The 71,422-nt window shown below is 58.8% G+C and overlaps 2 protein-coding genes and 1 long non-coding RNA gene across 4 annotated transcripts; 2 read left to right on the plus strand and 1 right to left on the minus strand.

Moving 5' to 3' along the window:
* Positions 1–268: 268 nt before the first annotated feature.
* On the plus strand, positions 269–1,941 carry LOC149913580 (uncharacterized). Its single transcript, XR_016461094.1, has 3 exons — positions 269–310; positions 611–1,665; positions 1,706–1,941. It is a non-coding gene; the product is annotated as an uncharacterized LOC149913580 (long non-coding RNA).
* Positions 1,942–3,552: 1,611 nt separating this feature from the next.
* On the minus strand, positions 3,553–17,989 carry FIS1 (fission, mitochondrial 1). Its single transcript, XM_090129519.1, has 5 exons — positions 17,864–17,989; positions 16,302–16,434; positions 14,714–14,790; positions 14,498–14,603; positions 3,553–8,508 (listed from the first exon to the last, which is right to left on the minus strand). Exons 1-5 carry the CDS (start codon positions 17,906–17,908, stop codon positions 8,411–8,413), a joined length of 459 nt encoding a protein of 152 aa, XP_089985645.1. The 5' UTR covers positions 17,909–17,989; the 3' UTR covers positions 3,553–8,410.
* Positions 17,990–18,529: 540 nt separating this feature from the next.
* On the plus strand, positions 18,530–59,596 carry LOC149913582 (polyunsaturated fatty acid lipoxygenase ALOX15B-like). Of its 2 annotated transcripts, XM_090129493.1 has the most exons (14): positions 18,530–19,048; positions 23,279–24,068; positions 24,199–24,280; positions 27,987–28,103; positions 30,012–30,115; positions 31,705–31,877; positions 38,589–38,732; positions 41,214–41,417; positions 42,144–42,230; positions 44,906–45,075; positions 47,070–47,191; positions 48,099–48,199; positions 54,977–55,147; positions 59,270–59,596. In XM_090129493.1, exons 1-14 carry the CDS (start codon positions 18,902–18,904, stop codon positions 59,447–59,449), a joined length of 2,592 nt encoding a protein of 863 aa, XP_089985619.1. In that variant the 5' UTR covers positions 18,530–18,901; the 3' UTR covers positions 59,450–59,596. The 2 variants fall into 2 exon arrangements, with proteins under 2 accessions (XP_089985619.1, XP_089985620.1); XM_090129494.1 differs by lacking the exons at positions 54,977–55,147; positions 59,270–59,596 and adding an exon at positions 54,441–54,967.
* Positions 59,597–71,422: the final 11,826 nt, after the last annotated feature.

Here is a 71,422-nt window from a genome sequence, read left to right on the forward strand (position 1 = left end):
GAGTCTATAGGGTGACAGTGGGGTCTATGGGGTGACAGAGGAGTCTATAGGGTGACAAGGGGGTCTATAGGGTGACAATGGGGTCTATGGGGTGACGGTGCGGTCTGTGGGTGACAGTGGGGTCTATGGGGTGACAGTGGGGTCTGTGAGGTGACAGTGGGGTCTATAGGGTGAAAGTGGGGTCTGTAGGGTGACAATGGGGTCTGTGGGGTGACAGTGGGGTCTATAGGATGAAAGTGGGGTCTGTGGGGTGACAGTGGGGTCTATGGGGTGACAGTGGGGTCTGTGGGGTGACAATAACCATTATGGGGTGACAGTGGGGTCTGTGGGGTGACAGTGGGGTCTATAGGGTGACAATGGGGTTTGTGGGGTGACAATGGGGTCTATGGGGTGACAATGGGGTCTATGGGGCGATAGTGTGGTCTGTGGGGTGACAGTCGGGTCTGTGGGTTGACAATGGGGTTTGTGGGGTGACAGTGGGGTCTGTGGGGTGACAATGGGGTCTATGGGGTGACAGTGAGGTCTATGGGGTGACAGTGGGGTCTATAGGGTGACAATGGGGTCTATAGGGTGACAGTGGGGTCTATGGGGTGACAGTGGGGTCTGTGAGGTGACAGTGGGGTCTGTGAGGTGATAGTGGGATCTTAGGGTGACGATGGCTCTATAGGGTGACAACGGGTACTATGGGGTGACAGTGACCACTATGGGGTGACAATGGCTGTATAGGGTGACAATAGGTTCTATGGGGCCGCAATAGGTTCTATGGGGTGACAGTGGCTATATAGGGCCGCAATAGGTTCTATGGGGCCGCAATAGGTTCTATGGGGCCGCAATCGGTTCTATGGGGTGACAATGGCTCTATAGGGCCGCAAATAGTTTCTATGGGGTAACAATGGCTCTATGGGGCTGCAATAGGTTCTATGGGGCCGCAATAGGTTCTATAGGGCCACAATAGGTTCTACGGGGCCACTATAGGCTCTATAGGGCCGCAATAGGTTCTATGGGGTGGCAATGGCTCTATGGGGTAACAACGGGTTCTATGGGGCCGCAATCGGTTCTATAGGGTGACAATGGCTCTATAGGGCCGCAATAGGTTCTATGGGGCTGCAGTAGGTTCTATAGGGCCGCAATAGGTTCTATGGGGTGACAACGGCTCTATGGGGCTGCAATAGGTTCTATGGGGTGACAATGGCTCTATAGGGCTGCAATAGGTTCTATGGGGCTGCAGTCAGTTCTATAGGGCCGCAATAGGTTCTATGGGGTGACAACGGCACTATAGGGCCACAATAGGTTCTATGGGGCCGCAATAGGTTCTATGGGGCCGCAATAGGTTCTATGGGGTGACGACGGCACTATAGGGCCGCAATAGGTTCTATGGGGTGGCGATGGCTCTATAGGGCCACAATAGGTTCTATGGGGCTGCAGTAGGTTCTATAGGGCCGCAATAAGTTCTATGGGGTGACGATGGCTCTATAGGGCCGCAATAGATTCTATGGAGTGGCAATGGGTTCTATGGGGTAACAATAGGTTCTATGGGGTGACAATGACTTTATAGGGCCGCAATAGGTTCTATGGGGCCGCAATAGGTTCTATGGGGCCACTATAGGCTCTATAGGGCCGCAATAGGTTCTATGGGGTGACAACGGCTCTATAGGGCCACAATAGGTTCTATGGGGCTGCAGTAGGTTCTATAGGGCCGCAATAGGTTCTATGGGGTGACGATGGCTCTATAAGGCCACAATAGGTTCTATGGGGCTGCAGTAGGTTCTATAGGGCCGCAATGGGTTCTATAGGGTGACAATGGCTCTATAGGGCCACAATAGGTTCTATGGGGCTGCAGTAGGTTCTATAGGGCCGCAATAGGTTCTATAGGGTGACAATGCCTCTATGGGGTGCCAGCAGCGTCCGTGGGACGACAATACCCTTTATGGGTTCCCCCCCCACCCCCCCCCCCACCCCACACACGCATTTCCCCCTCCCCCCCCCCCATCATCCTGTAGGGCCGCTCCTCCCTTCCTGCCCCCCCCCCCCCTTCCTGTTGACGGGGACAAACGATGGGACAGCGGGGACAATAAAGGGACCCCACAGCTGCCACCCCCCCCCACCCCCCAATGTCCCCACGGTGTCCCCAAGGGAAGGGGACAAAACCTTGGGACCCCGATGGGGACAATAAAGGGACCCCACAGCTGCCACCCCCCCCATTGTCCTCCCCCCCCCCCCCCCCATTGTCCCCACAGTGTCCCCAAGGGGAGGGGACAAAACCCTGCGACCCCAGTGGGGACAATAAAGGGACCCCACAGCTGCCACCCCCCCCCCCATGTCCCCAAACCCCCCCCCGTGTCCCCCCCCCCCATTGTCCCCACGGTGTCCCCAAGGGGAGGGGACAAAACCTTGGGACCCCGATGGGGACAATAAAGGGACGCCACAGCTGCCACCCCCCCCCCCCCATGTCCTCAAACCCCCCCCCGTGTCCCCCACCCCCATTGTCCCCACGGTGTCCCCACGGTGTCCCCAAGGGAGGGGACAAAACCTTGGGACATCAGTGGGGACAATGAAGGGACCCCACAGCTGCCACCCCCCCCCCCGTGTCCCCAACCCCCCCATTGTCCCCACGGTGTCCCCAAGGGAGGGGGACAAAACCCTGCGACCCCGATGGGGACAATAAAGGGACCCCACAGCTGCCACCCCCCCCCCCCCGTGTCCCCAAACCCCCCCCCGTGTCCCCCTCCCCCATTGTCCCAATGTCCCCCGTGTCCCCAAACCCCCCCCCGTGTCCCCCCCCCCCATTGTCCCAATGTCCCCACGGTGTCCCCAAGGGAAGGGACAAAACCGTGTCCCCCCCCACCCCCACTGTCCCAATGTCCCCAAGGTGTCCCCAAGGGAGGGGAGAAAACCTTGGGACCCCGGTGGGGACAATAAAGGGACCCCACAGCTGCCACCCCCCCCCCGTGTCCCCTCCCCCCCATTGTCCCAATGTCCCCACGGTGTCCCCAAGGGAGGGGACAAAACCCTGGGACCCCGATGGCTTTATTAGGGCCGGGGGGGGGGGGGGGGGGACAGAGGTGTCCCCAAAGGCACTGCAAAATGGGGGGGGGGGGGGGACGACATTTGGCACCGTTTTGTCGTGACAGTGCCACCGTCGTGTCGTGACATCGTCTGCATCGTGTCGGCACGCTGTCACCAGGCTGTCGCTGCTTTTGTGCCCGCAGTGCCACCAGCATGTCGTGACACTGCCGCCATAGTGTCGCTATGCTGTCACCAGCATGTCGTGACGCTGCCACCATCATGTCGTGACACTGTCACCATCGTGTCGTGACATCATCACCACACTGTCACTACGCTGTTGCTGCTTCTGTGCCCACAGTGTCACCGCAGTGCCACCCGCATGTCGTGACATTGCCACCATCTTGACACCACGCTGTCACTGCGTTGTCACCAGTGTCACCATCTCGTCACCATGTTGTCGCCATCATGTCGTGACACTGCCGCCATCATGTCATGACAATTGTCACCATCATGTCACCAGGCTGTCGCTGCTTTTGTCCCCACTGATTCACCGCAGTGCCACCACCGTGTCGTGACATTGCCGCCATAGTGTCGCTATGCTGTCACCAGCATGTCGTGACGCTGCCACCATCATGTCGTGACACTGCCACCATCGTGTCGGCACGCCGTCACCAGGCTGTCGCTGCTTTTGTCCCCGCAGTGTCACCGCAGTGCCACCAGCATGTCGTGACAATTGTAACCACCTTGTCACCACACTGTCACCATGCTGTCACTGCTTTTGTCCCCGCAGTGCCACCATCATGTCGTGACATTGTCACCATCTTGACACCACGCTGTCACCATCATGTCGTGACACTGCCACCATTGTGTCGCCATGCTGTCAGCAGCATGTCATGACATTGTCACCATCTTGTCACCAAGTTGTCACTGCGCTGCCAGCAGTGTCACCATCTCGTCACCTTGCTGTCACCATCAGGTCGTGACACTGCCACCACCTTGTCACCAATCTGTCACCATGCTGTCGCTGCTTTTGTGCCCACAGTGTCACCGCAGTGCCACCATCTTTGTCGTGACACTGTCACCATCATGTCGTGACACTGTCACCATCGTGTCATCACGCTGTCACTATGCTGTCGCTGCTTTTGTCACCGCAGTGTCACCGCAGTGCCACCATCCTGTCGTGACACTGCCGCCATCATGTTGTGACACTGCCACCCTCGTGTCGTGACGCTGGTCACCATCATGTCGTGACACTGCCACCATCGTGTCGCCATGTTGTCACCAGCATGTCGTGACACTGCCACCACCTTGTCACCAATCTGTCACCATGCTGTCACTGCTTTTGTCCCCACAGTGTCACTGCTGTGCCACCATCCTGTCGTGACACTGTCACCAGCATGTCGTGACATTGCCACCGCAGTGCCACCACCTTGTCACCATGTTGTCACCACTGTGTCGTGACATTGTCACCATAGTGCCACCACATTGTCACTGTCACATTGTCACACTGTCACCACGTCGTCACCGTCACGGTGTCACACTGTCACCAACTTGTCACCACGCCGCCACCATCATGTCACGACATTGTCCCCAACTCGCCACCCCGCTGCCGTCGTCACGTCGGCACACTGTCCCCACCTTGTCACCAACTTGTCACCATCATGTCACCATCGTGTCGCCACCTCGTCTCAAAACTGTCCCCAACTTGTCACCGTGTTGTCACGACATTGTCACCATCTTGTCTCAAAGTTGTCCCCAACTTGTCACCAACTTGTCACCATGTTGTCCCCATCTTGTGCCCAACTTGTCACCATCGTGTCCCCAGCTTGTCACCATGTTGGCACCACATTGTCCCCATGCTGCCACCATCTTGTCTCAAAGTTGTCCCCAACTTGTCACCATCCTGTCACCATGTTGCCACCACATTGTCCCCAAATTGTCACCACTCTGTCCCCAACTTGTCCCCATCTTGTCACCGTGTTGCCACCATCTTGTCTCAAAGTTGTCCCCAATTTGTCACCATCTTGTCTCAGAACTGTCCCCAACTTGTCACCATGTTGTCACGACATTGTCCCCAACTTGTCACCATGCTGCCACCATCTTGCCTCAAAGTTGTCCCCAACTTGTCCCCATCGTGTCACCAGGTTGTCACCACTCTCTCCCCAACTTGTCACCATGTTGTCCCCATCTTGTCTCCATCTTGTCTCAGAACTGTCCCCAACTTGTCACCACGTTGTCACCACATTGTCACCATCGTGTCACCACGTCGTCCCCAACTTGTCACCACTCTGTCCCCAACTTGTCCCCATCTTGTCACCGTGTTACCGCCATCTTGTCTCCAAGTTTTCCCCAATTTGTCACCATCGTGTCCCCAATTGTCACCATGTTGTCCCCATCTTGTCGCAAAACTGTCCCCAACTTGTCACCTTTGTCCCCAACTTGTCACCGTGTTGTCACAACATTGTCCCCATCTTGCCACCATGCTGCCCCCATCTTGTCTCAAAGTTGTCCCCAACTTGTCACCATCGTGTCACCAAGTTGTCACCACATTGCCACCGTCTTGTCACCACGTTGTCCCCAAACTGTCACCACTCTGTCCCCAACTTGTCACCACTCTGTCCCCATCTTGTCACCGTGTTACCGCCATCTTGTCTCCAATTTGTCCCCAGTTTGTCACCATGTTGTCCCCAACTTGTCCCCATCTTATCTCAAAGTTGTCCCCAACTTGCCACCATGTTGTCCCCATCTTGTCTCAAAACTGTCCCCAACTTGTCACCGTGTTGCCACCACATTGTCCCCATCTTGCCATCCATTTGTCCCCAACTTGTCACCACATTGTCCCCATCTTGCCACCATGCTGCCACCATCTTGTCTCAAGGTTGTCCCCAACTTGTCACCACTCTGTCCCCAACTTGTCCCCATCTTGTCACCGTGTTACCGCCATCTTGTCTCCAAGCTGTCCCCAATTTGTCACCACTTTGTCCCCAATTTGTCACCATGTTGTCACCACATTGTCACCATCTTGCCGCCATCTTGTCTCAAAGTTGCCCCCAATTTGTCACCACGTTGTCCCCAACTTGTCACCACGTTGCCGCCATCTTGTCTCAACGTTGTCCCCAACTTGTCACCATCGTGTCACCACGTTGTCCCCAACTTGTCACCACATCATCCCATCTTGTCACCATGTTGCCGCCATCTTGTCTCAAAATTGTCCCCAACTTGTCACCACGTTGCCGCCATCTTGTCACCATCTCATCTCAAAACTGTCCCCATCTTGTCACCAAGTTGTCCCCATCTTGTCACCACGTTGCCGCCATCTTGTCTCAAATCAGTCCCCAACTTGTCCCCACGCTCTCCTGGCGTCACCGCGTTGCCACCATCACACCTCCACGTTGTCCCCAACTTGTCACCTCCTCTTCTCACCGCATCCCGGTGTCACCGCCGTGTCCCGGAGTTGTCACCGTGTTGTCACCATCGTGTCACCGCGTTGTCAGCCAGGGGTTGGGGTGGACAGGGACATGGGGACACGTGGGAGGGGGGACGTGGGGACATCGGGGACAATGGGGACATTGGGGAGGGTTGGGGACACTGGAGATGGGTTGGGGACATTGGAGGGTTGGGGACATTGGGGACAATGGGGTGTTGGGGACACAGGGGAGGTTTGGGGACATTGGGGACACTGGGGACAATGGGGTGTTGGGGACATTGGGGACATGGGGAGGGTTGGGGACATTGGGGACATTGGGGACAATGGGGTGTTGGGGACATTGGGGACATGGGGAGGGTTGGGGACATTGGGGACATTGGGGACAATGGGGTGTTGGGGACATTGGGGACATGGGGAGGGTTGGGGACATTGGGGACACTGGGGACAATGGGGTGTTGGAGACATTGGGGATGGGTTGGGGACATTGGGGACAATGGGGTGTTGGGGACACAGGGGAGGTTTGGGGACATTGGGGACACTGGGGACAATGGGGTGTTGGGGACATTGGGGACATGGGGAGGGTTGGGGACATTGGGGACATTGGGGACAATGGGGTTTTGGGGACATTGGGGATGGGTTGGGGACTTTGGGGACAATGGGGTGTTGGGGACATTGGGGACATGGGGAGGGTTGGGGACATTGGGGACAATGGGGACGATGGGGTGTTGGGGACATTGGGGATGGGTTGGGGACGTTGGGGACAATGGGGTGTTGGGGACATTGGGGACAAGGGGAGGGTTGGGGACATTGGGGACAATGGGGTGTTGGGGACATTGGGGACATGGGGAGGGTTGGGGACATTGGGGACATTGGGGACAATGGGGTTTTGGGGACATTGGGGATGGGTTGGGGACTTTGGGGACAATGGGGTGTTGGGGACATGGGGAGGGGAGGGTTGGGGACATTGGGGACATTGGGGACAATGGGGTGTTGGGGACATTGGAAATGGGTTGGGGACTTTGGGGACAATGGGGTGTTGGGGACATGGGGGAGGGTTGGGGACATTGGGGACACTGGGGACAATGGGGTGTTGGGGACATTGGGGATGGATTGGGGACATTGGGGACAATGGGGTGTTGGGGACACTGGGGACATTGGGGACATTGGGGACAATGGGGTGTTGGGGACATTGGGGACATTGGGGTCTTGGGGACACAGGGGAGGCATTGTGGACATTGGGGACAATGGGGTTTTGGGGACACTGGGGATGGGTTGGGGACGTTGGGGACAATGGGATGTTGGGGACATGGGGGAGGGTTGGGGACATTGGGGACAATGGGGTGCTGGGGACATTGGGGACATTGGGTTCAATGGGGTTTTGGGGACATTGGGAGGGTTGGGGACATTGGGGACATTGGGGACGACGGGCTGTCGGGGACATTGGGGACATTTGGGACACTGGGGATATGGGTTGGGGACACTGGGGACAACGGGTTGGGGACATTGGGGACTTTGGGGACATTGGGGACATTGGGGACGTGGGACACTGAAGACGTTGGGGCCACTGAAGTGTTGGGGACGGGTTGGGGACGTTGGGGACAATGGGGTGTTGGGGACATTGGGGACATTGGAGACAATGGGGTTTTGGGGACATGGGGAGGGTTGGGGACATTGGGGACATTGGGGACGACGGGCTGTTGGGGACATTGGAGATGGGTTGGGGACATTGGGGACGTTGGGGACAATGGGGTGTTTGGGACATTGGAGATGGGATGGGGACATTGGGGTGTTGGGGACAACGGGGAGTTGGGGACATTGGGGACATTTGGGACACTGGGGATGTGGGTTGGGGGCAATGGGGACAACGGGTTGGGGACTTTGGGGACATTGGGGACTTTGGGGACAATGGGGACGGGTTGGGGTCGTGATGGGGACACATTGGGGACACGTTGGGGACACGTTGGGGACGTGGTGACATCAGTGACGGGCACGAGAGATGGCAAATCCCAAAAGCCCCGCCAGGCCGGCCACCCCCAAAGCCACCCCCCCAACTATGGCGGCTCCCAGCATCCCGTCTGGGGGGACACAGGGGACGTTTGGGGGACATTTGGGGTCAGCGGGGTCAATGGGGTCAATGGGGGCATTGGGGTTAATGGGGGCATTGGGGACATTCGGGACATTGGGGTCAATGGGGGCAATGGGGTCAATGAGGACATTGGGGACATTGGGATCAATGGGGACAATGGGGTCATTGGGGGCAATGGGGTCAATGGGGACAAAGGGGACAATGGGGTCAATGGGGACATTGGGGACATTGGGTACATTGGGGTTAATTGGGATATTGGGGATGTTGGGGACATTGGGGTCATTGGGGTCAATGGGGGAAATGCGGTCAATGGGGACAATGGGGACAATTGGGTTAATGGGGGCATTGGGGTTAATGGGGACATCGGGGACATTGGGATGAATGAGGACATTGGGGTCAATGGGGACAATGGGGGAAATGGGGTCAATGAGGGAAATGGGGTCAATGGGGACATCGGGGTCAATGGGGACATTGGGATGAATGAGGACATTGGGGTCAGTGGGGTCAATGGGGTCAATGGGGACATTGGGGGCAATGGGGGAAATGGGGTCAATGGAGGCATTGGGGGCATTGCGGTCAATGGGGACATTGGGGGAAATGGGGACATTGGGATATTGGGGATGTTGGGGACATTGGGGTGAATGGGGGCAATGGGGACATTGGGGTCAATGGGGGGTTTCGGGGTCAATGGGGGCAATGGGGGCAATGGGGTCAATGGGGACATCGGGGTCAATGGGGGCATTGGGAGAAATGGGGGCATTGGGGACATTGGGGTTAATGGGGTCAGCGGTGTCAGCGGGGTCAATGGGGGAAATGGGGTCAATGGGGGCATTGGGGTCATTAGGGGCAATGGGGTCAATGGGGGCATTGGGGACAATGGGGTCAATGGGGGCAATGGGGACATCGGGGTCAGTGGGGACATTGGGATGAATGAGGACATTGGGGTCAATGGGGACAATGGGGGAAATGGGGACATTGGGGACATTGGGGTCAATGGGGTCAATGGGGAAAATGGGGTCATTGGGGGCATTGGGGTCAATGGGGAAAATGGGGGAAATGGGGTCAATGGGGGAGATGGGGGCATTGGGGTCAGCGGGGTCAATGGAGGAAATGGAGTCAATGGGGACATTGGGGACATTGGGGTCAATGGGGACATTGGGGTCAGAAGGGACATTGGGGACAATGGGGTCAATGGGGACAATGGGGTCAATGGGGTCAATGGGGACATTGGGATGAATGAGGACATTGGGGTCAATGGGGACAATTGGGTCAATGGGGACATTGGGGACATTGGGGTCAGAAGGGACATTGGGGACAATGGGGACAATGGGGTCAATGGGGGAAATGGGGTCAATGGGGTCATTAGGGGCAATGGGGACATTGGGGTCAATGGGGTCAATGGGGGGATTGGGGTCAATGGGGGAGATGGGGGCATTGGGGTCAGCGGGGTCAATGGAGGAAATGGAGTCAATGGGGACATTGGGGACATTGGGGACATTGGGGTCAATGGGGACATTGGGGTCAGAAGGGACATTGGGGACAATGGGGACATTGGGGACATTGGGGTCAGAAGGGACATTGGGGACAATGGGGACAATGGGGTCAATGGAGGAAATGGGGACATTGGGGACAATGGGGACACAGTGACAAAGGGGACACAGGGGACACACAGCGGTCACACAGAGCACAGGGGACACAACAGCGTCCCCAGGGCGCCATGGGGCGCTATGGGGCGCTATGGGGTGCTATGGGGCGATATGGGGCGCTATGGGGTGTTATGGGGCGCTATGGGGTGCAATGGGGCGCTATGGGGCCATCTATGGGGCCATCTATGGGGCGATCCATGGGTCCATCTATGGGGCACTATGGGGCCATCTATGGGGCGCTATGGGGCGATCTATGGGGTCATCTATGGGGCACTACAGGATGATCTATGGGGCGACCTATAGGACACTATGGGGCGATCCATGGGGCCATCTATGGGGCGCTATGGGGCAATCTATGGGGCGCTATGGGGCAATCTATGGGGCGATCTATGGGGCGATCTACGGGGCGCTATGGGGCCATCTATGGGGCCATCCATAGGGCGCTATGGGGCGATCTATGGGGCGCTATGGGGCAATGTGTGGGGCGATCTATGGGGCCATCTATGGGGCCATCTATAGGACACTATGGGGTGATCCATAGGGCGATCTATGGGGCCATCTATGGGGCGCTATGGGGCCATCTATGGGGCGATCCATGGGGCCATCTACGGGGCCATCTATGGGGCGATCTATGGGGCTACCTATAGGGCCATCTATGGGGCGCTATGGGGCCATCTATAGGGCCATCCATGGGGCCATCTATGGGGCGCTATGGGGCCATCTATGGGGCCATCTATGGGGCGATCTATAGGACACTATGGGACGATCCATGGGGCCATCTATAGGACACTATGGGGCAATCCATGGGGCCATCTATGGGGCGCTATGGGGCCATCTATAGGGCCATCTATGGGGCGCTATGGGGCGACCTATGGGGCCATCTATAGGACACTATGGGGCGATACATAGGGCCACCTATGGGGCCATCTATGGGGCCATCTATGGGGCGATCTATGGGGCTACCTATAGGGCCATCTATGGGGTGCTATGGGGCCATCTATGGGGCCATCTATGGGGCGATCCATGGGGCCATCTATGGGGCGCTATGGGGCGATCTATGGGGCCATCTATGGGGCACTATGGGGCCATCTATGGGGCTACCTATAGGGCCATCTATGGGGCCATCTATGGGGCGATCCATGGGGCCATCTATGGGGCGCTATGGGGCGATCTATGGGGCCATCTATGGGGCACTATGGGGCCATCTATGGGGCACTACAGGATGATCTATGGGGCGACCTATAGGACACTATGGGGCGATCCATGGGGCCATCTATGGGGCGATCTATGGGGCCATCTATGGGGCGATCCATGGGGCCATCTATGGGGCGCTATGGGGCCATCTATGGGGCCATCTATAGGACACTATGGGACGATCCATGGGGCCATCTATGGGGCGCTATGGGGCAATCTATGGGGCGCTATGGGGCGATCTATGGGGCGATCTACGGGGCGCTATGGGGCCATCTATGGGGCCATCCATAGGGCGCTATGGGGCGATCTATGGGGCGCTATGGGGCAATGTGTGGGGCGATCTATGGGGCCATCTATGGGGCCATCTATAGGACACTATGGGGTGATCCATAGGGCGATCTATGGGGCCATCTATGGGGCGCTATGGGGCCATCTATGGGGCGATCCATGGGGCCATCTACGGGGCCATCTATGGGGCGATCTATGGGGCTACCTATAGGGCCATCTATGGGGCGCTATGGGGCCATCTATAGGGCCATCCATGGGGCCATCTATGGGGCGCTATGGGGCCATCTATGGGGCCATCTATGGGGCGATCTATAGGACACTATGGGACGATCCATGGGGCCATCTATAGGACACTATGGGGCAATCCATGGGGCCATCTATGGGGCGCTATGGGGCCATCTATAGGGCCATCTATGGGGCGCTATGGGGCGACCTATGGGGCCATCTATAGGACACTATGGGGCGATACATAGGGCCACCTATGGGGCCATCTATGGGGCCATCTATGGGGCGATCTATGGGGCTACCTATAGGGCCATCTATGGGGTGCTATGGGGCCATCTATGGGGCCATCTATGGGGCGATCCATGGGGCCATCTATGGGGCGCTATGGGGCGATCTATGGGGCCATCTATGGGGCACTATGGGGCCATCTATGGGGCACTACAGGATGATCTATGGGGCGACCTATAGGACACTATGGGGCGATCCATGGGGCCATCTATGGGGCGCTATGGGGCAATCTATGGGGCGATCTATGGGGCGATCTACGGGGCGCTATGGGGCCATCTATGGGGCCATCCATAGGGCGCTATGGGGCGATCTATGGGGCGCTATGGGGCAATGTGTGGGGCAATCTATGGGGCCATCTATGGGGCGATCCATGGGGCCATCTATGGGGCGCTATGGGGCGATCTATGGGGCCATCTATGGGGCACTATGGGGCCATCTATGGGGCTACCTATAGGGCCATCTATGGGGCCATCTATGGGGCGATCCATGGGGCCATCTATGGGGCGCTATGGGGCGATCTATGGGGCCATCTATGGGGCACTATGGGGCCATCTATGGGGCACTACAGGATGATCTATGGGGCGACCTATAGGACACTATGGGGCGATCCATGGGGCCATCTATGGGGCGATCTATGGGGCCATCTATGGGGCGATCCATGGGGCCATCTATGGGGCGCTATGGGGCCATCTATGGGGCCATCTATAGGACACTATGGGACGATCCATGGGGCCATCTATGGGGCGCTATGGGGCAATCTATGGGGCGCTATGGGGCGATCTATGGGGCGATCTACGGGGCGCTATGGGGCCATCTATGGGGCCATCCATAGGGCGCTATGGGGCGATCTATGGGGCGCTATGGGGCAATGTGTGGGGCGATCTATGGGGCCATCTATGGGGCCATCTATAGGACACTATGGGGTGATCCATAGGGCGATCTATGGGGCCATCTATGGGGCGCTATCGGGCCATCTATGGGGCGATCCATGGGGCCATCTACGGGGCCATCTATGGGGCGATCTATGGGGCTACCTATAGGGCCATCTATGGGGCGCTATGGGGCCATCTATAGGGCCATCCATGGGGCCATCTATGGGGCGATCCATGGGACCATCTATGGGGCCATCTATGGGGCGATCTATAGGACACTATGGGGCGATCCATGGGGCCATCTATAGGACACTATGGGGCAATCCATGGGGCCATCTATGGGGCGCTATGGGGCCATCTATAGGGCCATCTATGGGGCGCTATGGGGCGACCTATGGGGCCATCTATAGGACACTATGGGGCGATCCATAGGGCCACCTATGGGGCCATCTATGGGGCCATCTATGGGGCGATCTATGGGGCTACCTATAGGGCCATCTATGGGGTGCTATGGGGCCATCTATAGGGCCATCTACGGGGCCATCTATGGGGCGATCTATGGGGCTACCTATAGGGCCATCTATGGGGTGCTATGGGGCCATCTATAGGGCCATCTACGGGGCCATCTATGGGGCGATCTATGGGGCCATCTATGGGGCCATCTATGGGGCGGTATGGGACCATCTATGGGGCGCTATGTGGCGATCTATGGGGCCACCTATAGGATACTATGGGGCGATTCATGGGGCCATCTATGGGGCACTATGGAGCGCTATGGGGCCACCTATGGGGCCATCTATGGGGCGATCCATGGGCCCATCTATGGGGCCATCTATGGGGCCATCTATGGGGCCATCTATGGGGCGATCTATGGGGCCATCTAAGGGGTGATCTATGGGGCGCTATGGGGCGATCCATGGGGCCATCTATGGGGCCATCTATAGGGCCAACTATGGGGCGATCTATGGGGCTACCTATAGGGCCATCTATGGGGCGCTATGGGGCCATCTATGGGGCCATCTATGGGGCGCTATGGGGCGATCTATGGGGCGATCCATGGGGCGATCTACGGGGCGTTATGGGGCCATCTATGGGGCGATCTATGGGTCGCTATGGGGCTACCTATAGGGCCATCTATGGGGCCACCTATGGGGCACTATGGGGCCATCTATGGGGCGATCTATGGGGCGCTATGGGGCCATCTATGGGGCCATCTATGGGGCCATCTATAGGGCCATCTATGGGGCGCTATGGGGCCATCCATGGGGCTACCTATAGGGCCATCTATGGGGTGCTATGGGGCGATCCATGGGGCGATCTATGGGGCGCTATGGGGCCATCTATGGGGCCATCTATAGGACACTATGTGGCGATCTATGGGGCCATCTATGGGGCGCTATGGGGCGATCTATGGGGCGCTATGGGGCAATCTATGGGGCGCTATGGGGCGCTGTGTGCGGCTCACCGCGGTGCATGCGGGCCCTGATGAGCCGCTGCAGCCTCAATCCCTGCGTGTTGCCCGGCTCCGCCTCCAGCAGCGCCCCGACGAAACGCAGGGCCTGCTCGTATTCCTTGGGGGGGGGGCGATCACGTGACTCTACGGTCACGTGACCCCCGCCCCCCCCCCCCGTGACCACGTGACCCCGTGACCACGTGACCCCGTGATCACGTGACCCCTCACCTTGAGGCGGTAGTTGCCCACCGCCAGGTAATAAACGCAGTCGCGTTGTTCGTCCGGAGCTCCGTCAGACATCAGCTCTGGGGGGGGGGACAGAAGAGGGGGGGGATTTGGGGTCAGTGGGGTCAGTGGGGGGTTTGGGGTGAGTGGGGTCAATGGGGGGATTGGGGTCAATGGGGGCAATGGGGGCATTGGGGTCTGTGGGGTCAGCAGGGGATTGGGGTCAATGGGGGCAATGGGGGCATTGGGAGCATTGGGAGCATTGGGGGCAATGGGAGGTTTGGGGTGAATGGGGTCAATGGGAGCAATGGGGTCAATGGGGGGTTTGGGGTCAGTGGGGCCAATGGGGGCAATGGGGTCAATGGGGTCAATGGGGGGTTTGGGGTGAGTGGGGTCAGTGGGGGCATTGGTGTCTGTGGGGTCAGCGGGGGCAATGGGGGCAATGGGGTCAATGGGGTCAGTGGGGGCAATGGGGGCAATGGGGGGATTGGGGGCAATGGGGGCAATGGGGGCAATGGAGGGATTGGGGTCAATGGGGGGTTTGGGGTCAATGGGGGGATTGGGGGCAATGGGGTCAATGGGGTCAGTGGGGGCAATGGGGGCAATGGGGGCAATGGGAGCAATGGGGGCATTGGGGGTTTGGGGTCAGTGGGAGATTGGGGTCAATGGGGGCAATGGGGGCATTGGGGGCAATGAGGTGAAATGGGGGGTTTGGGGTGAATGGGGTGAATGGGGGCAATGGGGGGTTTGGGGTGAGTGGGGTCAATGGGAGCATTGGGGTCTGTGGGGTCAGTGGGGGCAATGGGGGCAATGGGGGTAATGGAGGAATTGGGGGCATTGGGGGCATTGGGGTCTGTGGGGTCAGCGGGGGCTATGGGGACAATGGGGGCAATGGGGACATTGGGAGCATTGGGAGCATTGGGGGCAATGGGGGGTTTGGGGTGAATGGGGTCAATGGGAGCAATGGGGTCAATGGGGGGTTTGGGGTCAGTGGGGGTAATGGGGGCAATGGGGGGATTGGGGGCAATGGGGTCAATGGGGGCATTGGGGTCTGTGGGGTCAGCGAGGGCAATGGGGGCATTGGGGACAATGGGGGATTGGGGTCAATGGGGGCAATGGGGGGTTTGGGGTGAATGGGGTCAATGGGAGCAATGGGGTCAATGGGGGGTTTGGGGTCAGTGGGAGCAATGGGGTCAATGGGGGCAATGGGGGGTTTGGGGTGAGTGGGGGCAATGGGGGGATTGGGGTCAATGGGGGCAATGGGGTCAGTGGGGGCAATGAGATGAAATGGGACATGGGGGTCAATGGGGGCAATGGGGGCAATGGGGACAATGGGGGCAATGGGGGGTTTGGGGTCAGTGGGGGGATTGGGGGCATTGGGGTCACTGGGGTCATCAGGAGCACTGGGGGCACTGGGAGCAATGGATGCACTGGAGACCTAGAGCAGCTCTCCCATTGGATGGTGTCCCCTTTAAGCCCCGCCCACAAACCCCAGCACCCCTGCCATTGGGCAGCCTCCCCTTGAAGCCCCACCCATAATCCCCAGAGCACCCCCCGCCATTGGACGGCGCCCCCTTTAAGCCCCGCCCACCTCTAAACATGGCCACTCCCTTCTGCACGTCGCTGCTGTATCTGCTGCGCAGCAGCCCCCATGCGTACTCAAAGCGGCTGCGGCGCGACGGCGCCCCCTGCTGGCACTCCTCCGCATAGCGCCGCTCCAAGGCCTGGGGGTGGAGCCAAGCCAGTCAGGGGGGCGTGGCTTAGGAGTGTGTTGTCCAATCGGGGGAGGCGGGGTCTAACAGGGGTGGGATTTCCAGTGGGGGGGGTGGGATATATGTGGGCGGGGCTTTCTTGCATTGGGTGGATCCGGTAGGGGGCGGGGCTTCGTGGTGAGGGTGGGGCTTTGGGGGCGTGGCTTCGTGTAGTGGGCGGGGCCTTCAGGGGGTGGGCCATAGGGGGTGGGGTACAGGGGACTGGATATGGGGGGGGATTGTGGGGATAAACACCAAGGGGGGGCGTGGCCAAAGAGGTGGGACTACAAAACAAGGGGGCGTGGCTAATGTAACAGGTGGGGCTACAAACCGAGGGGGTGTGGCTAATGCAAAGGGCGGGGCTACAGACCAAGGGGGCGTGGCTAACGTAAAGGGTGGGGCTATAAACCAAGGGGGCGTGGCTAGGGAAAAGGGTGGGGCTACAAACCAAGGAGGCGTGGCTAGTGACAAGGGCGGGGCTATAAACCAATGGGGCGTGGCTAGTGAAAAGGGTGGGGCTACAAACCAAGGAGGCGTGGCTAGTAAAAAGGGCGGGGCTAAAAACCAAGGGGGCGTGGCTAACGTAAAGGGTAGGGCTATAAACCAAGGGGGCGTGGCTAATGTAACAGGTGGGGCTACAAACCCAGGGGGCGTGGCTAATGTAAAGGGGCGGGGCTACAGACCAGGGGGGCGTGGCTAATGTAAAAGGCAGGGCTACAAACGCAGGGGGCGTGGCTAATGTAAAGGACAGGGCAACAAACCAAGGGGGCGTGGCCAGTGGAAAGGGCGGGGCTACAAACCAAGGGGGTGTGGCTAGTGCAAAGGGCGGGGCGACAGACCAAGGGGGCGTGGCTAATGTCAAGGGCAGGGCTACAAACCCAGTGGGCGTGGCTAAAGTAAAGGGGCGGGGCTACAGACCAAGGGGGCGTGGCTAATGTAAAGGGCGGGGTCACAAACCCGGGGGGCGTGGCTATTGCAAAGGGCGGGGCTTTAAACCAGGGGGCGTGGCTAACGATAGGGGGCGTGGCTTACACAAAGGGGCGTGGCGTGAGCCCCCGACGAACCGTGCTGGGGGCGGTGGGCGGGGCTTTCGGCGCGAGGTGGGCGTGGCCCAACCGTTGGGGGCGTGGCTTACGGCCGTAGGGGCGGGGCCTGCTGGAAAACGGAGCCTGGGGGATTCGGTGGGCGGGGCCACGATGGGGGGGGGGGAGCGGGTGGAGCTGCTTTTGGGGTGGGGGGGGTGGGGGGCGGAGGGGGTTTAAGCCGCTGTGACGGAGGGATTCGGAGCGGGGTGGAGCTCAGGGGGTCCCAGGGGGTCTTGGGAGGGGGGTGGGGGGGTGGGAGCTCGGTCCGAGTGGGCGTGGCCAAGGGGGGAGAGGGGGGCGTGGCCTCATGGCCTCACCATCAGGTCCTCCGGAGCCACCACATCGTCAAACTCTGGGTCCATCGCACCCGGAAGTGCCGCAGCCGGAAGTGACGTGCTATTCAAGGGGACGGAAGTGTGCTGAAGGAGGGCACTGCGCGTGCGCGAGTTATGGCAGCGCGGCGGCGCGTTTTAATGACGTCACGCCGCTTCCGGCTCGGTGGAGAAACGGAGGAAAGGCGGCGGCGAGGGGAGTTTCCGGGGCCGTGGCCAAAAGGAGCCGTGGCCAATCGGTGATGTCAGCGTTTGTGGGCGTGGCTTTCGAGTGGGAGTGGCTTAGCGAGCTGTTTCTCCCATTGGGCGGAGCTGGAAGGGGCGGTGACTTCCTGATTGCGTCAGCAATGGGGGCGTGGCTTCGCGGTGCGCTGCCCAATGAGGCGCGGCTCATGGAAGGGGCGGGGCCTCACGGGGGCGGGCTTGCGGCTGGAGCGATTTTCCCATTGGATGGAGCTTCGCGGAGGGGGGCGTGGTCTGGAAAGGGGGCGTGGCTTCCGTGCTTTGCTATCCAAGGGGGCGTGGCTTCAGGATGCGTTGCCCAATGAGGTCACTGGGTAATCAAAGGGGCGTGGCTTCCGGGTTTTGTCCTTACGGGTGGGCGTGGCTTCAGGATGCGTTGTCCAATGAGGTGACTGGGGACTCAAGGGGGGCGTGGCTTCCGGGTTTTGTCAGCCACCGGTGGGCGTGGCTTCACGGTGCGTTGTCCAATGAGGTCACTGGGGACGCAAGGGGGCGTGGCTTCTGGGTTTTGTCCGCCACGGGGGGGGCGTGGCTTCAGGATGCGTTGCCCAATGACGCCTCAAGGGGGCGGGGCTTAAGGCGGGACTTCCGCGTTTCGCCACCAATGGGCGGGGCTGAATGGAGGGTGGGGCTTTGGGGGTGCCGGGCGTGGCTTGCGGCGGGGGCGTGGCTTATAGGTGAGGGGCGTGGCTTAAAGGTGGGGGGCGTGGCTTAAAGGTGGGGGGCGTGGCCTGGCAGAACGGTGGTAAAAATGGAGGTGAAGCGGGGGTGGGAGCAGCCATGGCTTCGTACCGGGTTCGTGTCAGCACCGGAACTCAACTCGGAGCTGGAACGGCTGATTCCATCTCCATTACTTTGGTCGGGACCCGTGGGTGCAGCCCTAAAACCCCCTTGGATGGATGGGGACCCGATTTCTGCTGCGGGGGGGTGAGCGGTCGGGGTTAAATGGGGGGGATGTGGGGGCAGCAAAGCCCTCGGGGGGGAATTTGGGGCAGTTGGGGTGGAGATTGGGGACATATGGGGTCATTGGGGGCTTTTGGGATGCAGATTGGGGGCTTTTGGGGACCATTCTGGTCCATTGAGGGGCAGATTGGGGCCATTTAGGGCCGTTGGGATGGAATTTGGGGCTATTGGGGTGGAGATTGGGGGCACTGGGGGCTTTTGGGGTGGAGATTGGGGGCATATAGGGTCATTAGGGGCATTTGGGGTGCAGATTGGGGGCATAGGGGACCATTCTGGTCCATTGAGGGGCAGATTGGGGACATTTAGGGCCGTTGGGATGGAATTTGGGGCTATTCAGAACCATTGGGGTGGAGATTGGGGGCATTGGGGGCTTTTGGGGTGGAAATTGGGGGCATATGGGGTCATTGGGGGCTCTTGGGGTGCAGATTGGGGGGCATAGGGGACCATTCTGGTCCATTGGGGTGGAGATTGGAGGCATTTTGGGCCATTGGGGGGAAGACTGGAGATATTTGGGGCCGTTGGGGTGCAGATTGGGGGCATATGGGGCTTTTGGGGACCATTCTGCTTCATTGAGGGGCAGATTGGGGGCATTTGGGGCCATTGGGGGGAAGACTTGGGATATTTGGGACCGTTGGGGTGGAGATTGGGGACATATGGGGTCATTGGGGGCTTTTGGGGTGCAGATTGGGGGCATATGGGGCTTTTGGGGACCATTCTGGTCCATTGAGGGGCAGATTGGGGGCGTTTGGGGGCATTGTGGGGAAGACTGGGGATATTTGGGGCCATTGAGGTCCATTGGGGTGGAAATTGGGGGCATATGGGGTCATTGGGGGCATTTGGGGTGCAGATTGGGGGCATTGGGGGCTTTGGGGGACCATTCTGGTCCATTGAGGGGCAGATTGGGGACGTTTGGGGCCGTTGGGATGGAATTTGGGGCCATTGGGGTGGAGATCGGGGGCACTGGGGGCTTTTGGGGTGGAGATTGGGGCCATTAGGGTCCATTGGGGTGGAAATTGGGGGCATATGGGGCCATTGGGGGCATTTGGGGTGCAGATTGGGGGCATAGGGGACCATTCTGGTCCATTGAGGGGCAGATTGGGGACGTTTGGGGCCGTTGGGATGGAATTTGGGGCCATTGGGGTGGAGATCGGGGGCACTGGGGGCTTTTGGGGTGGAGATTGGGGCCATTAGGGTCCATTGGGGTGGAAATTGGGGGCATATGGGGCCATTGGGGGCATTTGGGGTGCAGATTGGGGGCATAGGGGACCATTCTGGTCCATTGAGGGGCAGATTGGGGACGTTTGGGGCCGTTGGGATGGAATTTGGGGCCATTGGGGTGGAGATCGGGGGCACTGGGGGCTTTTGGGGTGGAGATTGGGGCCATTAGGGTCCATTGGGGTGGAAATTGGGGGCATATGGGGTCATTGGGGGCATTTGGGGTGGAGATTGGGAGCATTGGGGGACATTGGGGTGGAGATTGGAGCCATATGGGGCCATTGGGGGAGAGACTGGGAATATTTAGGGTCATTAGGGACATATGGGGCCATTGGGGAGGAGTTTGGGGCCATTGGGGTGGAGATTGGGGTCACTGGGGTCAGTACTGGGGAAACTGGAGTGGAGACTGGGGCTTTGGGGAGGAATTTGGGGCCACTAGGGTCCATTAGGGTCAATTCTGGGAGCATTGGGATCGAGATTGGAGTCCATTGAGGTGGAGTTTGGGGCCATTGGGGTCCATTGGGGTGGAGATCGGGGACATATGGGGCCATTGGGATGGAATATGGGGCCATTGGGGTGGAGATTGGGGGCATTGGGGTCAGTACTGGGGAAACTGGGTGGAGACTGGGAGCACTGGGGTGGAGATCGAGGACATTAGGGAGGAGTTTGGGGCCATTGGGGTCAATCCTGGGAGCATTGGGGTGGAGATTGGGGTCCATTGGGGTGGAGATTGGGAACATTTGGGGTCGTTGGGGGCGAGACTGGGGATATTTGGGGCCATTGGGGTCCATTGTGGTGGAATTGGGGCCACTGGGGTCTATTGGGATGGAGACTGGGGACATATGGGATCATTGGGGGGGAGACTGGGGATATTTGGGGCCATTGGGGTGGAGATCAGGGGCATATGGGGCCATTGGGGTGGAGATTGGGGCCATTGGGATGGAATTGGGGTGGAGATTGGGGGCATATGGGGCCATGGGGGGGGGAGATTGGGGGCATTGGGGAGGAATTTGGGGCCACTGGGGTCTTTTGGGGTGGAGACCGGGGGTATTGGGGTCGAGATTGGGAACATTAGAGAGGAGTTTGGGGTCACTGGGGGCATTGGGGTCAATCCTGGGAGCATTGGGGTCGAGATTGGGGTCCATTGGGGTGGAGATTGGGGACATATGGGGTCATTGGGGGGGAGACTGGGGGTATTTGGGGCCATTGGGGTCCATTGGGGTGGAGATCAGGGACATATGGGGCCATTGGGATGGAATTTGGGGCCATTGGGGGGAATTGGGGTGGAGATTGGGGCCACTGGGGTCCGTTGGGGTGGAGTTTGGGGGCATATGGGGACACTGGGGGGGAGACTGGGGACATTTGGGGTCATTGGGATGGAATTTGGGGCCACTGGGGTCCATTGGGGTGGAGATTGGGAACATATGGGGTCACTGAGGGGGAGACTGGGGATATTTGGGGCCATTGGGGTGGAGATCAGGGGCATATGGGGCCATTGGGATGGAATTTGGGGCCATTGGGGGGAATTGGGGTGGAGATTGGGGGCATATGGGGCCATTGGGTGGGGGAGATTGGGGACATTGGGGAGGAATTTGGAGCCATTGGGGTCTTTTGGGGTGGAGATCGGGGGTATTGGGGTCGAGATTGGGAACATTAGAGAGGAGTTTGGGGTCACTGGGGGCATTGGGGTCAATCCTGGGAGCATTGGGATCGAGATTGGGGTCCATTGGGGTGGAGGTTGGGGGCACTGGGGGCCTTTAGGGGGGACATGGGGGGCAATGGGGATTTGGGGGTGGGGGGGTTGGGGACTTGGGGGTCATTGGGGGGACATGGGGGGGCAACTGGGGGATGTGGGGGCCAATGGGGACATGGGGGGGCAATGGGGTCTTTTGTGGGGGGGTGGGGACTTGGGGGTCACTGGGGGTGACATGGGGGGGTCAATGGGGGACATGGGGGTCAATGGGGACATGGGGGGGCAATGGGGACTTTTGGGGGGGGGTTGGGACGTGGGGGCCATTGGGGTGACATGGGGGGGTCAATGGGGGACATGGGGGTCAATGGAGACATGGGGGGGCAATGGGGACTTTTGGGGGGGGGTGGGGACTTGGGGGCCATTGGGGTGACATGGGGGGGCAACTGGGGGATGTGGGGGCCAATGGGGACATGGGGGGGCAATGGGGTCTTTTGTGGGGGGGTGGGGACTTGGGGGTCACTGGGGGTGACATGGGGGGGTCAATGGGGGACATGGGGGTCAATGGGGACATGGGGGGGCAATGGGGACTTTTGGGGGGGGGTTGGGACGTGGGGGCCATTGGGGTGACATGGGGGGGTCAATGGGGGACATGGGGGTCAATGGAGACATGGGGGGGCAATGGGGACTTTTGGGGGGGGGTGGGGACTTGGGGGCCATTGGGGTGACATGGGGGGGTCAATGGGGGACATGGGGGTCAATGGGGACATGATGGGGGCAATGGGGTCTTTTGTGGGGGGGTTGGGGACTTGGGGGTCATTGGGGGGGGCATGGGGGGGTCAATGGGGGACATGGGGGTCAATGGGGACATGATGGGGGCAATGGGGTCTTTTGTGGGGGGGTTGGGGACTTGGGGGTCATTGGGGGGGGCATGGGGGGGTCAATGGGGGACATTGGGGTCAATGGGGACATGGGGGGGCAATGGGGGGACATGGGGGGGGCCTTAAGGACATGGGGGTCATTGGGGTGACATGGGGGGGTCAATGGGGGACATGGGGGGGGCAATGGGGTCTTTTGTGGGGGGGTGGGGACTTGGGAGCCATTGGGGGGGACATTGGGGGGGGGGCAACTGGGTGACATGGGGGGGTCAGCAGGGACAACAGGGACGCCTGAGTCCAACAGGGTTGGATCTGGGGGGGGGGAAGGGGGGCAGTTTTGGGGTTGAGGGGGGGGTGGTGGGGTGGGGGAGGGGGGGGGGTGACACTGCTGTCCCCCCCCCCCCCCCCCAGGAACGCGAATATCTGGTGGTGACCCCAAAGGAGCTGGGAGAGCTGCTGCTGCTTCGGGTTCACAAGGAGCCCTATGGGCGTCTGCCCCAAAGCTCCTGGTTCCTGGAAAGGGTCAGAGTTTGGCCCCAAATTGGGGGGGGGGCAAGAAGGGGGGGGATCCGAAAACCCAAGGGGGGGCTCGAAAACCCCACAGGGGGGCTTAAAAACCCCATAGGGGAAGAAAACCCCATAGGGGGCTTTGAAAACCCCATAGGGGAAGAAAACCCCATAGGGGGCGTTGAAAACCCCATAGGGGAAGAAAACCCCATAGGGGGCGTTGAAAACCCCATAGGGGAGGAAAACCCCATAGGGGAAGCTGGAGACCCCATAGGGGACATTGAAGATCCTATAGGGGATGCTGAAGACCCTATAGGGGATGCTGAAGACCCTATAGGGGATGCTGGAGATGGCAGCGATGCGAGCGACCTGGAGGAGGAGGATGAAGATGATGATGATGATGAAGATGATGACGATGATGACGATGATGACGATGGGGAGGAAGCAGGTGACGATGCCCCCCCCCCCGACCCCAAAACCGACCCCGACCTCCGCGACCCCGACGACCCCTGCGACCCCGACGAGGAGCTGGAAGACCTGGAGGGTCTCTATGGTGACGATGATGATGATGATGATGATGATGATGAAGGTGCCGGGGGGGGGGGGGGGCCGAAGGCTCCGTGCCCCCCCTATTCCTTCCCATGTTACCGTTGGCTGCAAGGCTTTGGCACCTGGGAGCTGCCTGAAGGCACAGGTAAACCTTTCCTTGCTTTATCACCGTGACCCCCCCCCCCCAAATTTTAACCCCCCCCCCCCAGTTTTGAGACCCCCCCCCCAAACTTTGAGACCCCCCCCCTTTCATTTTCAACCCCCCCCCCCCCCAGCCAGGACCCCAGCCCAGGAGAAGCACCCCCTGCTGCAGAGGCACCGACGCCGAGTCCTGGCGCAGCAGCAGAAGAGATTCAAGTGAGACTGGGACCCCCCCCCCCCCAATTGCCCCCCCCCTCCACGTGACCCCTCCGTCCCCCCCCCGTGACCCCTTTATGACCCCCCCCATATCCCCTCCATGCCCCCCCCATCACCCTTTTGTGCCCCCCCCACCCCCCATATCCCCTCCATCACCACCTGTCATCCCTTTGGCCCCCCCCCATATCCCCTTTATGACCCCCCCAAATCCCCTTTGTCCCCCCCCCCACCCTTTTGTCCCCCCCCCATATCCCCTCCATCACCCCCCATCACCCCTCTGACCCCCCCCATATCCCCTTTATGACCCCCCCATAACCCCCTTGTCCCCCCCAATCTCCTTTGTGTCCCCCCCATCACCCCTTTGCCCCCCCCCAATCCACTTTGTCCCCCCCCCACATCCACTTTATGACCCCCCCATATCCCCTCCATCACCCCCCACCACCCCTTTGGCCCCCCCCATATCCCCTTTGTGTCCCCCCCCCCATCACCCATTTGTCCCCCCCCATATCCCTTTTCTGACCCCCCCATATCCGCTTTGTCCCCCCCCAATCTCCTTTATGACCCCCCCATAACCCCCTTGTCCCCCCCCCATATCCCCTCCATCACCCCCCATCACCCTTCTGACCCCCCCCATCACCCCTTTGTCCCCCCCCCAGATCCCTTTTGTGTGTCCCCCCCCAGATCCCCTTTGTCCCCCCCCCACATCCACTTTATGACCCCCCCATATCCCCCCCATCACCCCCCACCCCCCCTTTGTCCCCCCCCATCCCCTTTTTCCCCCCCCCGGGTCCCTTTTATGACCCCCCCGTGGCCCCTTTTGTGCCCCCCCCCCCCGTGACCCCTTTGTCCCCCCCACCCTTTGTCCCCCCCCATATCCCCTTTTTTGACCCCCCCATCACCCTTTGCCCCCCCCCCAGATCCCTTTTATGACCCCCCCATCTCCTCCATCACCCCCCATATCCCCTTTATGACCCCCCCCATATCCCCTTTGTGCCCCCCCCATATCCCCTTTATGACCCCCCCATATCCCCTTTATGGCCCCCCCAGATCCGCTTTGTCCCCCCCCCACATCCCCTTTATGACCCCCCCATCTCCTCCATCACCTCCCATATCCCCTTTCCCCCCCCCCATATCCCTTTTTGTGTCCCCCCCCCCGTGACCCATTTGTCCCCCCCCCCATAACCCCTCCATCACCCCCCCCATATCCCCTTTGTCCTCCCCCCCCCCCCAATTTCCCCTTTGTGCCCCCCCATATCCTGCTGCTGTGGGGGGGTCACAGACCCTACAGGGGGGTCCCAATCCCAATGGGATTATTTGGGGGGGGGTCCCAATCCTATTGTGGATACTGGGGGGGTTCTGCTGTTGTGGGGGGGTCACAGACCCTATGGGGGGGGTCCCAATCCCTATGGGATTATTTGAGGGGGGGTCCCAATCCTATTGTGGGTACTGGGGGGGTCCCTGCTGCTGTGGGGGGGTCACAGACCCTTTGGGGGGGGGTCCCAGTGGGGTTACTGGGGGGGGGGGTCCCAATCCTATTGTGGATACTGGGGGGGTCCCTGCTGCTGTGGGGGGGTCACAGACCCTATGGGGGAGGGTCCCAATTCCAATGGGATTATTTGGGGGGGGGTCCCCAATCCTATTGTGGATACTGGGGGGGTTCTGCTGTTGTGGGGGGGTCACAGACCCTATGGGGGGGGTCCCAATCCCTATGGGATTATTTGGGGGGGGGTCCCAATCCTATTGTGGGTACTGGGGGGGTCCCTGCTGCTGTGGGGGGGTCACAGACCCTTTGGGGGGGGGTCCCAGTGGGGTTACTGGGGGGGGGGGTCCCAATCCTATTGTGGGTACTGGGGGGGTCCCTGCTGCTGTGGGGGGGTCACAGACCCTACAGGGGGGTCCCAATCCCAATGGGATTATTTGGGGGGGGGTCCCAATCCTATTGTGGATACTGGGGGGGTTCTGCTGTTGTGGGGGGGTCACAGAACCTATGGGGGGGGTCCCAATCCCTATGGGATTATTTGGGGGGGGGTCCCAATCCTATTGTGGGTACTGGGGGGGTCCCTGCTGCTGTGGGGGGGTCACAGACCCTTTGGGGGGGGGTCCCAGTGGGGTTACTGGGGGGGGGGTCCCAATCCTATTGTGGGTACTGGGGGGGTCCCTGCTGCTGTGGGGGGGTCACAGACCCTATGGGGGAGGGTCCCAATTCCAATGGGATTATTTGGGGGGGGGTCCCAATCCTATTGTGGATACTGGGGGGGTTCTGCTGTTGTGGGGGGGTCACAGACCCTATGGGGGGGGTCCCAATCCCTATGGGATTATTTGGGGGGGGTCCCAATCCTATTATGGGTACTGGGGGGGTCCCTGCTGCTGTGGGGGGGTCACAGACCCTTTGCGGGGGGGTCCCAGTGGGGTTACTGGGGGGGGGGGTCCCAATCCTATTGTGGGTACTGGGGGGGTCCCTGCTGCTGTGGGGGGGTCACGGACCCTATGGGGGGGGTCCCAGTGTGGGAACTGGGGGGGGTCCCAATCCTATTGTGGGTACTGGGGGGGTTCTGCTGTTGTGGGGGGGTCACAGAACCTATGGGGGGGGTCCCAATCCCTATGGGATTATTTGGGGGGGGGTCCCAATCCTATTGTGGATACTGGGGGGGTCCCTGCTGCTGTGGGGGGGTCACAGACCCTTTGGGGGGGGGTCCCAGTGGGGTTACTGGGGGGGGGGGTCCCAATCCTATTGTGGGTACTGGGGGGGTCCCTGCTGCTGTGGGGGGGTCACAGACCCTACAGGGGGGTCCCAATCCCAATGGGATTATTTGGGGGGGGGTCCCCAATCCTATTGTGGATACTGGGGGGGTTCTGCTGTTGTGGGGGGGTCACAGACCCTATGGGGGGGGTCCCAATCCCTATGGGATTATTTGGGGGGGGTCCCCAATCCTATTATGGGTACTGGGGGGGTCCCTGCTGCTGTGGGGGGGTCACAGACCCTATGGGGGGGGTCCCAGTGGGGTTACTGGGGGGGGGTCCCAATCCTATTGTGGGTACTGGGGGGGTCCCTGCTGCTGTGGGGGGGTCACAGACCCTACAGGGGGGTCCCAATCCCAATGGGATTATTTGGGGGGGGGTCCCAATCCTATTGTGGATACTGGGGGGGTTCTGCTGTTGTGGGGGGGTCACAGAACCTATGGGGGGGGTCCCAATCCCTATGGGATTATTTGGGGGGGGGTCCCAATCCTATTGTGGATACTGGGGGGGTCCCTGCTGCTGTGGGGGGGTCACGGACCCTATGGGGGGGGTCCCAGTGTGGGAACTGGGGGGGGTCCCAATCCTATTGTGGGTACTGGGGGGGTTCTGCTGTTGTGGGGGGGTCACAGACCCTATGGGGGGGGTCCCAATCCCTATGGGATTATTTGGGGGGGGGGGTCCCAATCCTATTGTGGGTACTGGGGGGGTCCCTGCTGCTGTGGGGGGGTCACAGACCCTATGGGGGGGGAAAGTGGGGGGGTCCCAATCCTAATGGGGATACTGGGGGTCCTTGCTGTTGTGGGGGGGGTCACAGACCCTATAGGTGGGAGGTCCCTATATATGGGTGGGTTCCCAGCCCCAAATCGAGCTTCTGATCCTCTGGGGGGGGGGGGGTTTCTTCCCCCTACGGTGCTGGGGGGGGGAGGGGGGTCAGTCACTGCCCCCCCCCTCCCTCCCCCCCCACCAGGTTGGCTCGTTTTGCCCCCGGCCTGCCTTGGGCCCTTCCCCTGTGCTCAGCCCCCGACCCGGACCTGGTTTATTCCCTGCCCAAAGCTGCTGCCTTCTACCTGCGGGGCGGGGCTGCGTGAGTAACCACGCCCCCTTTTCCCTCTAAGCCACGCCCCCTTCTTTATTAGCCACGCCCCTTTCCCGGTTAACCACGCCCACTCCTCATCTTAACTCTGTTCCGTCCTCCGTAGCCACGCCCGCTTCCCAATTAACCACGCCCCCTCCCTCCTTAACCACGCCCCTTCCTGCATAACCACGCCTCCTTCCCTCTAAGCCACGCCCCTTCGTATTAACCACGCCCATTTGCCAATTAACCACGCCCACTTCCATCTTAGCTCTGTCCCTTCCTCCATAACCACGCCCCCTTCCTCCTTAACCCCGCCCCCTTTCTCCTTAACCCCGCCCCCTTCCCGATAGCCCCACCCCCTCCCCTTAACCACGCCCCACTTCCCCCTTAACCCCACCCCTTCCCCTTTAACCACGCCCCCTTCTTCCTTAACCCCGCCCCTTCCTAATAACCCCACCCCTTCCCTTTTAACCCCGCCCCCTTTCCCAGCTAACCACGCCCCCTTCCTCCTTAACCACGCCCCCTTCCTGATAACCCCGCCCCCTTCCCGATAACCCCACATCTTCCCTTCTAGCCACGGCTCTGTTCCCGTAGCCACGCCCCCTTCCCCCATAACCACGCCCCCTTCCCCCATAACCACGCCCCCTTCCCGAATAACCAGGGCCACTCCCGCCTTAACCACGCCCACTTCCCCATAACCACGCCCCCTACCCCATAACCACGCCCCCTTCCCCATAACCACGCCCCCTTCCCCATAACCACGCCCCCTTCCATCTTAACTACGCCCCCTTTCATCTTAGCCACGCCCCTTCCCGGATTCATGTCTCCATGTCCCCATGTCCCACCCGTGTCCCCATGTCCCCATACATGTCCCCATGTCCCACACGTGTCCCCACCCGTGTCCCCATGTCCCCATACATGTCCCCATGTCCCACACGTGTCCCCACCCGTGTCCCCATGTCCCACCCATTTCCCATGTCCCTATACATGTCCCCATGTCCCACTCGTGTCCCCATGTCCCACATGTGTCCCCACACATGTCCCCATGTCCCCATGTCCCATGTCCCCATGTCCCACCCATGTCCCCATACATGTCCCCATGTCCCACCCATGTCCCCATGTCCCACTCGTGTCCCCATGTCCCACGTGTCCCCACACATGTCCCCATGTCCCCCTACATGTCCCCATGTCCCCCACCCGTGTCCCTACGTCTCACCTGTGTCCCCATGTCCCCATACATGTCCCCATGTCCCACACCTGTCCCCACACATGTCCCCATGTCCCACACATGTCACCACGTCCCACCCATTTCCCATGTCCCCATACATGTCCCTATGTTGCACCCACGTCCCCACACATGTCCCCAAGTCCCCATACATATCCCCATGTCCCACCCATGTCCCCATGCCCCCCACCCGTGTCCCCACGTCCCACCTGTGTCCCCATGTCCCCATACATGTCCCCATGTCCCACCCATGTCCCCATGTCCCCCACCCGTGTCCCCATGTCCCACCCGTGTCCCCATGTCCCTATACATGTCCCCATATCCCACACATGTCCCCATGTCCCTGTACATGTCCCCACCCGTGTCCCCACGTCCCACCCGTGTCCCCATGTCCCACCTGTGTCCCTATGTCCCACCTGTGTCCCCATGTCCCACATGTGTCCCCACCTGTGTCCCCATGTCCCCATACATGTCCCTATACATGTCCCCATACATGTCCCCACATCCCCACCCGTGTCCCCACGTCCCACCCGTGTCCCCATGTCCCCATACATGTCCCCATGTCCCACACATGTCACCACGTCCCACCCATTTCCCATGTCCCTATACATGTCCCCATGTCCCACCCACATCCCCACCCGTGTCCCCACGTCCCCCACCCGTGTCCCCACGTCCCCCACCCGTGTCCCCAGGAACCTGGAGACGAAGCTGAAGGGTTTCCTGGACCGCGCGGTGTCGTGGGAGAGCCTGGATGCCATCACACGCATCTTCTGCTTCTACCGCACCCCTGTCACCGGTAAGGGGGGGGGGGGGGAATTTTGGGGTCCCCCACCCCACATCAGGGGGGTCTCGGGGACCCCCTCCCGTTTCAGAGGTCCTGGGGTCCCTGTGTGTCAGGTTTTGGGGTCTCTGGGATTTGGGGTGCCCCCATATAAGAGGTTTTGGGGTTCCCCCCATATCAGAGGTCCTGGGGTCCCCACTAATCAGATTTGGGGGTTCTCTGGGATTTGGGGTCCCCTCATGTAAGAGGTTTTGGGGTCTCCCCCATGTCAGATGTCCTGGGGTCCCTGTGTGTCAGGTTTTGGGGTCTCTGGGATTTGGGGTCCCCCCATGTAAGAGGTTTTGGGGTCTCCCCCATGTCAGAGGTCTTGGGGTCCCTGTGTGTCAGGTTTTGGGGTCTCTGGGTTTTGGGGTCCCCCCATGTAAGAGATTTTGGGGTCTCCCCCATGTCAGAGGTTCTTGGGGTCCCTGTGTGTCAGATTTTGGGGTCTCTGGGTTTTGGGGTCCCCTCTTTCCAAGTTTTGGGGTCTCTGATCTCTGGCTTTTGGGGTCCCAGATCTCTGGCTTTTGGGGTCCTTAATGTCCAAGTTTTAGGGTCCCTGATCTCTGGCTTTTGGGGTCCCATGTCTCTCGGTTTTGGGGTCCCCTCTGTCCAAGTTTTGGGGTCCCTGATCTCTAGATTTTGGGGTCCTTAGTGTCCAAGTTCTGGGGTTCCACGCATCCAAGTTTTAGGGTCCCTGATCTCTGCATTTGGGGTCCCCTCTGTCCTAGTTTTGGGGTCTCTGGCATGTGGGTTTTGGGGTCCCCCATCTCCAAGTTTTGGGGTCCCTGATCTCAGTTTTTTGGGGTCCCCGATCTCTTCATTTGGGGTCCCCAGTCTCTGGGTTTTGGGGTCCCCTCTGTCCAAGTTTTGGGGATCCTGGCGTGTGGGTTTTGGGGTCTCCAACCTCCAAGTTTTGGGGTCCCCTATCTCTGACTTTTGGGGTCCCTGGTGTCTGAGTTTTGGGATCCCTGATCTCTGCATTTGGGGTCCCCTCTGTCCATGTTTTGGGGTCTCTGTCCTGTGGGTTTTGGGGTCCCCCATCTCCAAGTTTTGGGGTCCCCGATCTCTTCATTTGGGGTCCCCAGTCTCTGGGTTTTGGGGTCCCCTCTGTCCAAGTTTTGGGGATCCTGGCGTGTGGGTTTTGGGGTCTCCAACCTCCACGTTTTGGGGCCCCTGATCTCTGGGTTTTGGGGTCCCCTATCTCTGACTTTTGGGGTCCCGGTGTCTGAGTTTTGGGATCCCGGATCTCTGCATTTGGGGTCCCCTCTGTCCATGTTTTGGGGTCTCTGTCCTGTGGGTTTTGGGGTCCCCCATCTCCAAATTTTGGGGTCCCTTATCTCTTCATTTGGGGTCCCCAGTCTCGGGGTTTTGGGGTCCCCTCTGTCCAAGTTTTGGGGTCCCTGATCTCTGGCTTTTGGGGTCCCCAATTTCCAAGTTTTGGGGTCCCTGATCTCTGCCTTTTGGGTTCCCTGGTGCGTGGGTTATGGGATCCCCCCATAACATCAGAAGATTTGGAGTCACCCAATACTCCCCCCCCCCTAATTTTTGGGGTGCCCCCTCAGACTACGTGGTGCAGCACTGGCAGGACGACACGTTTTTCGGGGCGCAGTACCTGAATGGGGTGAACCCCGTCCTGCTGCGCCGCTGCTCCCGGCTGCCCCACAACTTCGCCGTCACCCCACAGATGGTGGCCGCCTCTCTGGGGCCCAACACCACTCTGCAGCGAGAGATGGAGGTGAGAAACCCCAAAAGATTGGGGGAAAGGTGCCCAGTGGGGTCCCATTAAGTTCCCATTGAAATCCCATTGGGGTCCCATTGAAATCCCATTGAGATCCCATTGAGATCCCATTGAGATCCCATTGAGATCCCATTCGGTTCCCATTGAGTTCCCATTGAGATTCCATTGGGTTCCCATTGAGTTCCCATTGAGATCCCATTGAAATCCCATTGAAATCCCATTGAGGTCCCATTCAGTTCCCATTGAAATCCCATTGGGGTCCCATTGAAATCCCATTGAGATCCCATTGAGATCCCATTGAGATCCCATTGGGTTCCCATTGGGATCCCATTGAAATCCCATTGAGTTCCCATTGAGTTCCCTTTGAGATCCCATTGAAATCCCATTGAAATCCCATTGAGGTCCCATTCAGTTCCCATTGAGATCCCATTGAAACCTCATTGGGATCCCATTGAGTTTCCTATGGGATCCCATTGAGATCCCATTGAAATCCCATTGAAATCCCATTGGGGTCCCATTGAGTTCCCAACACCACTCTGCAGCGAGAGATGGAGGTGGGAAACCCCAAAAGATTGGGGTCTGGGGTGGGGGGAAAGGTGCCCTTGAGATCCCATTGAAACCTCATTGGGATCCCATTGAGTTTCCTATGGGATCCCATTGAGATCCCATTGAGATCCCATTGAGTTCCCATTGAGATCCCACTGAGTTCCCATTGAGATCCCATTGAGATCCCATTGAAATCCCATTGAAATCCCATTGAGATCCCATTGAGATCCTACTGAGTTCCCACTGAAATCCCATTGAAATCCTATTGAGTTCCCATTGAGATCCCACTGAAATCCCATTGAGATCCCATTGAGATCCCATTGAAATCCCATTGGGGTCCCATTGAGATCCCACTGAAATCCTATTGAGATCCCATTGAGTTCCCATTGAGATCCCATTGAGATCCCATTGAGATCCCATTTGAAATCCCATTGAAATCCCATTGAGTTCCCAACACCACTCTGCAACGAGAGATGGAGGTGGGAAACCCCAAAGGATTGGGGTCTGGGGGCGGGGGAAAGGTGCCCAGTGGGGTCCCATTGAGATCCCATTGAGATCCCATTGAAATCCCATTGAGATCCCATTGAGATCCTACTGAGTTCCCATTGAAATCCTATTGAGTTCCCATTGAGTCCCCCTTGAGATCCCATTGAAATCCCACTGAGTTCCCATTGAAATCCCATTGAGTTCCCATTGAAATCCCATTGGGGTCCCATTGAGATCCCATTGAAATCCCATTGAGTTCCCATTGAAATCCCATTGGGGTCCCATTGAGATCCCATTGAAATCCCATTGAGATCCCATTGAAATCCCACTGAAATCCCATTGGGTTCCTATTGCAATCCCATTCAGTTCCCATTCAGTTCCCATTGGGTTCCCATTCGGATCCCTTTGAGATCCCATTGAAATCCCACAAAGTTCTCATTCAGTTCCCATTGAGCTCCCGTTGAGTTCCCTATGGGATTCCATGGAGTTTGCAGTGAGTTCCCATTGAAATCCCATTGGGATCCCATTGAGATCCCACTGAAATCCTACTGAGTTCCCATTGAAATCCTATTGAGTTCCCATTGAGATCCCATTGAGATCCCACTGAAATCCCATTGAGATCCCATTGAAATCCCACTGAGATCCCATTGAAATCCCATTGAGTTCCCATTGAAATCCCATTGGGGTCCCATTGAGATCCCATTGAGATCCCACTGAAATCCCATTGAAATCCCATTGAGATCCCATTGGGTCCCATTGAAATCCCATTGAGATCCCATTGGGGTCCCATTGAGATCCCGTTGAAATCCCATTGAGTTCCCATTGAGATCCCGTTGAAATCCCATTGAAATCCCATTGGGATCCCATTGAGTTCCCATTGAGTTCCCATTGGGATTCCATTGAGTTCCCATTGAGATCCCATTGAAATCCCACTGAAATCCCATTGAGTTCCCAACACCACTCTGCAGCGAGAGATGGAGGTGGGAAACCCCAAAAGATGGGGGTCTGGGGGCGGGGGAAAGGTGCCCAGTGGGGTCCCATTGAGTTCCTATTGAGATCCCATGGGGATCCCATTGAGATCCCATTGAAATCCCACTGGGTCCCACTGAGATCCCATTGAAATCCCATTGAGTTCCCATTGAAATCCCATTGGGGTCCCATTGAGATCCCATTGAGATCCCACTGAAATCCCATTGAAATCCCATTGAGATCCCATTGAGTTCCCATTGAGATCCCGTTGAAATCCCATTGAAATCCCATTGGGATCCCATTGAGTTCCCATTGAAATCCTATTGAGTTTCCATTGAGATCCCATTGAGATCCCACTGAAATCTCATTGGTGTCCCATTGAGATCCCATTGAAATCCCATTGAGTTCCCACTGAGATCCTGCTGAAATCCCAATGAAATCCCATTGGGATCCCATTGAGATCCCATTGAGATCCCGTTGAGATCCCATTGAAATCCCATTGGGATCCCATTGAGTTCCCATTGAAATCCTATTGAGTTTCCATTGAGTTCCCATTGAGATCCCACTGAGTTCCCATTGAGATCCCATTGGGATCCCATTGAGTTCCCATTGAGATCCCGTTGAAATCCCATTGAAATCCCATTGGGATCCCATTGAGTTCCCATTGAAATCCTATTGAGTTTCCATTGAGTTCCCATTGAGATCCCATTGAGATCCCATTGGGTTCCCATTGGGATCCCATTGAAATCCCATTGAGTTCCCATTGAGTTCCCATTGAGATCCCATTGAAATCCCATTGAAATCCCATTGAGGTCCCATTCAGTTCCCATTGAGATCCCATTGAAACCTCATTGGGATCCCATTGAGTTTCCTATGGGATCCCATTGAGATCCCATTGAAATCCCATTGAAATCCCATTGGGGTCCCATTGAGTTCCCAACACCACTCTGCAGCGAGAGATGGAGGTGGGAAACCCCAAAAGATTGGGGTCTGGGGTGGGGGAAAGGTGCCCTTGAGATCCCATTGAAACCTCATTGGGATCCCATTGAGTTTCCTATGGGATCCCATTGAGATCCCATTGAGATCCCATTGAGTTCCCATTGAGATCCCACTGAGTTCCCATTGAGATCCCATTGAGATCCCATTGAAATCCCATTGAAATCCCATTGAGATCCCATTGAGATCCTACTGAGTTCCCACTGAAATCCCATTGAAATCCTATTGAGTTCCCATTGAGATCCCACTGAAATCCCATTGAGATCCCATTGAGATCCCATTGAGATCCCATTGAGATCCCATTGGGTTCCCATTGAGGTCCCATAGAGATTCCATTGGGTTCCCATTGAGTTCCCATTGAGATCCCATTGAAATCCCATTGAAATCCCATTGAGGTCCCATTCAGTTCCCATTGAAATCCCATTGGGGTCCCATTGAAATCCCATTGAGATCCCATTGAGATCCCATTGAGATCCCATTGGGTTCCCATTGGGATCCCATTGAAATCCCATTGAGTTCCCATTGAGTTCCCATTGAGATCCCATTGAAATCCCATTGAAATCCCATTGAGGTCCCATTCAGTTCCCATTGAGATCCCATTGAAACCTCATTGGGATCCCATTGAGTTTCCTATGGGATCCCATTGAGATCCCATTGAAATCCCATTGAAATCCCATTGGGGTCCCATTGAGTTCCCAACACCACTCTGCAGCGAGAGATGGAGGTGGGAAACCCCAAAAGATTGGGGTCTGGGGTGGGGGGAAAGGTGCCCTTGAGATCCCATTGAAACCTCATTGGGATCCCATTGAGTTTCCTATGGGATCCCATTGAGATCCCATTGAGATCCCATTGAGTTCCCATTGAGATCCCATTGAGATCCCATTGAAATCCCATTGAAATCCCATTGAGATCCCATTGAGATCCTACTGAGTTCCCACTGAAATCCCATTGAAATCCTATTGAGTTCCCATTGAGATCCCACTGAAATCCCATTGAGATCCCATTGAGATCCCATTGAAATCCCATTGGGGTCCCATTGAGATCCCACTGAAATCCTATTGAGATCCCATTGAGATCCCATTGAGATCCCATTGAAATCCCATTGAGATCCCATTGAGTTCCCATTTGAAATCCCATTGAAATCCCATTGAGTTCCCAACACCACTCTGCAACGAGAGATGGAGGTGGGAAACCCCAAAGGATTGGGGTCTGGGGGCGGGGGAAAGGTGCCCAGTGGGGTCCCATTGAGATCCCATTGAGATCCCATTGAAATCCCATTGAGATCCCATTGAGATCCTACTGAGTTCCCATTGAAATCCTATTGAGTTCCCATTGAGTCCCCCTTGAGATCCCATTGAAATCCCATTGAGTTCCCATTGAAATCCCATTGGGGTCCCATTGAGATCCCATTGAAATCCCATTGAGTTCCCATTGAAATCCCATTGGGGTCCCATTGAGATCCCATTGAAATCCCATTGAGATCCCATTGAAATCCCACTGAAATCCCATTGGGTTCCTATTGCAATCCCATTCAGTTCCCATTCAGTTCCCATTGGGTTCCCATTCGGATCCCTTTGAGATCCCATTGAAATCCCACAAAGTTCTCATTCAGTTCCCATTGAGCTCCCGTTGAGTTCCCTATGGGATTCCATGGAGTTTGCAGTGAGTTCCCATTGAAATCCCATTGGGATCCCATTGAGATCCCACTGAAATCCTACTGAGTTCCCATTGAAATCCTATTGAGTTCCCATTGAGATCCCATTGAGATCCCACTGAAATCCCATTGAGATCCCATTGAGATCCCATTGAAATCCCACTGAGATCCCATTGAAATCCCATTGAGTTCCCATTGAAATCCCATTGGGGTCCCATTGAGATCCCATTGAGATCCCACTGAAATCCCATTGAAATCCCATTGAGATCCCATTGGGTCCCATTGAAATCCCATTGAGATCCCATTGGGGTCCCATTGAGATCCCGTTGAAATCCCATTGAGTTCCCATTGAGATCCCGTTGAAATCCCATTGAAATCCCATTGGGATCCCATTGAGTTCCCATTGAGTTCCCATTGGGATTCCATTGAGTTCCCATTGAGATCCCATTGAAATCCCACTGAAATCCCATTGAGTTCCCAACACCACTCTGCAGCGAGAGATGGAGGTGGGAAACCCCAAAAGATGGGGGTCTGGGGGCGGGGGAAAGGTGCCCAGTGGGGTCCCATTGAGTTCCTATTGAGATCCCATGGGGATCCCATTGAGATCCCATTGAAATCCCACTGGGTCCCACTGAGATCCCATTGAAATCCTATTGAGTTCCCATTGAGTTCCCATTGAGATCCCATTGAAATCCCACTGAGATCCCATTGAAATCCCATTGAGTTCCCATTGAAATCCCATTGGGGTCCCATTGAGATCCCATTGAGATCCCACTGAAATCCCATTGAAATCCCATTGAGATCCCATTGAGTTCCCATTGAGATCCCGTTGAAATCCCATTGAAATCCCATTGGGATCCCATTGAGTTCCCATTGAAATCCTATTGAGTTTCCATTGAGATCCCATTGAGATCCCACTGAAATCTCATTGGTGTCCCATTGAGATCCCATTGAAATCCCATTGAGTTCCCACTGAGATCCTGCTGAAATCCCAATGAAATCCCATTGGGATCCCATTGAGATCCCATTGAGATCCCGTTGAAATCCCATTGAAATCCCATTGGGATCCCATTGAGTTCCCATTGAAATCCTATTGAGTTTCCATTGAGATCTCATTGAGATCCCATTGAAATCGCATTGAAATCCCATTGGGATCCCATTGAGTTCCCACTGAGATCCTGCTGAAATCCCAATGAAATCCCATTGAGATCCCATTGAAATCCCATTGAAATGCCATGGAAATCCCATTGGGGTCCCATTGAAATCCTATTGGGTCCCATGGGGTGACAATGGGGGGACAGGGTGACAATGGGTGGGACTGAGTGACAGTGGGGGGGACAGGGTGACACTCTGGGGTGACAATGGGGGCACAGAGTGACAATGGGGGGACAGGGTGACACTATGGGGTGACAATGTTGGGGAAAGGGTGACACTATGGGGTGACAATGGGGTGGACAGGGTGACAATGGGGGGGACGGGGTGACACTATGGGGTGACAATGGGGAGACAGGGTGACAATGGGGGGACAGGGTGACAGTGGGGGGGACAGGGTGACACTATGGGGGCACAGGGTGACACTATGGGGTGACAATGGGGGGACAGGGTGACAATGAGGGGACAGGGTGACACTCTGGGGTGACAATGGGGGGACAGGGTGACAATGGGGGGGACAGGGTGACACTATGGGGTGACAATGGGGGGACAGGGTGACAATGAGGGGACAGGGTGACACTATGGGGTGACAGTGAGGAGACAGGGTGACAATGGGGGGACAGGGTGACAGTGGGGGGGACAGGGTGACACTATGGGGGCACAGGGTGACACTATGGGGTGACAATGGGGGGACAGGGTGACAATGGGTGGCACAGGGTGACAACAGGAGAGGTGACAATAGGAGAAATGAAGACCGAGGGCACGCAGAAGTTTGGGGGGGTCTTTGGGGCGGTGACAGGGGGCGACAACGGGGGGGGGGGGGGGGGGGGCAGGTGGCACGGTGGGGGGGGGAGGGGGGGTGAGGAGGTGACAAGGAGGTGACAAGGAGGTGACAAACGTGACAGGAGGGCCGAGTGTTCCTGGCCGATTACGTCCTGCTGGATGGGATCCGGGGGGTGGAGATCGATGGCAGCCCGACTTTTCTGTGCGCCCCCCTGTGCCTCCTGCATCTGGGGGGGGACGGGGGGCTGAGACCCATCGCCATACAGGTAACGGGGGGGGGGGGGGACACGGGGGGGGGGACACGGTGGGGACGTTGGGGACATCGGTGGGGAGGGGGGGGGGGGCAAATATGGGGGGTAAGGGGGCAGCTGGGGGGATATGGGGACATCTTTGGGGTTATGGGGATATGGGGAGATGGGGGGGGATGGGGGGGTTGGGGGTGGGGGGGAGGTGAGAGCCATTGACATACAGGTAAGGGGGGGGGGTGAGGGGGGGGGACACGGTGGGGACATTGGGGACATCGGTGGGGAAGGGGGGGGCAAATATGGGGGATAAGGGGGCAGCTGGGGGGATATGGGGAGATGGGGGGGGGATAGAGGGGGATGGGGGGTGGGGGGGCTGAGAGCCATTGACATACAGGTAACGGGGGGGGGTGAGGGGGGGGGACACGGTGGGGACGTTGGGGACATCGGTGGGGAGGGGGGGGGTAAATATGGGGGGGGATATGGGGATATGGGGGGGATATGGGGACATTTATGGGGATATGGGGAAAGGGGGGGGTGGGGGGGCTGAGAGCCATTGACATACAGGTAAAGGGGGGGGCAGGGGGGGGGACACGGTGGGGACATTGGGGACATCGGTGGTGGAGGGGGGGGGCAAATATGGGGGGTAAGGGGGCAGCTGGGGGGATATGGGGAGATGGGGGGGGATATGGGGACATCATTGGGGTTATGGGGAGATGGGGAGGGATGGGCGGGTTGGGGGTGGGGGGGGGCTGAGAGCCATTGACATACAGGTAAGGGGGGGGGTGAGGGGGGGGGACACGGTGGGGACGTTGGGGACATCGGTGGGGAGGGGGGGGGCGTAAATATGGGGGGGGATATGGGGTCATCTGTGGGGTGATGGGGATGGGGATGGGGGGGGATAGAGGGGGATGGGGGGATGGGGGATGGGGGGTGGGGGGGCTGAGAGCCATTGACATACAGGTGGGGGGGGCAGAGGGGGGGGACACGGTGGGGACGTTGGGGACATCGGTGGGGAGGGGGGGCAAATATGGGGGGGGAAATGGGGACATCTTTGGGGTTATGGGGAGATGGGGAGGGATGGGGGGGGTGTGGGGGGGGTGGGGGGGCTGAGAGCCATTGACATACAGGTAACGGGGTGGGGGGTGAGGGGGGGGGACACGGTGGGGACGTTGGGGACATCGGTGGGGAGGGGGGGGCGTAAATATGGGGGGGGATATGGGGATATGGGGGGGATATGGGGACATTTATGGGGTTATGGGGAAAGGGGGGGGTGGGGGGGTGGGGGGGACTGAGAGCCATTGACAAAAAGGGTCCAGATTTTTGGGGTGATTTTGGGACCAGATTTGGGGTTTTGGGGTCACTTTGGGGACAGATTTTTGGGGTCATTTTGGGGACAGATTTGGGGTTTTGGGGTCACTTTGGGGAACAGATTTTTGGGGTCATTTTGGGGACAGATTTTTGGGGTCATTTTGGGGACAGATTTGGGGTTTTGGGGTCACTTTGGGGAACAGATTTTTGGGGTCATTTTGGGGACAGATTTGGGGTTTTGGGGTCACTTTGGGGAACAGATTTTTGGGGTCATTTTGGGGACAGATTTGGGGTTTTGGGGTCACTTTGGGGTACAGATTTTTGGGGTTTTAGGGGTCACTTTGGGGACAGATTTTTGGGGTCATTTTGGGGACAGATTTGGGGTTTTGGGGTCACTTTGGGGAACAGATTTTTGGGGTCATTTTGGGGACAGATTTGGGGTTTTGGGGTCACTTGGGGTCCAGATTTTTGGGGTCATTTTGGGGACAGATTTGGGGTTTTGGGTTCAATTGGGGTCCCGATTTTGGGGTGATTTTGGGGACAGATTTGGGTTTTTTGGGGTCACTTTGGGTCCAGATTTTTGGGGTCATTTTGGGGACAGATTTGGGGTTTTGGGTTGAATTGGGGTCCAGATTTTTGGGGTCATTTTGGGTACAGATTTGGGGTTTTGGGGTCACTTTGGGGTACAGATTTTTGGGGTTTTAGGGGTCACTTTGGGGACAGAGTTTTGGGGTCATTTTGGGGACAGATTTGGGGTTTTGGGTTCAATTGGGGTCCAGATTTTTGGGGTCGCTTTGGGTACAGATTCGGGTTTTTGGGGTCACTTTGGGGAACAGATTTTGGGGGCCATTTTGGGGACAGATTTGGGGTTTTGGGGTCACTCTGGGCACAGATTTGGGTTCTCTGCCTTTATTTCACACAGGGGTTTTGGGGGCGATTCTGAACCCGCGCTCGGGGCTGCGAGAATCGCTTTAAATCCCCCCTTCCGGTTCTCCGCCATTCACTTCCGGCCCTCAAGCCTCCACTTCCGCTCTTCTGCCCTCCACTTCCGCTCCCCGCCACCCTCCGCTTCCGCCCTTCCACTCTTCCCGCCCTTTCCCCTTTCCTTTGACTTCGCTCCCCCGCGTCACGTGGCCCTCCCTCCACCAATCGCTAATCTCCCTGACCCCGTGACCTCTCCTCTCCACCAATCAGCTGTCGCAGCAGCCCGGGCCTAGCAGCCCCGTGATGGTGCCTCAGGACCCGCCGTGGCTGTGGGCTCTGGCCAAGGCCTGGGTGCGGAGCGCGGATTTCCAAGTCCACGAGGCCGTCACGCACCTCCTGCGTGCGCATCTCCTGGGGGAGGTTTTCGCCCTGGCAACGCGGCGGCAGCTGGCGCCGCAACACCCGATTTACAAGGTGGGCGGGGCTCCGTCAGGCTCGCAGCCAGTGGTTGCGCGAGGTGGGCGGGGCTCCGTGTGGCTCGCAACCAATGGCTGAGCGAGGCGGGCGGGGTTTTGCGGATGGGAGGGTGCTACGGCCAATGGCTGCGCGAGGTGGGGCGGGGCTATGCGTGGTCTCAGCCAATCGCTGCGTGAGGTGGGCGGTGCTCGGTGGGGTCACAGCCAATGGCTGCGCGAGGGGGGCGGGGTTATGTGGACGGGAGGGTGTTGCAACGAATCGCTGCAAGAGGTGGGCGGGGCTCTATGGGTTTTGCAGCCAATCGCAGCACGAGGTGGGCGGGTTTAATTATTTAAGAGAGGCGGGGCGACGGAAGGGATCAGAGTTTGAGCCAATCGCTGCGCGCGGTGGGCGGGGTTAAAGGCAGCGGGGGCGTGGCTACGGTGGGGGGGCTCGAATTTAAAGGGGCCGCATATATTTTAAGTGTGGGGACCCTAAATTTGGGGAGGGGCTGGAATTTGGGGGGGGGGGGGGTCCTAATGTGGGGGGGGGGTCCTAATTTTTGGGGTGTCCCTCACATCTCTATGGGTTTTCTCAGCATTTCCAATTGGGGTCAACCTACTTGTGGGGGGGGGGGGCACCCCATCTTCATTTGGGGGGGGGGGGTCTCCCCATTTCTCCCCCTATGAGCCCCCCCACCCCCCATCCCCTTGACGACCCCCCCCCCCGAATTTTGCTCTATAGCTGCTGCTGCCCCACACGAGGTACACGGTGCACATCGCAGTGCTGGCACGGCGCTTCCTGCTCAACCCCGGGGGGGTCTTTGATCAGGTGAGGTCTTGGGGGGGGGGAGGGGGGGTCTTGGGGGAGTGGGGGGGGGTCTTGGGGGTTGTTATAGGGGGTCTTTTGGGGGTTATTGGGGGGTTTTGGGGGGCTTGGGGGGATGGGGGGGTCCTGGGGGGTCGTGGGGGGTCTTTTGGGGGCTATTGGGGGGTTTGGGGTGGCTCGGGGGGGTCTTGGGGGGTCTTATGGGGGGCTTGGAGGGGTCTTGGGGGGTCTTTTGGGGGCTATTGTTGGGTCTGGGGGGGTCTTGGGGGGTCTTTTGGGGGTTATTGGGGGATTGGGGGGGCCTTGGGGGGTCTTTTGGGGGCTATTGGGGGGTTTGGGGGGGGCTTGGGGGGGTCTTCGGGGGGATGGGGGGGGTCTTGAGGGGTCGGGGGGCGTCTTTTGGGGGCTATTGGGGGGTCTGGGGGGGTCTTTTGGGGGTTATTGGGGGGCTTGGGGGGTCTTTTGGGGGCTATTGGGGGGTTTGGGGGGGCTTTTGGGGGCTATTGGGGGGTTTGGGGGGGCTTGGGGGGATGGGGGGGTCTTTGGGGGTCGTGGGGGGTCTTTTGGGAGCTACTTGGGGGTTTGGGGGGGGGCTTCGGGGGGTCTTGGGGGGTCGTGGGGGGTCTTTTGGGGGGTCTGGGGGGGCTTGGAGGGGTCTTGGGGGGTCTTTTGGGGGCTATTGGGGGGGTCTTGGGGGGTCTTTTGGGGGGCTAGGGGGGGCCTTGGGGGGTCTTTTGGGGGCTATTGGGGGGTTTGGGGGGTCTTGGGGGTCTTTTTGGGGCTATTGGGGGATTTGGGGGGGGATTGGGGGGGTCTTGGGGGTTGTTATAGGGGGTCTTTTGGGGGTTATTGGGGGGTTTGGGGGGGTTTGGGGGGGCTTGGAGGGGTCTTGGGGGGTCTTTTGGGGGCTATTGGGGGGTTTGGGGGGGTCTTGGGGGGTTTTTTGGGGGCTATTGGGGGGTTTGGGGGGCTTCAGGGGGGTCTTGGGGGGTCTTTTGGGGGCTATTGGGGGATTGGGGGGGTTTGGGGGTCTTGGGGGCGATGGGGGGTTCTTGGGGGGGCTATTGGGGGGCTTGGGGGGGTCTTGAGGGGTCGTGGGGGGTCTTTTGGGGGGGTCTTTTGGGGGTTATTGGGGGTCTTGGGGGGGCTCATGGGGGATTTTGGGGGGTCTTTGGGGTCTGACTGGGACCCTCTGGTGCCCCCCCCCCAATTTAACCCCCCCATTTCCCCCCCCCTCCCTATACCCCATCGCTTTGGGGTCTGAACGGTTCCCTTTGGACCCCCCCCCCCAATTTAACCCCCCCATTCCCCCCCCCCACCCCATCACCCATCACAGCGTGGTCAGACTGGGACCCTTTGGAGCCCCCCCCCCAATTTAAACCCCTATTTCCCCCCCCCTTCCCCAATTTAACCCCCCCATCCCCCCCCCACCCCATCACCCATCACAGTGGGGTCTGAATGACTCCCTTTGGAGCCCCCCCCCCCAATTTAACCCCCCCCCCCCCCCCACCCCATCACCCATCACACTGGGGTCTGAATGATTCCCTTTGGAGCCCCCCCACCCAATTTAACCCCCCCATCGCCCCCCCACCCCATCACCCATCACACTGGGGTCTGAATGACTCCCTTTGGAGCCCCCCCCCCCAATTTAACCCCCCCATTCCCCCCTCCCCCCCCATACCCCATCGCTTTGGGGTCTGAATGGGTCCCTTTGGAGCCCCCCCCACCCAATTTAACCCCCCCATTCCCCCCCCCCACCCCATCACCCATCACACTGGGGTCTGAATGACTCCCTTTGGAGCCCCCCCCCCAATTTAAACCCCCCCATCCCCCCCCCACCCCATCACCCATCACAGCGTGGTCAGACTGGGACCCTCTGGTGCCCCCCCCCCAATTTAACCCCCCCATCCCCCCCCCTCCCCATACCCCATTGCTTTGGGGTCTGAATTGTCCCCTTTGGAGCCCCCCCCCCAATTTAAACCCCTATTTCCCCCCCCCTTCCCCAATTTAACCCCCCCATCCCCCCCCCACCCCATCACCCATCACACTGGGGTCTGAATGACTCCCTTTGGAGCCCCCCCCCCCAATTTAACCCCCCCATTCCCCCCTCCCCCCCCATACCCCATTGCTTTGGGGTCTGAATGACTCCCTTTGGAGCCCCCCCCCCAATTTAACCCCCCCCCCCCCCCACCCCATCACCCATCACACTGGGGTCTGAATGATTCCCTTTGGAGCCCCCCCACCCAATTTAACCCCCCCATCGCCCCCCCACCCCATCACCCATCACACTGGGGTCTGAATGATTCCCTTTGGAGCCCCCCCACCCAATTTAACCCCCCCATCGCCCCCCCACCCCATCACCCATCACACTGGGGTCTGAATGATTCCCTTTGGAGCCCCCCCACCCAATTTAACCCCCCCATCGCCCCCCCACCCCATCACCCATCACACTGGGGTCTGAATGACTCCCTTTGGAGCCCCCCCCCCCCAATTTAACCCCCCCATTCCCCCCCCCCACCCCATACCCCATTGCTTTGGGGTCTGAACGACTCCCTTTGGAGCCCCCCCCCCAATTTAACCCCCCCATCGCCCCCCCACCCCATCACCCATCACACTGGGGTCTGAATGACTCCCTTTGGAGCCCCCCCCCCAATTTAACCCCCCCCCCCCCCCCATAGGCCATCGCTTTGGGTCGCCCCGGGCTGCTGGTCCTGGTGAGGCGGGGGCTGCGGGCGCTGCGTTACGGGGAGCTGCTGCTGCCCAGAGATCTGAGGAGGAGGGGGGTCAGCAAAGTGCCCTCCTACCACTACGGCAGCGACGGGATGAGGATCTGGGCGGCCATCAGGAGGTGAGGGGGGGCGATTGTGAATGATTGTGAACAATAGTGAATGATTGTGAGCCATTGTGATCCATTGTGAGCATCTGTGGCTGAGGGGGGTCAGCAAAGTGCCCTCCTACCACCATAGCAGCAAAGGGATGAGGATCTGGGCGGCCATCAGGAGGTGAGGGGGGGCGATTGTGAACGATTGTGAGCAGTGGTGAGCAATTGTGAGCGATTGTGAACGATTGTGAGCGATTGTGAACGATTGTGAGACTCTGCAGTGGAGGGGGGTCAGCAAAGTGCCCTCCTACAATCATGGCAGCAAAGGGATGAGGATCTGGGCGGCCATCAGGAGGTGAGGGGGGGCTCTTGTGAACGATTGTGAGCACTGGTGAACTCTTGTGAACGATTGTGAACGATTGTGAGCCTTTGCGGAGGAGGGGGGGTCATCAAAGTGCCCTCCTACCACCATGGCAGCGACGGGATGAGGATCTGGGCGGCCATCAGGAGGTGAGGGGGGGCGATTGTGAACGATTGTGAGCAGTGGTGAACGATTGTGAACGATTGTGAGCTCTCGTGAGCCTCTGCAGTGGAGGGGGGTCAGCAAAGTGCCCTCCTACCATCATAGCAGCAAAGGGATGAGGATCTGGGCGGCCATCAGGAGGTGAGGGGGGGCGATTGTGAACGATTGTGAGCAGTGGTGAGCAATTGTGAGCGATTGTGAACGATTGTGAGCGATTGTGAACGATTGTGAGACTCTGCAGTGGAGGGGGGTCATCAAAGTGCCCTCCTACCATCATGGCAGCCAAGGGATGAGGATCTGGGCGGCCATCAGGAGGTGAGGGGGGGCGATTGTGAACAATTGTGAGCAGTGGTGAACTCTTGTGAACGATTGTGAACGATTGTGAGCCTTTGCGGAGGAGGGGGGTCAGCAAAGTGCCCTCCTACCACCATGGCAGCAAAGGGATGAGGATCTGGGCGGCCATCAGGAGGTGAGGGGGGGCGATTGTGAATGATGGTGAGCGATTGTGAGCGCTTGTGAGCCCCTTGTGAGTGCATGTGTGGGTCCTTGTGAGCCCTTGTGAGCCCTTGTGAGTGTGAGTGTGGGTCCTTGTGAGCCCTTGTGAGCTCTTGTGAGCGTGACTGCGAGTCCTCGTGTGGGTTCTTGTGAGCTCTTGTGAGCCCTTGTAAGTGGGAGTCCTTGTGAGCTCTTGTGAGTGCTTGTGAGTATGAGTGGGAGTCATTGGGAGCCATTGGGAGCTCTTGTGAGCCCTTGTGAGCGGGAGTGGGAGTTATTGGGAGTCATTGTGAGCTCTTGTGAGCTCTTGTGAGCCTTGTAAGTCCTTGTGAGTGTGAGTTATTGGGAGCTCTTGTGAGTCCTTGTGTGTCCTTGTGAGTCCTTGTGAGTCCTTGTGAGCGTGACTGCAAGTCCTCAGGTGGGTTCTTGTGAGCTCTTGTGAGCTCTTGTGAGTGCTTGTGAGTATGAGTGGGAGTCATTGGGAGCCATTGGGAGCTCTTGTGAGCCCTTGTGAGTCCTCGTGAGTCCTTGTGAGCCATTGTGAGTCCTCAGCTGCGTTCTTGTGAGCTCTTGTGAGCCTTGTGAGTCCTTGTGAGCATGACTGCGAGTCCTCACGTGGTTCTTGTGAGCTCTTGTGAGCCCTTGTGAGTGGGAATGGGAGTCATTGGGTGCCATTGGGAGCCCTTGTGAGCCTTGTGAGTCCTTGTGTGTCCTTGTGAGCGTGACTGCGAGTCCTCAGGTGGGTTCTTGTGAGCTCTTGTGAGATCTTGTGAGCCATTGTGAGTGCTTGTGAGTATGAGTGGGAGTCATTGGGAGACATTGGGAGCTCTTGTGAGTCCTTGTGAGTCCTTGTGAACCATTGTGAGTCCTCACGTGGTTCTTGTGAGCTCTTGTGAGCCCTTGTGAGCGCTTGTGAACCTTTGTGAGTGTGAGTGTGGGTCCTTGTGAGCCCTGCCTCTCGTGGTGTTGCACCAACGGCGCCCCTTTGTGCCCCTGTGTGCAGCTTCGTGTCGGGCATCGTGCAACACTATTATCCGTGCGACGCCGCCGTCAGCGCCGACCCCGAACTGCAGGCCTGGGTGGGGGAGATCTTCCACAAAGCCTTCCTGGGACGGCGCCGATCCGGTAGGATCCTCGTGCAACACAAGCACACACGAGCGCGTGCAATCACGCTCTCGTGCAACCCAACCTCCGCAAGCCGTCCTCGTGCAAAGCCCCTCGCACAACCCCCTCGTGAAAACCGTCCTCGTGCAAACAAGGCTTCAGACCCCCTTGTGCAAAGCCCCCCCGTGCAAAGTCTCCTCGTGCAAAGCTCCCACCAGCAAACCTTCTTCGTGCAAAGCCCCCCTCGTGCAAAGCCCCCTCGTGCAAAGCCCCCCTCGTGCAAAACCCGCACCTACAAACCATCCTCGTGCAAAGCCCCCCCTCTTGCAAACCATCCTCGTGCAAACAAGGCTCCACCCCCCTTGTGCAAAGCCCCGCCGTGCATAGCCCCCCCTTGTGCAACGCCCCTTGTGTGACCCATTCTGATGCATAGCCCCCTTGTGCAAACCATCCTCGTGCAAACCCCACTTCCCCAATGCAACCCCCTTGTGCAAAGCCACCACTCTGCAAGCCATCCTTGTGCAAAGCCCCTCGTACAACTCCCTTGTGCAAACCATCCTCATGCAAAGCCCTCCTGTGCAAACCACCCTCGTGCAAACCACCCTCGTGCAAACATCATCGTACAAAGCCCCCCTGTGCAAAACCCCCTCATGCCACCTATCCTTGTGCAACCCATCCTCGTGCAAAGCCCCCCTGTGCTTTGCATATCACCCCCTCGTGCAAACCTTCCTCGTGCAAGCCATCCTCATTCAAAATCCCCCTCGTGCAAAGCCCTCCATGCAACCCATCCTCGTGCAAGCCACCCTCGTGCAAAGCCCCCCCATTCAAAGCCCCCTGGTGCAAACCACCCTCGTGCAAAGCCCCCCCATTCAAAGCCCCCCCCATGCAAACCATCCTCGTGCAAGGCCCCGTTGCACACTCACCACAGGCGTGCCGTCGTCGCTGCGGTCGGTGCGAGGCCTGGTGACGTTTGTCACCATGATCATCTACAACTGCTCCGCTCACCACGCCGCCACCAACAGCGGCCAGGTGGGGGGGGGGGGGTTATGGGGTGATGGGGGGGGGTTATGGGGGGGGTTATGGGGTGATATGGGGTGATATGGGGTGGTTATGGGGTGATATGGGGTGATATGGGGGCCTATGGGGTGATAAGGGGGGGTTATGGGGGGATATGGGGTGATATGGGGTGATATGGGGGGATATGGGGGGGTTATGGGGTGGGTATGGGGTGATATGGGGTGATATGGGGTGATAAGGGGGGGTTATGGGGTGATATGGGGTGGTTATGGGGTGATATGGGGTGATATGGGGGCCTATGGGGTGATAAGGGGGGGTTATGGGGGGATATGGGGTGATATGGGGTGATATGGGGGGATATGGGGGGATATGGGGTGATATGGGGTGATATATGGGGTGATATGGGGGGATATGGGGGGGTTATGGGGTGGGTATGGGGTGATATGGGGTGATATGGGGGGGTTATGGGGTGATATGGGGGGGTTATGGGGTGGGTATGGGGTGATATGGGGGGCTATGGGGTGATATGGGGGGATATGGGGTGATATGGGGTGATATGGGGGGATATGGGGGCATAAGGGGGGTTATGGGGTGATGTGGGGGGGTTATGGGGTGATGGGGGGGTTATGGGGTGGGTATGGGGTGATATGGGGTGATATGGGGGGATATGGGGGGATATGGGGTGGGTATGGGGTGATATGGGGGGATATGGGGTGATATGGGGGCCTATGGGGTGATATGGGGGGGTTATGGGGTGGGTATGGGGTGATATGGGGTGGTTATGGGGTGATATGGGGGGCTATGTGGGTAATGGGGACATAAGGGGGGTTATGGGGTGATATGGGGGGCTATGGGGTGATGGGGGGGTTATGGGGTGGGTATGGGGTGATATGGGGGGATATATGGGGTGATATGGGGTGATATTGGGTGATAAGGGGGGTTATGGGGTGATGGGGGGGGTTATGGGGTGGGTATGGGGTGATATGGGGTGGTTATGGGGGGATATGGGGGGATATGGGGGGGTTATGGGGTGGGTATAGGGTGATATGGGGGGATATGGGGGGGTTATGGGGTGGGTATGGGGTGATATGGGGGGGTTATGGGGTGATATGGGGGGATATGGGGGGTTATGGGGTGATATGGGGGGATAGGGGGTGATATGGGGTGGTTATGGGGTGATATGGGGGGGTTATGGGGGGATATGGGGGGTTATGGGGTGATGGGGGGGGGTTGTGGGGTGGGTATGGGGTGATATGGGGGGATAGGGGGTGATAAGGGGGGATATGGGGGGATATGGGGTGATATGGGGTGATATGGGGTGATATGGGGGCATAAGGGGGGTTATGGGGTGATGGGGGGGTTATGGGGGGGTATGGGGGGATATGGGGTGATATGGGGGGGGTATGGGGTGATATGGGGGGATAAGGGGGGATATGGGGGGGTTATGGGGTGATATGGGGGGATATGGGGGGGTTATGGGATGGGTTTGGGGGTGATATGGGGGGATATGGGGGTGATATGGGGGGATATGGGGGGGTTATGGGATGGGTTTGGGGGTGATATGGGGGGTTATGGGGTGATAAGGGGGGGATATGGGGTGCTATGGGGGGATATGGGGGGTTATGGGGGGTTATGGGGTGGGTATGGGGTGATATGGGGGCCTATGGGGTGATATGGGGTGATTTGGGGGGATATGGGAGGGTTATGGGGTGGGTATGGGGTGATAGGGGGTGATATGGGGTGATAAGGGGGGGTTATGGGGTGATAAGGGGGGGATATGGGGTGATATGGGGTGATAAGGGGGGGATATGGGGTGATAAGGGGGGGTTATGGGGGGGATATGGGGTGATATGGGGTGCTAAGGGGGGATATGGGGGGTATGGGCGGATATGGGGGGGTTATGGGGTGGGTATGGGGTGATATGGGGGGATATGGGGGTGATATGGGGGGATATATGGGGGGCTATGGGGTGATGTGGGGTGGTTATGGGGTGATAAGAGGTGATATGGGGTGATATGGGGGGGTTATGTGGTGGGTATGGGCTGGTATGGGGGGATATGGGGTGATAAGGGGGGGATATGGGGGGCTATGGGGTGATATGGGGTGATAAGGGGGGGTTATGGGGTGATATGGGGGGGTTATGGGGTGGGTATGGGGTGATGTGGGGTGGTTATGGGGTGATATGGGGGGATAAGGGGGGATATGGGGGGGTTATGGGGTGATATGGGGTGATGGGGGGGGTTATGGGGTGGGTATGGGGTGATATGGGGGGATAAGGGGGGATATGGGGGGGTTATGGGGTGATATGGGGTGATATGGGGTGATAAGGGGGGGTTATGGGGTGATATGGGGGGGTTATGGGGTGATATGGGGTGATGGGGGGGGGGTTATGGGGTGGGTATGGGGTGATATGGGGGGATATGGGGGGTTATGGGGTGATATGGGGTGATATGGGGGGATATGGGGGCATAAGGGGGGTTATGGGGTGGGTATGGGGTGATATGGGGGGATAAGGGGGGATATGGGGGGGTTATGGGGTGGGTATGGGGGGATAGGGGGTGATAGGGGGTGATATGGGGGGATATATGGGGGGCTATGGTGGGCTATGGGGTGATATGGGGTGATATTGGGTGATAAGGGGGGGTTATGGGGTGATATGGGGGGGTTATGTGGTGGGTATGGGGTGGTATGGGGGGATATGGGGTGATAAGGGGGCATAAGGGGGGTTATGGGGTGATGTGGGGGGGTTATGGGGTGGGTATGGGGTGATATGGGGTGATGGGGGGCTGATATGGGGACTATGGGGTGATATGGGGTGGTTATGGGGTGGGTATGGGGTGATAGGGGGTGATAAGGGGGGGTTATGGGGTGATATGGGGTGGTTATGGGGTGATAAGAGGTGATATGGGGTGATAAGGGGGGCCTATGGGGTGATATGGGGGGATATGGGGGGATAAGGGGGGGTTATGTGGTGCTATGGGGGCATATGGGGGGCTATGGGGGGTTATGGGGTGGGTATGGGGTGATATGGGGTGATAAGGGGGGGTTATGGGGGCCTATGGGGTGATATGGGGGGATATGGGGTGATAGGGGGTGATATGGGGGCCTATGGGGTGATATGGGGGGGTTATGGGGTGGGTATGGGGTGATATGGGGGGATATGGGGGGATATGGGGGCCTAAGGGGTGGGTATGGGGTGATAAGGGGGGGTTATGGGGTGATATGGGGTGATATTGGGTGATATGGGGGGATATGGGGTGATATGGGGTGATATATGGGGTGATATGGGGGGGTTATGGGGTGGGTATGGGGTGATATGGGGGGATATGGGGGGGTTATGGGGTGGGTATGGGGTGATAGGGGGTGATATGGGGTGATAAGGGGTGGGTATGGGGTGATATGGGGTGATATGGGGGGTTATGGGGGGATATGGGGGGTTATGGGGTGATGTGGGGGGGTTATGGGGTGGTTATGGGGGGATATGGGGGCCTATGGGGTGATATGGGGGGGTTATGGGGTGGGTATGGGGTGATATGGGGTGGTTATGGGGGGATATGGGGGGATATGGGGGGGTATGGGGGGCTATGGGGGGCTATGGGGTGATATGGGGTGATATTGGGTGATAAGGGGGGGTTATGGGGTGATAAGGGGGGGATATGGGGGGGTATGGGGTGATGTGGGGGGGTTATGGGGTGGGTATGGGGGGATATGGGGTGATATTGGGTGATAAGGGGGGGTTATGGGGGGATATGGGGTGATATGGTGTGATATGGGGGGATATGGGGGCATAAGGGGGGTTATGGGGTGATGTGGGGGGGTTATGGGGTGATGGGGGGTTATGGGGTGGGTATGGGGTGATCTGGGGGGATATGGGGGGCTATGGTGGGCTATGGGGTGATATGGGGTGATATTGGGTGATAAGGGGGGGTTATGGGGTGATGGGGGGGGTTATGGGGTGATGGGGGGGGATATGGGGGGGGTTATGGGGTGATAGGGGGTGATATGGGGTGGTTATGGGGTGATATGGGGTGATATGGGGTGATAAGGGAGGGCTATGGGGGGGTTATGGGGTGGTTATGTGGTGATATGGGGTGGGTTTGGTGTGATATGGGGTGGTTATGGGGTGATATGGGGTGGTTATGGGGTGATAAGAGGTGATATGGGGTGATATGGGGGGATAAGGGGGGATAAGGGGGGGTTATGTGGTGCTATGGGGGGATATGGGGGGCTATGGGGGGTTATGGGGTGATGGGGGGGGTTATGGGGTGGGTATGGGTGATATGGGGTGATAAGGGGGGTTATGGGGTGCTATGGGGGGATATGGGGGGCTATGGGGTGATGGGGGGGGTTATGGGGTGGGTATGGGGTGATATGGGGGGATATGGGGGGATATGGGGGCCTATGGGGTGATATGGGGGGGTTATAGGGTGGGTATGGGGTGATATGGGGTGGTTATGGGGTGGGTATGGGGTGATATGGGGTGATAGGGGGTGATAAGGGGGGGTTATGGGGTGCTAAGGGGGGATATGGGGGGGTATGGGGTGGGTATGGGGGGATATGGGGTGATATTGGGTGATAAGGGGGGGTTATGGGGGGATATGGGGTGATATGGGGTGATATGGGGGCCTATGGGGTGATATGGGGGGGTTATGGGGTGGGTATGGGGTGATATGGGGGGCTATGGGGTGATATGGGGTGATATATGGGGTGATAAGGGGGTGATATGGGGTGGTTATGGGGTGATATGGGGTGATATGGGGGGATATGGGGGCATAAGGGGGGTTATGGGGTGATGGGGGGGGTTATGGGGTGGGTATGGGGTGGTATGGGGGGATATGGGGTGATAAGGGGGGGATATGGGGGGCTATGGGGTGATATGGGGGGATATGGGGTGATATGGGGTGGTTATGGGGTGATAAGAGGTGATATGGGGTGATATGGGGGGTTATGGGGTGGGTACGGGGTGATATGGGGTGATATGGGGTGATATGGGGTGGTTATGGGGGGATATGGGGGCCTATGGGGTGATATGGGGGGTTATGGGGTGGGTATGGGGTGATATGGGGTGGTTATGGGGGGATATGGGGGGCTATGGGGGGATATGGGGGGTTATGGGGTGGGTATGGGGGGATATGGGATGATATGGGGTGATATGGGGTGATAGGGGGAGATATGGGGGCCTATGGGGTGATATGGGGTGATATGGGGTGTTGGGGGGTGATATGGGGTGGTTATGGGGTGATATGGGGGGATATGGGGGGATATGGGGGCCTATGGGGTGATATGGGGGGATAAGGGGTGATAACGGGGGGTTATGAGGGGTTATGGGGTGATATGGGGGGCTTATGGGGTGATATGGGGTGGTTATGGGGTGCTTATGGGGTGCTATGGGGTGATGTATGGGGGTTATGGGGTGATGTGGGGTGGTATGGGGGGATATGGGGGGTTATGGGGTGGGTATGGGGTGATATGGGGTGATAGGGGGTGATATGGGGGCCTATGGGGTGATATGGGGTGGTTATGGGGTGATATGGGGGGATATGGGGGGCTATGGGGTGATGTGGGCGGGTTATGGGGTGATGGGGGGGGGTTATGGGGTGGGTATGGGGTGATATGGGGTGATATCGGGTGATAGGGGGTGGTTATGGGGTGATATGAGGGGATAAGGGGGGATAAGGGGGGGTTATGAGGTGGTTATGGGGTGATATGGCGGGCTATGGGGTGATATGGGGTGGCTATGAGGTGATGTGGGGGGGTTATGGGGTGATATGGGGAGCTATGGGGGGATATGGGGGGATATGGGGGGATATGGGGTGATGTGGGGTGATATGGGGTGGTTATGGGGTGGGTATGGGGAGATATGGGGGGATATGGGGGGATATGGGGGCCTATGGGGTGATATGGGGTGATATGGGGGGATATGGGGGGATAAGGGGGGTTATGGGGTGATGTGGGGGGGTTATGGGGTGATGGGGGGGGGTTATGGGGTGGGTATGGGGTGATATGGGGTGATATGGAGGGATATGGGGTGGTTATGGGGTGATATGGGGTCTGTGGGGCACTCTAGGGTTCTATGGGGTCTATGGGGCACTATAGGACTCTGTGGGTTGCTATGGGGTTCTATGGGGCTCTATGGGGTCTATGGAGCAGAATGGAGCTCTATGGGTCTCTATGGGCTCTATGGGGCTCTATGGGGTCTGTGGGTCACTGTGGGTCGCTGTGGGGTGCCATATAGGGCCGTGTCCCCGCGCAGTTCGAGCTGGGCTCCTTCATGCCCAACATGGGGGAGATATGGGGCGCTATGGGGCGCTATGGGGTGCTATGGGATCTGTGGGTCTCTATGGGGCTCTATGGGGTGTTATAGGGCACTACAGGGCTCTATGGGATTCTATGGGGCGTTATGGGGCTCTATGGGGTCTATGGGGCAGAATGGGGCTCTATGGGGTCTATGGGGCACTATAGGGCTCTGTGGGATGCTATGGGATTCTATGGGGCGTTATGGGTCTCTATGGGGCTCTATGGGGTCTATGGGTCTCTATAGGACTGTATGGGTCCCTATGGGGCTCTATGGGGCAGAATGGGGCTCTATGGGGTCTGTGGGTCTCTATAGGACTCTATGGGGCGCTATGGGGCATCATGGGGCACTATAGGGTTCTATGGGATGCTGTGGGATTCTCTATAGGATTCTATGGGGTCTATGGGTCTCTATGGGCTCTATGGGTCTCTATGGGGTCTGTGGGTCGCTGTGGGTCGCTGTGGGGTGCCATATAGGGCCGTGTCCCCGCGCAGTTCGAGCTGGGCTCCTTCATGCCCAACATGCCGGCCGCCATGCGGCAGCCCCCTCCCACCTGCAAAGCCCCCCTGAGCTGCTCGGATTTCCTGCGCGCGCTGCCGGCCGTCAACACCACCTGCAGGGTGCTGGGGGTGCTGTGGGTGCTGCGCAACGAACCCCTCGACATGGTGGGTGCACGGGGAACCCCCGACCCTAAAAGAACCCCGTCACCCCCATGGGAAACCCACAGACCCTAAAAGAACCTCATCACCCCCATGGGAAACCCCCAAACCTCAAAGGAATCCTGGGACCCCCATAGGAAACCCCTTGATCCCAAAGGAAGCCCAGGACCCCCAGAGGAAACCCCCTGACCCCAAAAGAACCCCCTGACCCCAAAAGAACCCCCTGACCCCCATAGGAAACCCCCAGACCCCAAAAGAACCCCCTGACCCCCATAGGAAACCCCCAGACCCCAAAAGAACCCCCTGACCCCAAAAGAACCCCCTGACCCCTATGGGAAACCCACAGACCACAAAGGAACCCCCTGACCCCCATAGGAAACCCACAGACCCCAAAGGAATCCTGGGACCCCCATAGGAAACCCCCAGACCCCAAAAGAACCCCGTCACCCCCATGGGAAACCCACAGACCCTAAAAGAACCTCATCACCCCCATGGGAAACCCCCAAACCTCAAAGGAATCCTGGGACCCCCATAGGAAACCCCCAGACCCCAAAGGAAGCCCAGGACCCCCATAGGAAACCCCCAGACCCCAAAAGAATCTTGGGATCCCCATAGGAAACCCCCCCGACCCCAAAAGAACCCCCTGACCCCAAAAGAACCCCCTGACCCCCATAGGAAACCCCCAGACCCCAAAAGAACCCCCTGACCCCTATGGGAAACCCACAGACCACAAAGGAACCCCCTGACCCCCATAGGAAACCCACAGACCCCAAAGGAATCCTGGGACCCCCATAGGAAACCCCCAGACCCCAAAAGAACCCCGTCACCCCCATGGGAAACCCACAGACCCTAAAAGAACCTCATCACCCCCATGGGAAACCCCCAAACCTCAAAGGAATCCTGGGACCCCCATAGGAAACCCCCAGACCCCAAAGGAAGCCCAGGACCCCCATAGGAATCCCCCAGACCCCAAAAGAATCTTGGGATCCCCATAGGAAACCCCCCCGACCCCAAAAGAACCCCCTGACCCCAAAAGAACCCCATCACCCCCATGGGAAACGCACAGACCCCAAAGGAACCCTCTGACCCCCACAGGAAACCCCCAGACCCCAAAAGAACCCCGTCACCCCCATGGGAAACCCACAGACCCTAAAAGAACCTCATCATCCCCATGGGAAACCCACAGACCCTAAAAGAACCCCATCACCCCCATGGGAAACCCCCAAACCTCAAAGGAATCCTGGGACCCCCATAGGAAACCCCTTGATCCCAAAGGAAGCCCAGGACCACCAGAGGAAACCCCCTGACCCCAAAAGAACCCCCTGACCCCAAAAGAACCCCCTGACCCCCATAGGAAACCCCCAGACCCCAAAAGAACCCCCTGACCCCCATAGGAAACCCCCAGACCCCAAAAGAACCCCCTGACCCCTATGGGAAACCCACAGACCACAAAGGAACCCCCTGACCCCCATAGGAAACCCACAGACCCCAAAGGAATCCTGGGATCCCCATAGGAAACCCCCAACCCTAAAAGAACCCCCTGACCCCCATAGGAAACCCCCAGACCCCAAAAGAACCCCGTCACCCTCATGGGAAACCCCCAAACCTCAAAGGAATCCTGGGACCCCCATAGGAAACCCCTTGATCCCAAAGGAAGCCCAGGACCACCAGAGGAAACCCCCTGACCCCAAAAGAACCCCCTGACCCCAAAAGAACCCCCTGACCCCCATAGGAAATCCCCAGACCCCAAAAGAATCTTGGGATCCCCATAGGAAACCCCCCCGACCCCAAGAGAACCCACAGACCCCAAAGGAACCCCCTGACCCCCATGGGAAACCCACAGACCCCAAAGGAACCCCATCACCCCCATGGGAAACCCCCAAACCCCAAAAGAACCCCATCACCCCCATGGGAAACCCCCAGACCCCAAAAGAACCCCATCACCCCCATGGGAAACCCACAGACCCTAAAAGAACCTCATCACCCCCATGGGAAACCCACAGACCCCAAAAGAACCCCATCACCCCCATGGGAAACCCACAGACCCTAAAAGAACCCCCTGACCCCCATAGGAAAATCCCAAACCCCAAAAGAATCTTGGGATCCCCATAGGAAACCCCCCCGACCCCAAAAGAACCCACAGACCCCAAAGGAACCCCCTGACCCCCATAGGAAACCCCCAGACCCCAAAAGAACCCCATCACCCCCATAGGAAACCCACAGACCCCAAAAGAACCCCCTGACCCCCATGGGAAACCCCCAGACCCCAAAAGAACCCTGTCACTCCCATGGGAAACCCCCAGACCCCAAAAGAACCCTGTCACTCCCATGGGAAACCCACAGACCCTAAAAGAACCCCATCACCCCCATGGGAAACCCACAGACCCTAAAAGAACCCCATCACCCCCATAGGAAACCCCCAGACCCCAAAGGAATCCTGGGATCCCCATAGGAAACCCCCAACCCTAAAAGAACCCTGGGACCCCCATAGGAAACCCCCAGACCCCAAAAGAACCCCATCACCCCCATAGGAAACCCCCAGACCCCAAAAGAACCCCCTGACCCCCATGGGAAACCCCCAGACCCCAAAAGAACCCTGTCACCCCCATGGGAAACCCACAGACCCTAAAAGAACCCCATCACCCCCATGGGAAACCCACAGACCCCAAAGGAACCCCCTGACCCCCATAGGAAATCCCCAGACCCCAAAAGAATCTTGGGATCCCCATAGGAAACCCCCCCGACCCCAAGAGAACCCACAGACCCCAAAGGAACCCCCTGACCCCCATGGGAAACCCACAGACCCCAAAGGAACCCCCTGACCCCCATGGGAAACCCACAGACCCTAAAAGAACCCCCTGACCCCCATAGGAAACCCCCAGACCCCAAAGGAAGACCAGGACCCCCATAGGAAACCCCCCCAACCCCAAAAGAACCCCCTGACCCCAAGGGACCCTGATGACCTCAAGGGACCCCCATGACCCCAAGGGACCCCGATGACCCCCATGACCCCAAGCTTCCCCATGGGACCCCCATGAGACCCCCAGGGACCCCAACCTTCCCCAAGGACCCCCATGACCCCAAGGGACCCCAAGGGACCCCAAGGGACCCCATGACCCCAACTTTCCCCAAGGGATCCCACTGACCCCAAGGGACCCCAAGGGACCCCCATGACCCCAACCTTCCCCCAGGGACCCCCCCAACCCCATGGGACCCCCAACCTTCCCCTCTGACCCCAAGGGACCCCCAAGGACCCCCATGACCCCCAGGGATCCCAACCTTTCCCAAAGGACCCCGAGGGACCCCCACGACCCCAAGGGACCCCGATGACCCCAAGAGACCCTGATGACCTCAAGGGACCCCAAGGGACCCTCTGACCTCAACGACCCCCCTGACCCCAAGGGACCCCAACCTTCCCCCCGGACCCCATGACCCCATGGCACCCCAATCTTCCCCAAGGGACCCCTCTGACTCTCCTGACCCCAAGGGACCCCCATGACCCCAAGCTTCCCCCAAGGACCCCATGACCCCAAGGGACCCCAAGGGACCCCCACGACCCCCATGACCCCCATGACCCCCCCTTTGTCCCCCCCTTTGTTCCCCCCCAGCACCAGCTGGGCTGCTACCCGGAGCAGCACTTCACCAAGGAAGCCCCCAACCCCAAGGGACCCCCATGACCCCCCCTGACCCCAAGGGACCCCCATGACCCTGATGACCCCAAGGACCCCCACGACCCCCCCTTTAACCCCCCTGCCCCCCCCAGCGCCGGCTGGGCTGCTACCCGGAGCAGCACTTCACCGAGGAAACCCCCAACCCCAAGGGACCCTAAGGGACCCCCCTGACCCCAACCTTCCCCCATGACCCCAAGGGACCCCAAAGGACCCCAAGGGACCCCCAAGACCCCCATGACCCCCCCTCTGCCCCCCCCAGCGCCGGCTGGGCTGCTACCCGGAGCAGCACTTCACCAAGGAAGCCCCCAACCCCAAGGGACCCCCATGACCCCAAGGGACCCCCACGACCCCAACCTTCCCCCATGACCCCAAGGGACCCCAATGGACCCCATGGGACCCCCCTGACCCTCCTGCCCCCCAAGACCCCCCCTTTAACCCCCCCCCTGTCCCCCCCCAGCGCCGGCTGGGCTGCTACCCGGAGCAGCACTTCACCGAGGCAGCCCCGCGCCGCCTGATGCTGCAGTTCCGCCGCCGCCTGCAGCGCATCTCCCGGCGCATCCGGCGGCGCAACGCCGCCCTGCCGCTGCCCTACCCCTACCTCGACCCCAGCAACGTCGAGAACAGCGTCGCCATCTGAGGGGGTCCGAGGCTGGGAGACCCCCGGTGGAGGAACAACCCCCCCCCGCCCCCACAATGGAGACCCCCGGTTGGAGACCCCAGTGGAGACCACCCAATGGAGACCCCCAATGGGGGACCCCAATGGAGACCCCCAATAAAGACCCCAATGGAGACCCCCAGTGAGGGACCCCAGTGGAGACCCCAATGGAGATCCATAATGGAGACCCCCAATAAAGACCCCCCAATGGAGACCCCAATGGGGACCCCCAGTGAGGGACCCCAATGGAGATCCATAATGGAGACCCCCAATAAAGACCCCCCAATGGAGACCCCAATGGGGACCCCCAGTGGAGACCCCCCAATGGAGACCCCCAGTGAGGGACCCCCAATGGAGACCCCAAATGGAGACCCCCCAATGGGGACCCCAATGGGGGACCCCAATGGAGACCCCCAAATGGAGACCCCCCAATGGAGACCCCCAATGGGGGACCCCAGTGGAGACCCCAATGGGGACCCCCAGTGAGGGACCCCCAATGGAGACCCCAATGGAGACCCCAATGGAGACCCCCAATAAAGACCCCCCAATTGGACACCCCAATGGAGACCCCCAGTGAGGGACCCCAATGGAGACCCAAAATTGGGACCCCAATGGAGACCCCCAATGGAGACCCCCAATAAAGACCCCCCAATGGAGACCCCCAATGGAGACCCCCAATAAAGACCCCCAATGGAGACCCCCAATGGGGGACCCCAGTGGAGACCCCAATGGAGACCCAAAATTGGGACCCCAATGGAGACCCCCAGTGAGGGACCCCAAATGGAGACCCCCCAATGGAGACCCCCCAATGGATACCCCGATGGAGACCCCAGTGAGGGACACCCCGATGGAGACCCCAATGAAGACCCCCAGTGAGGGACCCCCAATGGGGACCCCAATGGAGACCCCAAAGAGGGAACCCAATGGAGACCCCCAATGGAGACCCCAATGGGGACTCCCAATGGAGACCCCCCAGTGGAGACCCCCGAATGGAAACCCCAATGGAGACCCCAAATGGAGACCCCCCCAATGGAGACCCCCAATGGGGGACCCCAATGGAGACCCCATGGAGACCCCCAATGATGACCCCGATGAAGACCCCATAAAGACCCCATAGAGATCCCATAGAGAATCCAGACCCCAATCGAGACCCCAATGGAGACCCCAATGAAGACCCCAATGGAAACCCCATAGAGACCCCATAAAGACCCCATAGAGACCCCAATGGAGACCCCAGACCCCATAGAGACGCCAATGGAGACCCCAGTGGAGACCCCAAATGGAGACCCCAATGAGACCCTATAAAGACCCCAGACCCCATAGAGACCCCAATGGAGACCCCATAAAGACCCCATAAAGACCCCAGACCCCATAGAGACCCCAATGGAGACCCCATAAAGACCCCATAAAGACCCCAGACTCCATAGAGACCCCAATGGAGACCCCAATGGGGCCACGTGCCCCATAATAAAGAACGGAGAGCAGAGTGGTGGTCATACGTGTGGGGTGGTCATACGTGTGGGGTGGTCATACGTGTGGGGTGGACAGACATGTGGGGTGGTCATACGTGTGGGGTGGTCATACGTGTGGGGTGGACAGACGTGTGGGGTGGACAGACGTGTGGGGTGGTCACATGTGTGGGGTGGGCAGACGTGTGGGGTGGTCATACGTGTGGGGTGGTCACATGTGTGGGGTGGGCAGACGTGTGGGGTGGTCATACGTGTGGGGTGGGCAGACGTGTGGGGTGGACAGACGTGTGTGTCTTATCCCAGTGGGGGAACTGAGGTGGAACTGGGATGGAACTGGGATGGAAATGGGGGAACTGGGATGGAACTGGGATGGAAATGGGATGGGACTGGGATGAACTGGGATGGAACTGGGAGAACTGGGATGGAACTGGGGGTAGAAATGGGGGAACTGGGATGGAACTGGGATGGAAATGGGATGGAACTGGGATGAACTGGAAGGGAACTGGGATGGAACTGGGATGGAAATGGGGGAACTGGGATGGGACTGGGAGTAGAAATGGGGGAACTGGGATGGAAGTGGGAGGAAATGGGATGGGACTGGGATGAACTGGAAGGGAACTGGGATGGAACTGGGATGGAAATGGGGGAACTGGGATGGAACTGGGATGGAAATGGGGGAACTGGAAGGGAACTGGGATGGGAACTGGGATGGAACTGGGATGGAACTGGGATGGAACTGGGATGGAAAAGGGGGAACTGGGATGGAAGTGGGATGAACTGGGATGGAACTGGGATGGAATTGGGGAAACTGGGATGAAATGGGGGAACTGGGATGGAAATGGGATGGGACTGGGATGAACTGGGATGGGACTGGGATGAACTGGGATGGAAATGGGATGGGACTGGGATGGAACTGGGATGGGACTGGGATGAACTGGGATGGGACTAGAATGGAAATGGGGAAACTGGGATGAAATGGGGGAACTGGAAGGGAACTGGGATGGAACTGGGATGGAAATGGGATGGAACTGGGGGAACTGGGATGGGACTGGGATGGAACTGGGATGGAAATGGGGGAACTGGGATGGGACTGGGATGGAACTGGGATGGAACTGGGATGGAAAAGGGGGAACTGGGATGGAAGTGGGATGAACTGGGATGGAACTGGGATGGAATTGGGGAAACTGGGATGAAATGGGGGAACTGGAAGGGAACTGGGATGGGACTGGGATGGAACTGGGATGGGACTGGGGGAACTGGAATGGAACTGGGAGAACTGGAGGGGAACTGGGATGGGACTGGGATGGAAATGGGTGAACTGGGATTGAACGGGGATGGGACTGGGGGAACTGGGATGGGACTGGGATGAACTGGGATGGAAATGGGGGAACTGAAGGGGAAACTGGGATGAACTGGGGTGGAACTGGCATGGAACTGGGATGGGACTGGGCGAACTGGGATGGAACTGGGACGGAACTGGGATGGGACAGGGATGGAATTGGGATGGGATTGGGGGAGCTGGAGGGGAACTGGGATGAACTGGGATGGGACTGGGGGAACTGGGATGGAACTGGGACGGAAATGGGGGAACTGGGATGGGACTGGAGGGGAACTGGGATGAACTGGGATGGAAATGGGGGAACTGGGATGGGACTGGGATGGGACAGAGGTTAAACTGGAAGGGAACTGGGATGAAACTGAGATAGAACTGGGATGGAACTGGGATGGGAATGGTTGAACTGGGATGAGACTGGGATGGAACTGGGAGAACTGGAGGGGAACTGGGATGCAGCTCAGCCCCACTGGTCCATACTGGTCTGGAACTGGGACGTGAGCTCAGCCCAGTGGTGAGCACTGGTGCCTGAACTGGGAGGGACTGGGATGGAACTGGGTTGAACTGGGAGGGAAGTGTGGTGTAACTGGGACGTGAGCTCAGCGCTGTGGTGTCCAAACTGGGGTGTGACTGGTGTGGAACTGGTCATACTGGGAGCTGTGGTGCAATGGGGTGGGGGTGGGATGTGGGGCAGAGGGCAGCAATGGGGACTGGGATGAACTGGGATGAACTGGGAGGGAACTGGGGTTGGACTGGTGTGGAACTGGGACGTGAGCTGAGCCCAGTGGTGAGTGCTGGTGTCTGAACTGGTGTGGAACTGGTCATACTGGGAGCTGTGGTGCAATGGGAGGGGGGAGGGGGCAGAGGGCAGCAATGGGGACTGGGATGAACTGGGATGAACTGGGATGAACTGGGATGGAAATGGAGGAACTGGGATGGGACTGGGATGGAGCTGGAGGGGAACTGGGATGGAACTGGGAAGCAGCTCAGCCCCACTGGTCCATACTGGTGTGGAACTGGGATGTGAGCACAACCCAGTGGTGAGCACTGGTGTGTGAACTGGGAGGGACTGGGATGGAACTGGGACGGAACTGGGTTGAACTGGGAGGGAAGTGTGGTGTAACTGGGACGTGAGCTCAGCGCTGTGGTGTCCAAACTGGGGTGTGACTGGTGTGGAACTGGTCATACTGGGAGCTGTGGTGCAATGGGGTGGGGGTGGGATGTGGGGCAGAGGGCAGCAATGGGGACTGGGATGAACTGGGATGAACTGGGATGAACTGGGAGGGAACTGGGATGGGACTGGTGTGGAACTGGGACGTGAGCTGAGCCCAGTGGTGAGTGCTGGTGTCTGAACTGGTGTGGAACTGGTCATACTGGGAGCTGTGGTGCAATGGGGTGGGGGGGGGGCAGAGGGCAGCAATGGGGACTGGGATGAACTGGGATGAACTGGGATGAACTGGGATGGAAATGGAGGAACTGGGATGGGACTGGGATGGAGCTGGAGGGGAACTGGGATGGAACTGGGAAGCAGCTCAGCCCCACTGGTCCATACTGGTGTGGAACTGGGATGTGAGCACAACCCAGTGGTGAGCACTGGTGTGTGAACTGGGAGGGACTGGGATGGAACTGGGACGGAACTGGGTTGAACTGGGAGGGAAGTGTGGTGTAACTGGGACGTGAGCTCAGCGCTGTGGTGTCCAAACTGGGGTGTGACTGGTGTGGAACTGGTCATACTGGGAGCTGTGGTGCAATGGGGTGGGGGTGGGATGTGGGGCAGAGGGCAGCAATGGGGACTGGGATGAACTGGGATGAACTGGGATGAACTGGGAGGGAACTGGGATGGGACTGGTGTGGAACTGGGACGTGAGCTGAGCCCAGTGGTGAGTGCTGGTGTCTGAACTGGTGTGGAACTGGTCATACTGGGAGCTGTGGTGCAATGGGGTGGGGGGGGGGGCAGAGGGCAGCAATGGGGACTGGGATGAACTGGGATGAACTGGGATGAACTGGGATGGAAATGGAGGAACTGGGATGGGACTGGGATGGAGCTGGAGGGGAACTGGGATGGAACTGGGAAGCAGCTCAGCCCCACTGGTCCATACTGGTGTGGAACTGGGATGTGAGCACAACCCAGTGGTGAGCACTGGTGTGTGAACTGGGAGGGACTGGGATGGAACTGGGACGGAACTGGGTTGAACTGGGAGGGAAGTGTGGTGTAACTGGGACGTGAGCTCAGCGCTGTGGTGTCCAAACTGGGGTGTGACTGGTGTGGAACTGGTCATACTGGGAGCTGTGGTGCAATGGGGTGGGGGTGGGATGTGGGGCAGAGGGCGGCGGTGGGGACTGGGATGAACTGGGATGAACTGGGAGGGAACTGGGGTTGGACTGGGATGGAACTGGGACATGAGCTGAGCCCAGTGGTGAGTGCTGGTGTCTGAACTGGTATGGAACTGGTCATACTGGGAGCTGTGGTGCAATGGGAGGGGGGAGGGGGCAGAGGGCAGCAATGGGGACTGGGATGAACTGGGATGAACTGGGATGGGACTGGGGTAACTGGGATGGGACTGGGATGGAGCTGGAGGGGAACTGGGAGGGGAACTGGGAAGCAGCTCAGCCCCACTGGTCCATACTGGTGTGGAACTGGGATGTGAGCACAACCCAGTGGTGAGCACTGGTGTCTGAACTGGGAGGGACTGGGATGGAACTGGGTTGAACTGGGAGGGAAGTGTGGTGTAACTGGGACGTGAGCTCAGCGCTGTGGTGTCCAAACTGGGGTGTGACTGGTGTGGAACTGGTCATACTGGGAGCTGTGGTTCAATGGGGTGGGGGTGGGATGTGGGGCAGAGGGCAGCAATGGGGACTGGGATGAACTGGGATGAACTGGGAGGGAACTGGGGTTGGACTGGGATGGAACTGGGATGGAGCTGCGGGAACTGGGATGAATTGGGATGAGACTGGGATGAACTGGGATGAACTGGGATGGAACTGGGATGGAAATGCAGGAACTGGGATGGGACTGGGATGGGGCTGAAGGGAAACTGGGATGGAACTGGGAAGCAGCTCAGCCTCACTGGTCCATACTGGTGTGGAACTGGGATGTGAGCACAACCCAGTGGTGAGCACTGGTGCCTGAACTGGGAGGGACTGGGACGGAACTGGGTTGAACTGGGAGGGAAGTGTGGTGTAACTGGGACGTGAGCTCAGCGCTGTGGTGTCCAAACTGGGGTGTGACTGGTGTGGAACTGGTCATACTGGGAGCTGTGGTGCAATGGGGTGGGGGTGGGATGTGGGGCAGAGGGCGGCGGTGGGGACTGGGATGAACTGGGATGAACTGGGAGGGAACTGGGGTTGGACTGGGATGGAACTGGGACGTGAGCTGAGCCCAGTGGTGAGTGCTGGTGTCTGAACTGGTATGGAACTGGTCATACTGGGAGCTGTGGTGCAATGGGAGGGGGGAGGGGGCAGAGGGCAGCAATGGGGACTGGGATGAACTGGGATGAACTGGGATGGGACTGGGGTAACTGGGATGGGACTGGGATGGAGCTGGAGGGGAACTGGGAGGGGAACTGGGAAGCAGCTCAGCCCCACTGGTCCATACTGGTGTGGAACTGGGATGTGAGCACAACCCAGTGGTGAGCACTGGTGTCTGAACTGGGAGGGACTGGGATGGAACTGGGTTGAACTGGGAGGGAAGTGTGGTGTAACTGGGACGTGAGCTCAGCGCTGTGGTGTCCAAACTGGGGTGTGACTGGTGTGGAACTGGTCATACTGGGAGCTGTGGTTCAATGGGGTGGGGGTGGGATGTGGGGCAGAGGGCAGCAATGGGGACTGGGATGAACTGGGATGAACTGGGAGGGAACTGGGGTTGGACTGGGATGGAACTGGGATGGAGCTGCGGGAACTGGGATGAATTGGGATGAGACTGGGATGAACTGGGATGAACTGGGATGGAACTGGGATGGAAATGCAGGAACTGGGATGGGACTGGGATGGGGCTGAAGGGAAACTGGGATGGAACTGGGAAGCAGCTCAGCCTCACTGGTCCATACTGGTGTGGAACTGGGATGTGAGCACAACCCAGTGGTGAGCACTGGTGTCTGAACTGGGATGAAACTGGGACGGAACTGGGTTGAACTGGGAGGGAAGTGTGGTGTAACTGGGACGTGAGCTCAGCGCTGTGGTGTCCAAACTGGGGTGTGACTGGTGTGGAACTGGTCATACTGGGAGCTGTGGTGCAATGGGGGGGGGTGGGATGTGGGGCAGAGGGCAGCAATGGGGACTGGGATGAACTGGGATGAACTGGGATGAACTGGGATGGAACTGGGACGTGAGCTGAGCCCAGTGGTGAGTGCTGGTGTCTGAACTGGTGTGGAACTGGTCATACTGGGAGCTGTGGTGCAATGGGGTGGGGAGGGGGCAGAGGGCAGCAATGGGGACTGGGATGAACTGGGGTGAACTGGGATGAACTGGGATGAACTGGGAGGGAACTGGGATGGAACTGGGACAGGGATGTGTTGTAACTGGGGAGGAGCCGGGCGGTGCTGTGGTGAAACTGGGCTGATGGCATCGGGGATAAACCGGTCTTACTGGGATGAACTGGGATGGAACTGGGAGGGGTTGTGGTTGGGGGAACTGGGAGGGACTGGGAGGAACTGGGAGGGACTGGGAGGGACTGGGAGGGCTGCGGGGCGGCAATGGGGACGCGGCGGAGCTTTGGGGATGGACAGACAGACGTAGGGAGCTACGGATCTGTAGGGCCAAGGTGACCCCAAGGACCCCAAAGACCCCAAGGACCCCAAAGACCCCAAAAACCCCAAAGGACCCCAGGACCCCAAAAGGACCCCAAGGACCCCCAGGACCTTTAGGATTGCAGTGACCCCAAAGACCCCAAAGACCTCCAGGACCTATAGTGCTGCGTGACCCCGAAGACCCCAAAGGACCCCAAAAGGACCCCAGGACCCCAAAAGGACCCCAAAGACCCCAGGACCTTTAGGACTGCGGTGACCCCAAAGACTCCAAAGGACCCCAAAGACCCTAAAGGACCCCAGGACCCCAAAAGGACCCCAAGGACCCCCAGGACCTTTAGGACTGCGGTGACCCCAAAAACCCCAAAGGACCCCAAAGGGTCCCAAGGATCCCAAGGACCCCAAAGGACCCCAGGACCCCAAAAGGACCCCAAGGACCCCCAGGACCTTTAGGACTGCAGTGACCCGAAAGTCCCGAAAGACCCCAAAGGACCCCAAGGACCCCAAAGGACCCTAAAGGACCCCAAAGGACCCCAAAGACCCCAAAGGACCCCAGAGGACCCCAGGACCTTTAGGACTGCAGTGACCCCAAAGGACCCCAAAGGACCCCAGGACCCCAAAAGGACCCCAAAGACCTCAGGACCTATAAGTCTGCGGTGACCCCAAAGACCCCAAAGGACCCCAGAGGACCCCAAGGATCCCAAAGACCCCAAAGGACCCCAGGACCCCAAAAGGACCCCAAGGACCCCCAGGACCTTTAGGACTGCAGTGACCCGAAAGTCCCGAAAGACCCCAAAGGACCCCAAGGACCCCAAAGGACCCTAAAGGACCCCAAAGACCCCAAAGGACCCCAAAGACCCCAAAGGACCCCAGAGGACCCCAGGACCTTTAGGACTGCAGTGACCCCAAAGACCCCAAAGGACCCCAAAAGGACCCCAGGACCCGAAAAGGACCCCAAAGACCCCAGGACCTTTAGGACTGCGGTGACCCCAAAGACTCCAAAGGACCCCAAAGACCCTAAAGGACCCCAGGACCCCAAAAGGACCCCAAAGACCTCAGGACCTATAAGTCTGCGGTGACCCCAAAGACCCCAAAGGACCCCAAAGACCCTCAGGACCTATAAGGCTGTGGTGACCCCGAAGACCCCAAAGGACCCCCAGGACCTTTAGGATCAGAGGTGACTCCAAAGACCCCAAAGACCCCAAAGACCCCAGGACCTATAAGGCTGCATGACCCCAAAGACCCCACAGGACCCCAAAGACCCCAAAGGACCTTTAGGACTGCAGTGACCCTAAAGGACCCCAAAGACCCCAAAGACCCCAAAGGACCCTCAGGACCCCCAGAACTTATAGGGCTGCAGTGACCACAAAGACCCTAAAGACCCCAAAGGACCCCAAAGGACCCCAAAGACCCCAAAGGACCTATAGGGCTGCAGTGACCCCAGTGACCCCAAGGATCCCAAAGGACCCCAAAGACCCCAGTGACCCCTGGTGACCCCAAAGGACCCCAAAGACCCCAGTGACCCAAAGACCCCGCAAACCCCAAAGACCCCAAAGACCCCAGTGACCCCAAAGAACCCCCAGGACCCCAGTGACCCCAAAGAACCCGCAAACCCCAACGACCCCAAAGACCCCAGTGACCCCACAGTGACCCCAAAGACCCCAAAGATCCCCAGGACCCCAAAGACCCCAATGACCCCAAGGAGCCCAAGGGCCCCAAGGACCCCAAAGACCCCAAAGACCCCAGTGACCCAAAGACCCCGCAAACCCCAAAGACCCCAAAGACCCCAGTGACCCCAAAGAACCCCCAGGACCCCAGTGACCCCAAAGACCCCGCAAACCCCAACGACCCCAAAGACCCCAGTGACCCCACAGTGACCCCAAAGACCCCAAAGATCCCCAGGGCCCCAAAGACCCCAAAGACCCCAACGATCCCAAGGACCCCAAAGACCCCAGTGACCCCACAGTGACCCCAAAGACCCCAGTGACCCCAAAGACCCCAAAGATCCCAGTGACCCCAAAGACACCAAAGACCCCAATGACCCCAAGGAGCCCAAGGGCCCCAAGGACCCCAAAGACCCCAAAGACCCCAACGACCCCAAGGACCCCAGTGACCCCAAAGACCCCAAAGACCCCAGTGACCCAAAGACCCCGCAAACCCCAAAGACCCCAAAGACCCCAGTGACCCCACAGTGACCCCAAAGCCCCCGAGGACCTCAAAGACCCCAAAGACCCCAAGGACCCCAAAGACCCCGCAAACCCCAAAGACCCCAAAGACCCCAACGACCCCAAGGACCCCAGTGACCCCAGTGACTCCAACGACCCCAAAGGACCCCAAAGACCCCAGTGACCCCAAAGACCCCAACGACCCCAAAGACCCCAGTGACCCCAAAGACCCCAACGACCCCAAGGACCCCAACGACCCCAGTGACCCCAAAGAACCCCCAGGACCCCAGTGACCCCAAAGACCCCGCAAAACCCAGTGACCCCAACGACCCCAAAGACCCCAAAGACCCCAAGGACCCCAAAGACCCCAACGACCCCAAGGACCCCAAAGACCCCAGTGACCCCAAAGGACCCCAAGGACCCCAAGGACCCCAGTGACCCCAAAGACCCCAAAGACCCCAAGGACCCCAAGGACCCCAGTGACCCCAAAGACCCCAACGACCCCAAGGACCCCAACGACCCCAGTGACCCCAAAGAACCCCCAGGACCCCAGTGACCCCAAAGACCCCGCAAAACCCAGTGACCCCAACGACCCCAAAGACCCCAAAGACCCCAAGGACCCCAACGACCCCAAGGACCCCAGTGACCCCAAAGACCCCAGTGACCCCAAAGGACCCCAAGGACCCCAACGACCCCAAAGACCCCAAAGACCCCAACGACCCCAAGGACCCCAATGACCCCAAAGCCCCCCAGGTCCTATAGGGCTTCAGTGACCCCAGTGACCCCAACGACCCCTGGTGACCCCAAAGACCCCAGTGACCCCAAAGACCCCCAAAGACCCCAAAGACCCCAGTGACCCCAAGGACCCCCCAGGTCCTATAGGGCTGCAGTGACCCCAAAGACCCCGCAATGACCCCGGTGACCCCGCAAACCCACAGTGACCCCGCTGGTGACCCCACAATGACCCCGATGACCCCAACGACCTCCAGTGACCCCGCCGGTGACCCCTGTGACCCCGCAGTGACTTCGGCGACCCCAACGACCTCCAGCGACCCCACTGATGACCCCGCTGACCCCAAGATGTCCCCAAGGATGCCAGGTAACCTCGGTGACCCCGGTGACCCCACAGTGACCCCATAGTGACCCTGGTGACCCCACTGACTCCACAGTGACCCCACAGTGACCCCACAGTGACCCTGGTGACCCCAGTGACCCTACAGTGACCCCACTGACCCCACAGTGACCCCATGGTGACCCCACAGTGACCCCACTGACCCTAGTGACCCCACTGACCCCACAGTGACCCCATGGTGACCCCACAGTGACCCCACTGACCCTAGTGACCCCACTGACCCCACAGTGACCCCACTGACCCTAGTGACCCCATGGTGACCCCACAGTGACCCCAGTGACCCCATAGTGACCATGGTGACCCCAGTGACCCCATGGTGACCCTGGTGACCCCGGTGACCCCACAGTGACCCCACTGACCCTGGTGACCCCACTGACCCCACAGTGACCACACTGACCCTACAGTGACCCCACGGTGACACTGGTGACCCCGGTGACCCCACATTTACCCCATAGTGACCCCATAGTGACCCCACAGTCACCCCACTGACCCCAGTGACCCCATAGTGACCCCGGTGACCCCACAGTGACCCCACTGACCCTGCAGTGACCCCATGATGACCCCACAGTGACCCCAGTGACCCCATAGTGACCCTGGTGACCCCAGTGACCCTACAGTGACCCCATGGTGACCCTGGTGACCCCACAGTGACCCCACTGACCCTGGTGACCCCACTGACCCCACAGTGACCCCACTGACCCTACAGTGACCCCACGGTGACACTGGTGACCCCACATTTACCCCACAGTGACCCCACTGACCCTTCAGTGACCCCATGGTGACCCCACAGTGACCCCAGAGACCCCAGTGACCCCATAGTGACCCTGGTGACCCCACTGACCCCACAGTGACCCCACTGACCCTTCAGTGACCCCATGGTGACCCCACAGTGACCCCAGAGACCCCAGTGACCCCATAGTGACCCTGGTGACCCCACTGACCCCACAGTGACCCCACTGACCTTACAGTGACCCCAGTGACCCCAGTGACCCCACTGGTGACCCCGGTGACCCCACGGTGACCCCTGTGACCCCAAGGACTTCCATTGGGTGCCATTGGGTGCCACTGGGTGCCACTGGGTGCCATTGGGTGCTATTAAGATGACACTGGGTGC

Source organism: Phasianus colchicus, chromosome 36 (genome assembly GCF_987193195.1).
Source record: "Phasianus colchicus chromosome 36, bPhaCol1.hap1.1, whole genome shotgun sequence".
Lineage (NCBI taxonomy): Eukaryota > Metazoa > Chordata > Aves > Galliformes > Phasianidae > Phasianus > Phasianus colchicus.

Bases quoted from the DNA above. Each gene is read 5' to 3' on its own strand.
- FIS1 (XM_090129519.1), bottom strand. From the start codon at position 17,908: ATGGACCCAGAGTTTGACGATGTGGTGGCTCCGGAGGACCTGATG. The intron at 16,435-17,863 runs GTGAGGCCATGA...CTCCACCCCCAG, and splicing joins TGGCTCCGGAGGACCTGATG to GCCTTGGAGCGGCGCTATGC. The intron at 14,604-14,713 runs GTGAGGGGTCAC...CCCCCCCCCAAG, and splicing joins TGGGCAACTACCGCCTCAAG to GAATACGAGCAGGCCCTGCG.
- LOC149913582 (XM_090129493.1), top strand. From the start codon at position 18,902: ATGGCTTCGTACCGGGTTCGTGTCAGCACCGGAACTCAACTCGGAGCT. The intron at 19,049-23,278 runs GTGAGCGGTCGG...CCCCCCCCCCAG, and splicing joins CCGATTTCTGCTGCGGGGGG to GAACGCGAATATCTGGTGGT. The intron at 42,231-44,905 runs GTGAGGTCTTGG...CCCCCCCCATAG, and splicing joins CCGGGGGGGTCTTTGATCAG to GCCATCGCTTTGGGTCGCCC.